Genomic DNA, 72,089 nt, shown 5'->3' with positions numbered 1-72,089 from the left:
CGGGGCAGGTGGTACCCGGGCAGCGGGGATGCAGGCAGCATGGACAGCCAGGTCCATGCAGTGCTGGGGAGGTAGCAGGGTCCCTTCGGCAAAGTTCCTGCGGCAGATGGGAACTTGTAGTGCTACTAGTTCCCATCTGCTGCGGAAACCCTGCCGCTTACTTCCCATCTGCCGCAGGGACCCTGCCGCTAACTTCCCATCTGCCACAAGGACCCCGCCACTGACTGCAATTTTCAGCTGCTGCAGGGACCCCCTGCCCACCCTGCACTGCCCGAACCTGCTGCCTGCCACCCGTCTGCCACCGCTACAGCAGTGCCAGTGTGGGGGCCACTTATATGTGGGGGCCCCGAGGCAACCACCCCTGTCACCCCATGCTTAATCCAGCCCTGCATCCTGTGGATGGGGGAGTTAGGTTTAGGCACCAGTGACTTAGGGGGTAGAATCTAGGGAGGGGAAGGTTAGGTTTGGGCTGCTAGAAGGGAATCTTAGGATTAGGCATTTAGAAGGAGGGATTAGGCTGCATGAAGGGGTGTTAGGTTTAGGGTGCAAGGGCTATGGTTTTGTTCAAGCAGTGAGGCTTAGGGTTGGGGAGGCGGGCTTAGGGTTGAGCTGTTAGAAAGAAGGGTTATGGTAAGGGGCAGAGGGAGAATAAGTATACTTACCTGAACCCTGTTGGAATTCCCTTCTTCAGGATGCCAGCATCGGTATTCTGACCATTGGCATCCTGACCAACGATCATCCGTATGCATCCCAAGTTCACAGTTTTTTATTTGAGCAGCATTTTAATATTTATTTTGAGCTGTGTCTTAATGTAATGATGAAAACATAACAGGCGCTCTGGTTCAATCACTTGTAGAAATAAGGGAAGCAAATGTTACTCTTTTCAGATAATTTTTTAACAGGAGCATACAAGAATCTTGCTGGATAGCCAATTCATTGGTAAGTCACAGCTAGATAAAAGGGAGGATATATACTAGGATTAGATATTTTATGTCCTGAAAGTAAACTCTGCTCTCGAACCTGTCAAGTTAAAAAAAAAAGAAGCACAGCAGTGTTCTTACCATGAAAGTGATGTCTATTAGATGAGAAAAAGAGGATCCGATTTATGATAAATCTCTCACCAGAGAGAACTGATGTGAGAGAATATTATTCAATATCAAACAGCAAGATCCATCCTTTGATATAGACCCTACAGCCCCGCAGTTTTTCAAGTAAATGTTGTGTACAAAGTAACTCTTATATCTGGAGAAATTAACAAGATGATGTGCATGTTAGAAATTAGATTTAGCCTATATTTAAATTAGTGTAAAAGAAAATGATGGCACAGAATTATGGAAAACAAAAATTAAAATGAAATAAAAAATTCGTTTTGGGTGAATCCTTTGATCATATGGCCATTCTTCAATTCAGCCGTTCTGCTGAGCATCTTTGGTGTAGGGATTCCATATTTTGGCGTCTCGGCCATGTTTTTGAGTTATATTCAAACAAGTATTGGATCATCTGAATCATACGGGTGACTCACCAAATTCTAGATTCACATGTTTGTACTGTGCGTGTGTGTTTTTGCCAAAGCATGCACTCCATGTCGAAATGATGGGTGCCAGAAATAATTCATAAAAAATGTAACTAAAATGGCTCCTATTGGTTTACTATGATTACAGAGATATAAGAAAAATGGACTGCATCAATATATATATATATATATATATATATATATATATAGTAGACCTTGAGGACAGCACTCCGTTAAGTGCAATAAGTGGGTGCCTTCATATTCAAACAAATATTACTTGCACTCACTGGGGCAGATGTATTAAGCTTTTACAAGAGATAAATCCAAGAGTGATAAGGAGAGATAAACGTCCAGCCAATCAGCTGCTAACTGACTTTTTTCAAACACAGGCTGTAACATGGCAGTTAACAGGTGATTGGCTGGATGTTTATCTCTCCTTATCACCCTTGCATTTATCTCTTGTTAAAGCTTAATACATCTGCCCCATTATCCCATATGGGGTATTGTTATCCTGCCTGAGTGCCTGCCCATGTGTGGTCATAAAATGATGAAGGGTGTCACTCCAGGACTTAATTAAACATGGTAGTGTTTATTGATGCCTACATCGTCTTCAGAAGACACTTTTTAATATATATATATATATATATATATATATATATATATATATATATATATATATTTAGGAACATGGGAAACTAGTATACTGTAGTATAGTATACTGAAATGGCATTCCCCTACAGGTAAAGGGCACAATCCAAGAACAGTGGTGGTGAGCCGTCAGAACCCAAATATTGGGGACAAAAATGTTTGGAATATAGCAGCAACTTACGGTGCCATGCTGTAGTAAAAAAAGAGTTATATAAAGTTATGTTTATTCATATACCTCTTTTTAACTACAGCATGGCATCATAGCTCGCTGCTATATTCCAAACATATCTGTCTCATTTCCTCACCATGCTTCGGCCAGTTCCCTTGCTCCACTACTTCTGCATCCGGCACACTTTCACATTTCCAGTCCACATGGATGTTAATGTATGATAAAGTTCAAGAAATGAAGCAATAAATTATGTCAAACTCATGTCAACCTTTTGGTATCAACCGACTGACTTTTTATCTAGAACCTGTTGACCTATCATCCAGATAGCCTTCCCCTTGGTAGAGGTGGTTTATTTCAATGGCCTCTGTCTTGTGTATTGGCTACCCTATATGGTGTACTCGTGGTTACGCCTGCCATTTTCAATGGGTAAGAATACCTAAAGGGATATTCCTACTTACAGAGGGATCCAAATCACTGGCAGGGCACGTATTGGTGAATATATGCATGTGCAGACCCGCTGTGTTAATAACTTAGGCGACTATCACAGTTGCAGAGGTGTTTGCACAGAGTGAGGCGGGCAGTGGGTGAACAGGCGGCTGGCGCATGGGGATGCCCACAAAAATGGTGGGTGCGCCCAGAAAAATGCTAGATGTCCCCATGCGGGACCTCAGCACCTGCCCCGTTTCTCTGACATTTCCAAACTCCCCCAAAAAGTCATTCTATGCTGATTTATTTGCGAACAGGGAAAAAATGTTGCGATGGTTGGTGACCATCAAATTATTTTTCCCCCGTATGCTCGCATGCGAATGGATGTGTCAGCGTACACACCAATTTGCATGCTTTCCAAGGGGATTCACAGGGCGGTGGGGTAGTCAGGCTTTAATGTGCCCGACGAGCAGCATTAATCCGCCCGCTAAGCAGCGAATGACCACTGATTAGTGAGCAGACCTGAATCATGCCTTCTGTACGACACATTGTTTTTGGGTTATTATGCTGTAAAAATAAGCTGGTGGTATTCGGACACCCCTCATGACTAAAAAAAGTCATACACGTCTAAGAATTATGGGGTGGTTCAACACCATTCGGAAAGTGGCGAATCCAACCCAGTTCTAATGGCCAATGCATGTGCAGACTCCGGCGACGAATGGCTTTAGCGAGTTACACACTCTCCAGGCCATTTGAAGGGACAAAGGGCCAGGGGCAGATGGTGGTGCAACGGGGCCTGCCAATGGGAACACCCAGCGTTCCCAAGCCTGGGCGTTCCCATGGATGTCAGTGCCCACCCCCTCTTCAGCAGACATTGGAGGAAATAAAAGTTATTTGAAACAGAGGGGAAAGAAATCATTCGATGGTCTGAAACCCTTGGGCCGCATGTTAGGGGATGTGTTCTGAAACTCATCCCACAGCGCGTTACCAAGGGGATAAGGGCGGTGCAGGCGGTGGGGTGTGGGGGCAGGCATCCAGCGGCGCTGCTTAACGAGTGGTATTGAATCACCCCCTTAGTTCTTGACTTCATTACCACTATTTTAAAATGTTATTAAAACCAATTTTATTATAGCAACACTGCAATAAAGAAGTATTTTCATAAAAAAGCAATAAATAATAAAAATAATAATAATAATGATACAAATTCTATAATGTGACCAGAGATAGGTCATTGCCTCTCTGTATGTGTTACCCAGAGGGTCTGGGCTTCCATCCCATATTACAGATTCTTCATTTACTGTAGTTATGAAGTTAAATGTGTGAGAAGCTCCAACGGCAGAAAAAGTAATGTTCTGTGTCGAGCAATTCTAAATGCATCTTTTAAGTACGATCACATTTGTTTTAATTTCTGTTATTGATTGCAAATATGCTTTAGGCATTCTTTATGTTTCTAAGACTCCCCTAATAAAGATACAAGTGCCTAAATTTGCCTATAATACAAAGAACGGTACTATGTATGCAATGACAAAGAACTTTGGAGCAATTTGGAGATGTTATACTTGAGTTCATTGCAGTTTTTTTTCAATAGCGTGTGGTATGAAACAGAATGAGGAATGTTGAATTTTTTCAGTTGCCTCAGAAAGAACTGCCGCTGTTGGGCCTTTTTGACAATGGAAGTTACAGATGTAGCCCCTGCCATCCTTGGCTGGGGCTCGCCAGACCCTCCCCGCTGGCAAGCACCGGCGAACAGGGGCTACACTGAATTGGGACGCGCATGTGCGTCGCACGCGCATCCCAGTCTCTCGGTGGGGTCGCTGCGTGTCCCTACCCGTCTCCACTTCAGGGAGATGGGCAGGGTTAGGGGGGGCGCTCGGGGCGGCGAGGGGTACCTGCGGCAACGGCGGGGGTGGCGGCGGATACCAGAGGCAGGCTCCATTGCCAGGGGGCGCGCGAGCGTCTCGTGCGCTTGCGCCCACTGGCGGGATGGCGGGGGCTGGCGATAGAATCGCCAGTCCCTGCAAAGATGGGCTAAGCTCCATCTGTATGTTGGGCTCCCATCTGAGGTTGCGAAAGATTTTTGTCCCAAGGAATTTGAAGGTCTGTACCCATGACACCACTTTGTTGGAAATTACCATTGGGACCTTGACATTTGGTTTTCTCCTGAAGTCTACTATCATCCCGACTGTTTTGATGGGGTTTAGGTCCAGGTTGTTTCTGCCGCACCACTGTGAAAGTCTGTCCACTTCCCTTCTGTATGCAGACTCATCTGCCTCCTTGATTAGGCCGATGATGGTGGTGTCATCAGCAAATTTTATGATTTTTACTGACTGGTCACTCGAGATGCAGTCGTTAGTGTAGAGGGAGAAGAGCAGGGGGGAAAGGACACATCCCTGGTGAGCAAAGGACCAAGTTACTCCTTTGTGTACTAAAAGATGTCATAATAGAATGTGAAAGCAATTTTTGCAGAGACAATAATCGGTTTCAAAATTGCTGGATATGGAGAGATTTGAGGTAGGAGCAGAAAAACTCTCACTGCTCAAAGTGAAAGGACATTGCAGAAGTCGTCATTTTGACAGGCTTTTAACTAGCCAGGTTATAAGAATACCAGTTGCTGCAATACAGTCTCCTTTTGGTGTCCTAGTTATAGATATCTCTTGCTGGCAATGAGATGGGGGGATAGAGTACTAATGACCCAAACACAGGTTTGTTGGAATGGACTGTGGGCCTGATGCACTAAGCTTCAAAAGTGATAAAATAGAGAGTGATAACCAACCAATCAGCTCCTGCCTGACATTTTTCAAACCGAGCCTATGGCATAGAAGTTAGGAGCTGATTGGCTGGCTGTTTATCACTCTCCAATTTATCACTTTTGAAGCTTAGAGCATATGGCCCCTGGTCAGCTGTGAATTGAACATTTGTGGGCCTGTGTGGCTGCCATTGTACAATAGTACAGAGTTTGGGAGGTGGGGAAGAAATCTCTACCTGTAGGTACTGGCTGCTGTTGGTGAAGCTATATGAACTGCAGTGAGGGCCGGGGGCATGCACACACAGGAATGAAACTCTTCCCATTGGTGCTGGCTGCTGTGGGCAGGGCTATGTGATCTGCAAGAGGTGCCACCCCCTACAATATATAAACTATTCTCCTTTTTTTTAATTGGGCCCATGGCCTTACCTCTGTCAGATTGGCCACTCCCCCGTCATACCGGGGGCTTTGGCTGCTATGTAAGGCCCTATGCCCTATGCACTGTGTATGCTTGTAGTAATAGACTGCTGATTTATCAGCATGGATGCATTTATTTAGTTTTACTGCTTATTTACATAGGACAGTATATTGGTACTCCCTCAGGATGCATATTTATCTCATGGGAGTAGAACTATGTGTGGTACTATCTTCTTCAAGATTTAATATGATATACAGTACATTCAGATAAGAAGCATGATCTCATAGACTTCCAACACATTGCCCCTGATTTAGTTTGGTTTGGTAAGCTGAGAACATCACAGCTTGCTTCCGAGCACCTGAGATGCCGCCCGGCTGAATCCCCCCACCACTCCCGCGCCGAATGAACAATTTTCATTGTTGTCAAAGTCTTTAGGCACATTTGCACCCAGTGGTATGAGAGTCCACATCCAGTATTACAGTAATTGCTACAAGTGAATATTTTCCATCAGATAACTGTATACTTAATTTTAATGTATGCATGTTTTATATAAAATATGTTATTTCTTACATTTTGAAATACACCCTGTTGTCTCGGGTTACATTTGATATGTTGGTGTATTGAAAATGATAGTATCCCAAAAAATCATACAAGACATGCAGACTACTAATGGTAGAGAGTGAACCCTACTTTCAGTACAATTTTAATAAATCTAAGAATTATATATCATTTAACTATAAATTAATACTGTAAGCCAGTGGTTCCCAAACTGTGTGCCGTGGCTCCCTGGGGTGCCTCGTGACACGCTTGAGTGCCACGGGTTGGTGGTCCTGGACCAATTCAAATTATTTATGATCAATTATTTATGGACAAAACCAGTGCTGGTGGCTTCCAATCATAAAATCTGTGTACAATCAGAAGCAAATCCTGCCCTTTACCACATAACTGATTCTAAAGCTGGCCATACATCTACAGATCGATTGTCAGATTGGGCTGGTTGGAACAAAAACCTGGTAATGGATGAGTGACAGTTTTTGGCAGTTTTTTCTAGCATTTCAAAGCAAATGGTCAACTGTCATTTACTCTCGTCCATTACCAGGTTTTTGTTCCAACCAGCCAGATCTGACAATCGATCTGTAGATGTATGGCCAGCTTAAGAAGCCCATATAAAAACAATCTACTTCCTTTTATATATATATATATATTTTTTGGCCTAGGGGTGCCGTGGAAAAATTCTGATACTCTATAGTACCGTAATTCGAAAAAGGTTGGGAACCCCTGTTGTAAGCCATAAGGCACCTCTTTCAAAACTTCTGTAAATTGTACACTATCGTGAAATGTACTCTTATATTGAACAGGACATTGGCAAAATGTTGGACAATAATGGTCGTAAGTGAATTTTTTTTTAAATGATAAGAAAATCAGGTGAGTGCCCTCTTTCTTGGGTGGAGATAGATAGATAACTGACTGATTGTTGGATAGATAACAAAATATATAGATCGATTGATAGATATATAATATAGATATATAATTGATTGAATAATTGATTGATTGGCATATAGATGACAAAAGATAGAGATACAGAGATAATTTATTAATTAAGAGATAAAAAAAGATAGTGATAGATGGATGGATGATAAATGGATGGATGATAAATAGGTAGACAGAAAAATAAATAGATAGGCAGATAGATATTGATGGATGATAAAATATAGATAGATAATTTATTGACAAATAAATATAGCGATAGATAGATAGACTTATTGACAGACAAACAGATAAGTAATTAATTAATTGATTGATAAATAGATGATGAAAGAGATAGATATTGGTGCAAATATATCTTCTATGTAAAATGATAACAGATAAAACAATGTAAATCCAGATGTGTCCCTGGAATACTGGATAAATTGCTTCCAATGGTCATAGGGGATACGGTCGAATTATCGACCACACTTAGGTCGACAGTCATTAGGTCGACATCATTGGGTCGACAGGGGGGAAGGTCGACATAGGTGAAGGTCGACAGGTGTCTAGGTCGACATAGGACAAGGTCGACATGAGTTTAGGTCGACATATTGTTAGGTCGACATGGTTTATGTCGAAAGGCCAACATGGTTTTTTTTACTGTTTTTTGAGCCGACATGTGCCGACAGGCGGTATTTAATGCCCTACCATCCACTAGGGCGTGGTGGGAGAGAAAAATAGTGTGCCAAGCGCAGCGAGGCACCATGCCCGAAGCATTGCGAGTGAAGCGAGCGATACGAGGGGCTGCGGTTGCCTTCCAACTGTGTCCATGTCAACTGTGTCAACATTCGAGTAAAGAAAAACATGTCGACCTTCCGACCTGTCGACATAACCCATGTTGACCTAATGCTATGTCGACCTAAACCCATGTCGACCTTGTACTATGTCGACCTAGACACCTGTCGACCTTCACCTATGTCGACCTAGACACCTGTCAACCTCCCCCCTGTAGACCCAACGGTGTCGACCTAATGACTGTTGACCTTACTGTGGACGATAAAACGATCCACACCCGGTCATAGGCATGACCTAGTACCAAACAAAAAACAGATATTTAATGAGATTAGAGGTAACATACAGTACGGGAATATTTGTCATGAAAAAAATATGAAAAATATATGATGAAAATACTCCCAAAAAATTACGTATCCCCTGCACGTATGTCATTCATCAGAGATATCAGCCTTCATAGGTTTATATGGGGGAGGGGGGCTACTAAAATGCTATGCTGGCCCGTTAGCCCCACTATTTAATGCTGTCTGTAGACGTACAGTATATGAGCACATATAGAACAGTAAATGGACTTTTTACAACGTGATTGTAAGTGTAGGAGCCAAGCGATATGGCAGGGTTCACCTTCCGGGAGCTTAATTGCTGTGTTAAATCAAGTTCATGGATTTGATTACAATCTTGCATATTAAATCACATATATTATTGGGGACTCATATAGCAAAATGACAAGACATACTATCTATGTACAGTATGCATGATTAATTTACTCCTGTTAATAGAAGCACTTTATTTGCTGCTCAACTCTGCTCTCTTCTTAATGGCCGTAACCTCAGAGTGTTATAAAGGAAAACCAGCCAGGTTACGGTATAGATGATAGACAACGTCCAGGAAAATAGTAATTAGTTCTACCACTAGTGGTCAACAGTAACTAGGTCGACAACTAAGAATGGTCGGCATACCCTAGGTAGACATTAACAGAAGGTTAAGGTCAATGTGGGCATGGTCAACATGAATAATGTGGACATGAGTTTTTTTTTAACTGTGTCGTCTTATGTTGACATGTACACTGCATAAGTGTACGACGTCCCCTCACATAGATCGATGTGCTCCCCATGCTTCGAGAACGCACTATATTATATTCTCACGCTATGCCTTCTTCAACCTATTGACTGGACTGTTGACCTAGACATTGTCGACCCAGGGACCGCATACCATCCAGCCATAGTGTCTACTTGATATTTTTACATTGTGTTTTAAAATTGCTACTATACTGTACATACAGATGGAGCAGCTGACATTGGAGATGCTCCTGGTGATTCTATCACCATTCGCCACCAGTAGGGGGCGCGCACACACAAGATGCTCACTTGCACCATTCTGATGGAGCCCGCCAGCTCCCCGCTGCTGTTCCGTCCTCCCTGTAGCTGTCTGCACCCTCCACTTGCCCTGCCCATCTCCCTGAAGTGGAACAGCTCCCCGCTGCCATGCTGATGAGGACACGCAAGTGTGTGAGGTGCTCATGAGTCCCCGTCAGATGGAGCTCAGCGGATCTGGCGATAGTTCCGGCTGGCTGACAGGCACTCCATCTGTATATTGTATACATGTCTCAGTATCCGATCTGAGTGGTCATATCCCGATGAAGGCTACATAGCATAGCAGCCCAAAAACTTTTTAATGATGTGAACGAAAGAGAAAGTGGCAGCGAGAGGAGTATGTGAAGAAAATGATCAGGAAATAAAGAGGTGGCTGCAGACAAAGAGAAAGTTTTAAATACTGGCCAGGTAAAGTTGGGCATTACCGCTAGGGTGTTATTCTGATTTCTTTGCTCCCCCGTGCAAACCCGTGGGAATGTTTAGTGTCATTTTTGTGCATGTGCAGATGCTTGGTGCAAGTGGGCATGGCGAACTGCTTGTTTGCCATCCCATTCGCACTAAGCAGGGTGGGGGGCGAGGGGTCATGCCCATGGGAACGCTCATGAGAACGCTGGGCTTTCCCATGTAAATTCTCCTGTGACGCCGGGGGTGGGCAGCTGACATCACTGGATGTCAGCTGCCCGTCCACTTCCTGTACAGGGTGCCTGCAGACCTTTGATACCCCAAAGGTGTCTGAGGTCTGTGAGCATGTGCAAAATCATTCGATGGTCAGTGACCATAGAATGATCTTGTCCCCGCATGCAAGCCTGCAAATGCATCTACTGTATAAGCAAAACATCCATTCACATGAGTGCAAGGATATTCAACGTGCAAGGGGGGCAGCCGGTAGTGCGGGCGGCAGGAGGCATTTAGTCCACATGCAAATTTGGTCCTTAGTCACACATAAAAATGGTACATACAAGTCTATGCTTTCAATGTGTGGGCAGGAACGTCAAAAGCTCGGCTCGGCCCTGTGTTAAATTAAGGAGGGGGCATGGCTACCGGGAGGGAGAGAGATGGCACTGAGCTGGGGAGAGAGGCTGTGCTGCAGCCTGTTATCTCTCTTCTAACTGTCCGGCTCCCTGCAAAGGGGAGGGCGGAGTCGGCCCCGGACCCCTCCAGAAGACCCAGGCACAGGTAAAAATTACCTCCCCCCCCTCAACAGCACTGTGTGTGGGTGCCATCCGTCTGAAAATTTCAAGGAGACGATGGTGCTGGTCTTAAGTATAGGGGGACAGCTGTCACAAGCCCCCCACCAGTCCTCTCTAGCTATCATTTGATGCTGCTAAATTTAAGTGCTACGGCAGAGATTCCCAAACTTTTTTGAATCACTGCACCCTAGAGTATCAGAATATTTTTCAGGGCACCCCTAGGCCAAAGTTTGTTACCAAGAATAAAAAAAATTACATTAATAAGTTGTGCTAAAATGTCATCCTTAGGTCCAGTTATGTGGTGAGGATCACGATTAACTTCTGTTTCCCCACATATTTTATAATTGGAAGCCCCAAGCACTGATTTTGCCTGTTTCATAGGCCATAAATAATTTGAATTGGTTCTAGACCACCAACCTAAGGCACCCCTGCAAGTGTCCCGAGGGAACCACTGTGCTACGGTGTATTTACTGTACATGATTTTGCTTTCAGTGCACGAGTTGCAGGATAGGCTGTCTGGGATTGTTAAATACATTTCTCTTTGTTTTAACTGGAGTTTTTCTAAATTTGCTATATGTAATTGTTACAGCATTTTCTTTAAATGATAGAACACACTGCTACTGTACAGTTCTTTTTCACTTCTTTGTTAGTATTTCGTTTTGCATGCATAGAAAAGAAGTGATTGTGTGTTTTTGGCAGCGTGGAAGTATTGATTCGCCTTCAGATGCAGCAAATAATGTGCTAGTTTTTTGCTTGTAGCGTTTTAATAAAAACACAGATTGATATCACAGTGAATGGACTGGTTATTTGTACACCTAAATCGCTAATGTAATGACATATACCAAAACAAAGTGTGATTTGTTCCAGTTGGATGATATTTAAGACAAAATGCATTTCTACTTATAGATAACTAGTGGGGCAAATAACCAGCTCAAAGAACTATCATATTTAGCGACTGTCAGTTTAAATAATTTACGAAGTGCAAATTGAGGCGCTATGCAGCCAGATGTTTGGAAAGGGTGTTCAAGAATCACCACCCAAATACAAATTTCTCACCTGCTTCTGGATCATTATTCCTTCGGACTTCATCTGCATCTCTGCTCTTCGCCCATGGTTGTTTTTACTGAATGCTGGCCAGTGACATTGTGGTGCTATAACTTGAGAACCAGCTACATCCTTGTTTAAACGCCCTGTCCACAGTTGTAGTTGAATTGCAATGCCATTAAGTTCCACTTTTGTTTCATCCTTCCGTGGAATGTCAGTTGTCATTGTTCTATGGGGTGGATTGCCCATAGATCTCATTAGGAGTATTCCTAGTAGGCCGTAGACCCCTATGTTTCAATGGGTCATAATACAGATGTGTCCTTTCTTGATGCTTCTTTAGTCATGCTGAATAATCTCTTTCGGCACACCAGGTATTTTTGGTTTTAAGGCCAGATGCACTAATATTCAAAAAGTTATAAAATGGAGAGTGATACCCAATGAGCCAAATCAGCTACTAACTGTCATTTTTCAAACCCAGCTTGTACGGTAGGTAGTAGTTTAGCTGATAGGCTGGTTGTTTATAACTCATCACTTTATCACTTTTTGATTGGCGCATCTCCACACCCACTTTCAAATTACATAACTCTACGAATATTTATTTTATTCCTGTAGTTTATATATTACAAAGAGATAAAGCAATTTTGCTGTGAATATATAGATGATTATTTCTTGAGCTGAATTAGTAGTTTTGATGATAATAATAATAATAATAATAATAATAATAATAATAATAATAATAATAATAATAATAATAATTATTTTTATTATTATTATTATGATGATGAATAAAAATAATAATTAATATTATTATTATAATTCGTATTATCATCATCATCATTTTTATTATTTATTAGCTTCTTCTTCTTCTTCTTCTTCTTCTTATAATAATGATGGTGATGAAGATGATGTTCCAGAGCAATGTACAAATGTTATATCTATTTTCTTATAAAGCTAAATATATTTACATACATACAGTACAGTATCAATGATTTTTTTTTAAAAGATGTATGGTTTCCCGCAGTTGGGGTCATTGGGTGTTGGACAACTACATAGTTGCAATGCACTAACACATGCCAATTATTTTCCTCTAACAATTACCTCCACAGAATCAATCCATTTTTTTCTGTTGTTCATGGAATTCAGCAGGAATTACTGCCATAGGAAAATGAAGTTGGCAACAGAGCAGAGCATTTTGTGAAATGCTTAATGATGGAAAGCAGCTAAGGTTGTGCAATGGTTGACCTTGTCTTCTAAACATAAAAAAATCAACTTTGAAACAATGTATAAATGGAAACTTATTTCAGTTATTTGGTAGTGTTTGTTTGGATAATTATTGCATCTCAGAAGGTAAGCAAATACATATTTAAAAAAATTCTGTTTTTCAGTATTTAACAAAATCCTTAAGCAAGGAAGTACTGTATAAGATTTTTTTTTTATTTGTAAGAAATTGTGGGTTTCCCTACCAAAACAATAAAGCAATATGTTATAGTATGTACATTTTTAAAGAATGTCTTATTAGTGATCCTACAAACATTTATTATAGTAACAATAAACCAGCACAGTATGTTCTGAGCCATACGATTTGCAATATTTTTGAATAATAAACTGCTGTTGTTTCCGGATTTATCCTGGGTAGACCAGTCTTGGTTTCTACTTAGATTATGTTTTGACAAACAAATCTAAAACAAATTACTGCTACATTACTTCAACCTACTTAGAGGGTCACAATTCTAAATATACATATATAAAGAGGGCTTATCAAACTGGACAAGTGTGTCTTAAAGCAATTATAGAAATGTATGTTTTGAAGAACATTAAGCTTTAGATGAGCGTAACAAAAATTCTCTGCTTTTAAAAATCCTCGATTTGTTCAAGGTCAAGTGATGAAAGAAATTATATTGCCAAGGGAAATAAATAATCTGAACAATTGTTGGGCAATATGGATGGTGTAATAGTTAGCATTACTGCATCACATTACATTCCCACCCTGGCCCTAACTGTGCGGAGTTTGTATATTCTCCTTATGCTTGCGTAGGTTTACTCCGGTTTCCTCCCACTATCCAAAAATATACTGGTAGGTTAATTGGGTTACAAAAATTTACCTCTCTGTGTGTACATGTGATAGTTTGTAAGCTCCAATGGGGCAGGGACTAATGTAAATGTTCGAATATTCTCTCTGAAAATGCTGTGGTATATGTGTGTGCTATATAAATAACTGGTAATAAATAAATAATATATAATCAATAATGCTGAATAAAAACAAACTGCATCATTTGGTTAAAGATAAAATGGGAAAATAGTCCAAACATAACTTCCAAGCAGGGCCACCATCAGTGGGGGGACTGATGGGACTGGAGTCCCAGGCCCAAACAGAGAGGAGGTCTGTGCCTGGCGGAACTTCTGAACCAAGACTTACATTTCTTGATACAAATAAATAACATCTGTTCATAGAATGTAGTGATCATGCCCAAACCAGCACTGATTGTTGCAAAACGTGTGTATTGTCAACCGCCAGTATTAAAACGGCCATTGGCATTTATGGTGATGTACTGTAGTATTGTTGGAATAGAGAGACCATCAAAGGTGGATAAATGTAAGATTAACTAATACTTGGCTACTTTCAAGTTCCCATGAAGGTGAAACATTTCAGAAATATATTGCATACGTGTACAAGTATTAGGTTGACAAGTTTTAGGGCGAAAGTCATTAGGTCAACCACTATTGGTCCATAGACAGTGGGTCGACACATGAAAAAGGTCAACATGCATTAGGTCGACATGGTCAAAACGTTGACACAAGCAAAAGGTAAACATCCAATTTATTTTTAATAATTTTGATAAATGTTGTTAGCAATTGTGCAAAATTGTATATTTTAAACCTAAAAGGGTGCATTTACTATACAGTATATCACTTTTACTGGGTGATTGAAAATGTGAATTTGACATCCAACCTGTTGAATTGGATGGTCACATGAACAGTGGTTTACAAAGGTTTTTAGTGATTTTTTTGCTCAAACGCTGCCTGGCATTAGACTGTCGATGTGCAGTCTAATCCCAAAATGGAGACTCCAATCCCGGGATTGAAACCCCAGCATTTTTGGGGCCAAATCCCGAGGTCCCGCCAATCCTGATCCCAGGATTGGCCACCCTACCCCCAACCTATGCTGTGTTCTTGGGCCTAAACTAGGCCCTTATACGGTACGGGAGCCTAATAAATGTCAAATTTGTGATACTCAGCTGTCATAATCAAAGTCTACACCATTAAAGGTTTCTCTGCTCTTCTCTTTTGAGGTTAACCATCTCCACCTGTGCACCAAAAAGGAGAAGTATGAGCTAGGACAGTTTCTACACTTGTGAACACATACCCCAATAAGAGGCGCGGGTTCCTACTGTTTTTTTTATTGTTCTATTTGTGTATTGTAGGAGGTGGTACTAATAGGCACCTTGCTGGACCCTAGTGGAGTGTGGAGATTTTGCTTTGTATTGTAAGTCTCTGATCCCTTGTGTTATCATGTGACTGGTGGCTGTAAATGTGTAAACTCCTCCCACCAGCGATTTCCACTAAAGTGCACAATGGGTCAGCTTTGTGCTGATGCTCTGTGACTCTTTCCCCAGCCAGCAACAATGGGCATGTGCGATACCTTGTTATTATCGCAAGACGTCCCATGAGGTCCAGAGCTAGCAGCTGTCACAACTAGGTATAATTATGTTCCTACTGTGGTGCATGGGCAATGGCAACTGTAGCTTTCAATATTGATACAGTATCTGCAGCAGTTGGAATGGTCATTGCCACTGACCATTCAGACATTGTCCATAGCATAATGCTCCGTCACTGAGCACAATTCTCCTCATTCATACATGAGGGAGAGTGATATGAGTGTACATACAGCTACAGGTATGATACTATATCTTCCGAATAGCAACCATTCATTCAGCTACCCCATTGTACATTTAAGTTCATTTCATGTTTCCATCAAATATTGGTCATGATAATGCTGTACTGAAATGAATTTATAAATTTGACAAATTGTGTGTTTGATAGAGGTTGTAGATGAACAATATTTTTCTTTGAAAGCAGTTACAATAATACTCTATCCAAAACATTGTCCTTTAACAATGCGCCTAGAAAAGTTTAATTTAGATGAAGGTCCAAAACTCATGGTCAGGTACAGGTAATTGTTCAAAAATAGCATTAACATTTTTCACTATTTCCTGGAAAACAGCTTACCACAAGCCGATACTTTCAAGCATATTTACGACAATACCATCACATTCTAAAGGTGGTATTTATATAAAAAATGTACTAGCCAATCAGCTTCTAATACCGTTTTACAGGCAGTGCTTGAAAAATTAAAAGTTAGTAGCAATGGCAGCTCAAGAGGTGAGGATACAGTGCAGTTCAAATGTCAAGTAAGGGAGACACTGGATTTGTTGGTACTTGATCTCTCATAATTGTATTTATTTCCAAGCTTTGATAAATAACCCCCTAAATAGTAAAACTGCTAAATAGAAAATGACTGAATATGGTTTTGTGAATATTTTTTGTAAATTGTTTTTTTCTTTCAACTAAAATAATTAAAGACAGAAGTTTGTAAAGTACCTTAAATTAAATGAATGCTAGAATAAATTTTGGAAACGATGAATGTTTACAATTGTTTTTATTGAATTGAGGTTTTGTAATAGTCTGACTCCTGTAGCTTACGATAAAATATTATTACATTGTAAGTTAAATACCATTATTTCACTAGTATCAAAATATAAAATGAAATTTTTATTATCTGGTGTGAAATGTGTTTAACAGTGGGAGTTAAACTGTTATTATACGAACATTTGTTTGTATGGGTTCAATCAAAATAAAAAATAAGTTGAATATTACTAAAAAGTTATGAAATGTTAATATTTTTCATATAAACAGTTTAAAGGGTAAAACCTGTAAAATACTAAACAAAAGCTTTACAAGTTTATACATTAGCTATGTAATACCGCTTTCACACTGCAAAAACGGTTTAAAAACCGGTATTTTTAAACAGTATTTAAAACGGGTCTGAGCCTTCACATTGCAGTAGATTACCGTTTTAAATACCGTTTAAGTACCATTCACATCAGTCAACCTGTTTAATCCCCTGAATACGTTTTAAGGCAGAATGCAGGGGACAGCCTATCCCAGGTCTGTATTCTGTTGTTTTCACTAAATACAGTTTCAGAGCCATTCTCACGGCTCTGAAACGTGTAGGACTCTGCTTTTTAAACGTTTTGAAATACCGGTTATCTTTAAACCAGTAAATCAACTCTGGCACTTTCCCACTGCAGCCTTAACTGTTTTGAAGTGGGGAAAAAAGGCAATATACCGTTTAACAAGTGCAGTGTGAAAGGGGTATAAAATATTAACATAAATATACAGACATAAAAACACAAAACTAAAGTTTTATGTTTTTGTTTTGTGATATAGTGCTGGTCAAGCTGAAAACTTTGCATCTTTGCCATTAAGTACGCATTTTTGGGAGGATGCTACAAAATATATATAATAATGAAACCTATGGGAATATGTTAAAAAATAAAACACTGTTCACCTGCTTCCTCCTGAATTTATAATATTAATATTGCAGTGATTAACAGCCATAGTGAAGGTACTAAGGGAATATCCTTACCTCTTGTACCTTTCTGCTTCTAACAATGACTGCCGAAATCCCAAATATCTAGGGGTATATTTTCTAAGAAGGGAGCTTTTAAGATGAGATGTTGCTATGGGCAACTAATCAGATGCTATCTATTATCTTCTAGAAGGTGCTAAAAAAGCAGTTTTCTTTTTTTTTCCAGGGGAAAGCGCAAACGCAGTCCCCCACTACCACAAATTATGCAGCCGAGTTTCCCGCATTTGGGGAAATCGCAGGAGTCAACACACCCGGAGTGCAATGGATGAGCCTTGCCCTGGGAGAACCACCTTCATGATCATGGTATCTTCCCTGCCAAGTAAAAAGCAGTTTTCTAATTGGTTGCCTATATCAACTTCGCATGTTAAATATAAACCCCTTCTTAGTAAGTTTTCCACTGTCTATTATCTTCTAGAAGGTTCTAAATAAATAAGAATGAAGAATAAAGAAGTAGAATGGGCAACATATAACTGGGCAAATGGCCAATAGAACTCTCATCTTAGTAAATGTACCCCCTATTGTCATGCTGAGATTCCTTCTACAATTAGAAATGCAATAATGATACGGACACAGGAAAAATTATAAAATAAAATTAATCAATTTGATTAACACATTTGATAAGTTTGCCCATCCAGATATGTCTGTCTGTTTTTTTAATGAATGAAGCATACTGTAATTTACCCAGTTTTGCAAAGATGTTCACAGCTTGAAAGTCATTTTTGAAGATAAAATTGAAAAACACATATGTCAAAGAAAGTTTGCACTTCACATAAAATATCAAAATGTTATTCATTTTCATAAAAATAATGGCAAAATTGGTAAATGTATATAAATTGAATTTTGGAAGTATTTTATTTTTTGTAAATTGTACAATTTCTAAAGAAACAATGCACATTTGGTAAACTGTATGGCTGAAAAGTAAATTTTAGTGCAATTTTACACAATTCTCAGGTGAAATTTATAAAGGAAAAAGGAAAAATGCACAAAAGCATTAAATTTATTATAGAAAATATAACAGTATTTGCTGTTTAAAATTAATAAAATCATTATTGTAAAAAAAAATTGTAATAAACTTTTTAAAAACTTTTTTAAAATGCCAACAAAATTGTTACTAATTGTTTGAAAATGCTTAAGACAAATATGGCTGTACCAAATGTATTGTGGAGAGATATGGGAAAATATGATTTCTTCCTTTTTTCATTCTTTATATTAAACATGAGCATTAAATAATGATACAGTATGATGTATTATTTGGTGCATTTATATTTTAGTTTGTAAATAAGTCTCATTTCATGTTATATCAAAATGTCATACAATGTAATGTTATACAAATGTAAATAAGGACATTTATTATTTAATGTGTCATATATTTAATGTTAAATATATTATTATAAAATTAAAAGACGCCTACCTTTCTCTCCCCAAAAGATCAATCATTACGATTTAACTCCATTGTATCTTTTGAAAGATAAACAACCCAGTACACTAAATTGAATCCTGCAAATGCCACTGGAAATAGTATTCTGGCATATTGATCTATTTTACTAGTTCCACTATGCGGACTTGATGATATTCCTAGTTGTGTAAGGTCTGGAGTGGGTAATTCTGTTTGTTGAAAAAATGGATCTCTGTAGGGTGGTATGTTTTCTTCAAATGTTAAATTGCCTTGAGAAATCATTGAGTTAATTCTTTTCTTTAAGTTGCAGTTGGAATCAGAGTGCTGTAGATACAAAAAGTAATTTTAGAACGCAAATAAGGTACCAAATGCATATAATTAATGGACTATAATTATAACTGTTATTAGTTTATATGTACTAGACAATAGCACATATTATGTATCAAGTACAGTAGTACAAGTAGATTGATATACTAAGATACTAACTGTTTCAAGTACTGTTTTCTAAACAGACCGAAGTAGCAGAATATAGGTAGAATTGTATAAAATTACATTTTAAAGGTTGGGGAAAATAGGCCATTACCGCAATGTTCATGGACAACAGTATGTGGTTTTGTGACCATGATCCTAAAAACAGGGAATTGGCCTGGGATTTTTTTTCTAAGGACCTGGGTGGGTCTTAAAAAAATGATTAGCCTCAAGGGATCAATTAGCCTGCAATAAATTATACTTTCTAAAATATACCTTAAAGTTTTTTTTGTTTGTTTTTTATAATAAGTCACTAACATCTTTTTTTCATCAGATATTCTACTTGATGTCATTCATCAGCTCAAATAATAAAAAAAAATGTTGCTATTTTATGATTCAGTCAGTAAATATGATAGTATACTGTATAACCTTTCATGAGTAATATTCATTTAGCTTGGAGTTTTCTTTGAGTACATTCAACTATGCAGACCATTTTTTATTTATTATTTGTACTCCTGTTACAGAAAAAAAATTTTTTCAAGAGTTTAAAAATTTGAATGAAACATTTTTTAATAATGACTCAATACATTATTTTAAAGCATTTATTGTTGCTTACCCAACTTCACTACAATATATACACCAGACGCTGTTATAATTGTGTTATTTGGAGTGCCAGACCTACAAACAGTATATATATATATATATATATATATATATATATATATATATATATATATACTGTTTGTAGGTCCGGCACTCCAAATAACACAATTCCAACAGCGTCTGGTGCCCTCACAAAATGGATAGGATAGGGATATAGTAGGTGCGGCACTTAGACATCGAAGCTTCAATCAGGAAATTGCATAGTTATTAGCAACGTTTCAGTTTATTATAACTGTTTTCAAACAGTTATACTTAACTGAAACGTTGCTAATAACTATGCAATTTCCTGATTGAAACTTCGATGTCTGAGTGCGGCACCTTCATATCCCTATATATCCCTATATACATAGATCAGGTACCCCATTCTTTGAGAGGAGGGAATAGAAACAAGAAACTGTTACAAAAAGAAAGCAAATGGATTTTTTCCATTGAAGGCCTAAATTCTCATTAAGCCCTTTTGGTGCTAGAGTCTCTAGCACCAAAAGGGCTTAATGAGAATTTAGGCCTTCAATGCTTTCTGTAACAGTTCCTCGCTGTTAGATACAGATAGTTCTTATCCCTGCTAGCCCTCATAGGCCTGTCCCTAATTGACTGTCCCTCTTCTTCTGTAATTTTGTCCCCAAATTCGTTATAAATTGTACATCTTTAATTTTATTATTATTAATATCACTTGCAACTTCCTTTGACTCATCAGAGCTTCAATAGTGGCAACCAGTGAAGGTTGCTCAGCTAGTAGACAATTTAAACAATATAATATACAGTAAATACATTAATATTGATCCTGATGTAAAGCATTGCAGCTCATACATTATATACTATATATATTTTAATAGTTTGTATATATTTTAATCACTGGTGTGCTTTTTCTTTCTTCAATGTATATGCATTTCTCGCATTTTCTTAATCTTGTATACTTTGCACTTTTATTTTTCAGGTTTTATTTTATCATGTCGCTAGGCAACGCTCCGGGCTCTCTGGTATTGTGGAGGCAGGATGTTAGCCTGATCAGCTGACCGGGGAAGTGTATTGCCGGGACCTGTTACTTCCGAGTAGCGGTGCTTTAGTGTTTAGCTCCATTGCTGGGGGGAATACAGAGCAGGAGGAACAGCTCCCGGAGGCTGAATATGGCCGTGACCAGGTGAGTGCAGCTGGTTGCTGATTAATGTGGGGGCAGGTTTGTTTCGTTTCGCTAGATAAACATGTTGGTTTGTACATTGCCCTTTGTATGTCCTTGATAACAGGTATCTACCCGAAACGCCGTCGGGCAATAAAGGCTTTTTATTATCACTAAAGCAAGACTGGTGAGTGCCGCCTCCTTCACAGCACTACATAACGGAGTGAATACTCCTAGGAAGGCACCGCAGCATTTGACAGCCCCAAAAAAGTGAGTGCCGGACTTTGCATCCCATATATATATATATATATATATATATATATATATATATGTACAGTATATGCCGTGGAAAGGACATTTCACTCAGGACTTGAGTGGATGTCGGTACTTGCTCTGGTGCCTCCTTGTGAGAGCAAAGCATGTATCCTGAGAAAGGAGTAGCTGAACCCCGAAACATTGAACATTTGTTGGATTAAAACCAATCCACTGTTTCACTGTTACCTGAAGTCTCAGAGTGCCAATTCTTCCACTTATCTAGCAGTGATGTTACATCTGTACTTGTCCTGCAGTGCCGCCGTGTGACTGTCTATGGCAAGCTTTTCTACGTTAACCCCTATGTAATATAAGTAAATATTTTTTATGCACTTTATTTATCTTTTTTTCCCGATATATATATATATATACACATACACATACATATATAAGGATAGCAGGGTGAGAACTAATAACTCATAATGTATTCGCAATCATTTCAAATAAGTCTAAAAGTTTTAAAACCACTACTTACAAAATTTGGTTTATTTCTATGGGGGTGCGATGTACTGTAATAATGGGAAAATGTGTTCAAAACGTAAAAAATTACGTTTTACCACATTTCCCATACATAAAATTAATAGATAGAATTGTCTTATAAACACTTATGCGTTAGTCTCTCATTGTTCCCATTGATTGTCCTATTGGTTGGTCTATGCAACTCATGTGCAAAAGGACTCCTGGTCCTAAACCTAGCATGAAAGGCCCCAGGGGAATGCAGTTGTAGGGGCCCATGCTGAGAGGTGTGGTCATCCTCCAGAGGGGGTGACCACCAAAGATAGAGGCAAAGATAGATGTTTCGCTATTGAATTGCCAGAGTCTGGAATCCTCCACCTAGAGGAGCAGGTGGACCCTCAGTTGGTGGGGTCTACCGGGGTGGGGTTTTCCCCCCACTCCTCTGCAGTTCAGTCCAACTCTTCAGCCAAAATTCTTCATGCTGCAATGTACAGCCATTATGGGAAGAGCTATACTTTGTGATTATAATCAGAAATCTACAGTAAATGTATACTGGTGTTATTTACATGGCTATGCATGTTGTTTGTTTGATGCATCCTGTCCTGTGCAACCAACTCCACCAACTTAAGAGTTGGGAAAGGAACTGTTGTTTGACAAAGCTCTTTGCATATATTGCACTGTGTAAAAGTGCAGACATTATAACAAAGAATAAACAGAAGTTCAAGAAGTACAATTTCTTAGTACATAAAAAAAATGGTTTTCTAATGCTGTAATAGGCTACAATGGAATCATGTTTAAAAAATATCTTTGAAGCAATTTCTAGTTAATGACAAACTGTTCAATGAGTAAATGTTTCTGTAGAAATTCGGTCACAGGTGTTCCGGATCTAACAGCAGTGTTCTAATGTATCTGATGATGATTAATCGAGCGTTTTGGCAGGCAAAGATAGTTTTTCCTGGACCTATTTTATTTATTAGTATTTTTCATGTTTGGTCCTGCAAACATCTGTGTTCCGGAGCTTTATCACTTTTTTTAATGGCCCATTATGTGGAAGTAGCGATTGGCATGATTAGTAAAATCATTTGGACTGGAACGGTATACAAATAATTTCATTTTTGTCAAAATTATCTAATCAGAATTCCTACCATTGTTTTCCGGGCAAACAGATTGAGGCGAATTAGAGTTGGTTGCAAACTGGTCATAGTTTATTATTGTAAAATCCACGGTTAAACATAAAACTTTTAATGTTGTATGCTGCAAAATGTGTTCAGGTTGGCAATAGTAGCAGTCACCCGGTTTACGCCAGGTTTTTGTCACATACATTTATGTCCAGGTTTGTACCATTTCATTTGCTTGAAAAACAATTTTAACACTATTAAGCATCAATAAAACTCTAAAGAACTCTCCAATACTGCAGGAACAAATCACCATCTTATGCACAAAGAAAATAATCGGTACTTGTGTAGTTTCACGGCGCCAGCGTGCTACTTCCGGGTTCTACGCTCGCCACAAACTATGTTAAAAAAAGTAACTTAACTCCATGCCAACATGGATAGTTCATACCCCCACTATCCATGTTGGCATGAAGTTGATTTTAAATAGCGTGGCGAGCCACCGAGCCCGCAGCGTGGGCGAGCGAAGCGAGTCCCCGCAAGGGGACTCAAGACGCACGGCGCCATACTGGCGCCGTGAAACTACACAAGTACCAAATAATCTATGCCCATGAATATATAATGAGACAATACTCTAGCGGCACATCCTTCATCTTTGGAAGAGAGCTAAAGTTGTGCCAAATGGTCATGGCCAGTTGCTGCTCCAGAGGAGGGGATGCAGCACAGTTCAAAATTCAAATATGAAAGTGAAACCAACTGCCAGTGAGACAGTTTAAACTGTGCTCCAACACCCCCTCTAGAGCCATCTCTAGTCATGGTGCTCTTTCTTAGAAATATACTTGTACCTGACCACTCACAAGTGAAAACTAATTTTCGCACCCCAATCTCAAAAACTGTCTATAATTTCAATATTAGAATACCATTAGATACCATCTTTCCCTATCCAGTTGCAGTCATGCATACAATAATTTCCAGAATCACGCAAGGCTTCATACAGTAGACACACATGGCTCATCTCTGCCCATGCACAGATTAAAATCTAGTAATATTAGTAGAAACATACGTCACTCAAACGACATCATCAGCCCGATTGTTTTCCCAATGGACAAAATGGATATGTGTGGGTTTTCTTGAAACATGGTTTAATTTACCTAAACCCTTTAAGGCAGGGATTTTCATGCTTTTTACCTTGTGTCACACTAAATAAGATTTTAAAATTGCTAAGGCACACCATGAGATCCCCACAGGGCAAAACACATTGGCTCCCACAGGAAAAAAAACAAACCTATTGGCCCCTATAAAAAAACAATCACACTGGTCCCCACAGGTAAAAAAATTAAAATACATTGGCCCTTTACATGAAAAGAAGAGACCAGTAAGTAACAGTTGAACTGGTGGTGGCTGTAAACTGGTTTGGGCATCTCTAGATCTGGTGGCACACTTGAGAACAGCTCAAGGCGTACTATTGAGCAAAGTGGTTGAAAAACACTGCTCTAAGGGATAAACCAATAGTTACACCTTTTAGGCCAAACTTTTGGTTTTCCTTACTTATTGTTTTATTGTTATACATTGTATGAACTATTATAGCGTTGCCCCAAAGCAAAAAAAAATAGGGGCCCTGGATGCAACTGAGCAGAACAGGGGACCTCCTCTGAGCATGATTTGTCATGTCTAGGTGGTCTTAGGGGGAGCACAGAGAAATTTGACAACAATGTGATGTTATCCATATATTTAGATTATAAAATAAATCCATTATAAAAAAATGTTCTTTTAATACAGCTGTGTGAAAACCTTACCGTAATAATCTCTTCATCGGAGGTTACAGTCACAGCCACCGCTGCTGCTAATGCAGATTCTTTAGCAACTTTCATCATAGCCTGTTGAGTCTGCATATTGGTGAAATAATTAACTGCAGCAAACTCAATAAGAGCCGAGAAGACGAAGGCGAAGCAGACAGCAATGAACCAATCCATGGCGGTAGCGTAAGATACTTTCGGAAAAGAATGTCTTGCACTGATGCTTAATGTGGTCATGGTTAGAACAGTTGTAATTCCTTGGAAATAGTTGAAAAAGAGAGTCATTTTAGTATTTTACATCCAGATCGTCCATAAGTTAAGTATCATCCATAAGTTAAGTATAGTGGCATAAATCTTTGGCTAAATCAACTTGGTAACTGTATGGGAAATTAATGGATTTCGTACTATGTGAAGCAAATGGATTTCGTACTCAATGGCTATATTGTAGCAGCCTAAATGGAGTATAAGAGCACTCCATTCTAAATTATTTAGTAAGAGTTTCCTTAATATGAAAGGTATTCACATGCCTACTGTACTTAGACTTAGAGAATGAGTGGCTGCTCCTTACATTAGTAAAACATATTTTCTATAGTGCTCATCTTGGCAATAGATGGCCTGAAACTAGGATTTTCATCCCCCGGGGCAAGGCAGTCATTTGGTTCTGTTCAGTCTCTCACCTTTGATAAAGCTGCCTTATACAGTGAAACGGGTCAGTACTACTAACCTCTGCACCCTAGTTTGACACCCATACCACTACAACTCTATAAACCAGCCCTGCCAACACCTGCTGTGGACACTCTGATCGAGACCCCCTGCTGGATAGCGGAACAGCCCCGCCATTAACAGCTGCTGGAGACACAGAACCCAAGTTCATATAGTCCTCCATTGGAAGTTGTTAAAATAATTCAGCAAGCCGACACTATTCACACTACATGAGGAACAGGTACTTCTCCACCTGTAGGTGGATGGCAACTACAGTACTGTATTTGCATCTTTCTGTGACTCTCAGAGACGGCTTAATCTTCAGAGGTGTAGTAGGAAAGAGCAGTTTCCTTTGTGAAATATTGGGTGGCAATTAATGAAATGCAGCTGGTTATGTTATTATGTTTTAATGACTAAATTGTTGTGTTATATTTATGATTAATAAGTTGTATTAAGTACAGCACTGCTATTGTCTTTTTCTGTTCTTCTTGCACAGGTGAAACAGACTGTATCTAAGCGCCTCCATGGCCCTCCCCTAACGGGGGTCCTTTTTTCCTTCCTTTATCCTGGGGCATACAACCTTCAAGCCCTCTCCCCCCCCCCCCCCCCCACCCACCCACAAATTGCACCCCTGCAATAGAAAATATTTTTGGGAGGCAATTTATCATCAAAATAATCTCACAGAGGCAGTTGAGTGATACATAGCACCCTGGCAATACTGCTTTCAGAACAAGCAACTGTATGTGCTTTCACCTATCGCTATCTCAAATCAATCTTTGCCAGATCTTGGGCATTTATTATTTGGAACTTGGTCACAAGAAAAGCAATTGCATGCAACTGTTCTGTTTTATATAAATGTTGTTGGAGTGTCATCAGCAAGGAACTCGGGTTCTGTGCTAGTCTGAGTTATAATTATAGAGATAGGAAGCCTGTTTCATGTGGATCTATTGTACCCAACAGCTATGGCGGGGGGGATTGTGGGCGGATCCTCATTCACCTGAAGACATATGGATCCCTACATTAGCCCAACAGAAATTCCCAATAGGCCTCACGGCATCACACAATCACAGCCCTTTTGAGTCAGACTCCAAATTAGTCCCAAAAAACTATACATTTAAAGAATCATACAAAATAGAATTTTTATTTTTTTTAGCATTTTGTACAAATGCTTAATAATTCTTATGAGTTGTACATGAAATGTTTTGAATGGTCTAGTCTTAATAATGTTCTGAGTTCTGATGTGACTGTGCTAATATGACAAGTTTAATTAAAACTTAAACCTCTTTATGGCAAACGGTTAAAAAAACTAATTTTGTATGGCAGAGAAATTTTCCTTCATTTATTGTAAATTATTGTGATTGTGACATCTATGACAACTCAACTGAAGCCATATCTGTGACATTGTGCCCCATACATGGAAATATCTGATCACTCAGCACTGATCAATTTGGGCATACACATGGCTGCTTAAATTTGGACAGAGCTAGTCCTTTGGCCAAAGGCGCAGTTAGCAGTCAGCTGGTGGACTGCTGTCAGTTCGAATTGATATTCAAATTCAGTTTGCATCTGCTATAGTTTGCCGGTGATTTAACATATAAGCAATAGGGCATTGCCAAATCTATTTAAAATAGCCAAAATGTCTGCTTACTCTATATGGATAAATGTAATAGGCAAGTTGAGCTCTTAACGCTTTGAGTGCCAACATCTCTGCGAGAGATGCACAAAATATCCACTAAAAATGCCAGTGTCTCTGTGAGAGATGCGCCAAATATTGGCTAAAAATGCCAACGTCGCTTAAATTTGTTATATGAATTTAAATAAAAAATATTGTGTTAAAAAAGATTATATTTCCCATATAAGGTAACGTTACAGGTCATGATGATGAATAAAAATGTTTGCTTGGCCAATTTTGACAAATTCACTTGGCACTCAAAGGGTTAAGTTTTATGTTTTCAAATACCTTAACAATATTGAAAATACTCTCTCTTTTTTTAAGACATTGTTTTGGCACTACAGCTTTATTCACCCAGATACAGTCATTACAAAATGTTTTTTTTTTTTTTTTTTTTTTTTACAGTACATGTTCATCACTAGAGCTGATAAAAATGGTTAGGCAAAGGTTATATATTTGAAGGTTGTTATTATTATTATTATTATTATTATTATTATTATTATTATTATTATTATTATTATTTGGCAGTCAAGTAGGTGAAACCAGTTTCAGAATTTAGAAGTAAAAAATAATTGATAACATCTGTAAAAAAAAAAAAAATCTGTCTTGGAAAATGAAATATATATTTTAAAAAAAAATCTAAAAATAACAATAGCACAATTTTTTTAAATACATTTATTTATTTATTTATTTATTTATTTATTTGATCCAATAGTAAAAGTTTAACTGTAATACATGTATTAAATTTCTGTTGAATAAAATCCTGGATACCTCCTAAAATAGTACTGAAAATATGTACATAATAAGGTATGTGTGTTTATGTATGCAGTACACAGTAGTTAATAATGGACAGGAGTGTGTCCATTCACACGGGGTGGCCACGGGAAAAGATGGCTGCCAGGCTGTGGCCATCCCAACCATTAAAAACTCTTGTGCACGGCTCGGCTTCTTGGCCTTGCGGAGTTTCGCCGTCCGGTATCAGCCGGAGCTTGTGAAACCACCAATAGCACCTCTTCCTGTAAAGAATGTCTCCCACCTGTACCTTGTTAAAACCTTGATATATGTGAATGTTTCTATCGTGTCCCCCTTTCCCTTCTCTGCTATAAAGTATACATATTAAGATATTTTAGTCTTTTTACAACTTAAAAGTTGTGTATTGTAGGCCCTGCAGCATTTTAGTTGCCCTTCTTTGTACAGTCTGTACAGATGCACATTACTCACTGACACATTTTAAAAGATCCACAGGTGGAGCTAATTACGTCACTTGTGATTCTATAAGGAGACCTGCAAAACATGCTCCGTGTGGGGTCCTGAGGACCGACTATGAGAACCTGTGATCTGTCCTGATAAAAACTTCAAGCTGAGTTGGAACATTCTACAGAACATTGGTTTTAATTTTTATCATGTTTTTGTTTGGATTGGTTTTTGGGTTGTTTAAAATAAATCAATAACAATTGGCAAACATTTTTTTTAAAACAATATAAATCAATAACCAAAAACACGAAACCATGTCCTTTTTTGCAATCCAAAACCTAAAGTGTTAAAATTCAAATTCCAAACCAGAATACGTTCCAAACTGGGACTCGGTTTGGACCGGAACTCCTCAGAAGATCCGGACTGGGTTTTGATTTCGGCTCAGAGATACAAAATGTGGAGAACCGAACCACACAACTCTAGTCTAAATAATATAATTAAACAGAATACAACACCAAATAACAAAGCAATTACATACAGTATCATTTTCTATTACAGCTGCTAAAAAACGAAACCAAAGGCCTGTATCTAAAAAGGGCAAATTCCATTTTAAGCTGAGATCAATAAAATGTCAGATAGAAAAGGGAATAAGAAAACTGCCCAGCTTGATCTCTTATTCCCAGGATAAAGGAATCATAAACAATCAGAATACAATAAGATAAAACAAGCATATAATACTTTTTTTACCAATATATAACTAGTATAGTGAACTTATATTCTTTGATATTAAGAACTCAAGCTGTTACTTTTGGTCTAATGAATGGATGACCATATTTGTACATACAGGCGGCGATTCAGGTTGGCTCAGAAAGTAGCTTAAATTTGCTGCTTACCGAGCGTTTTATTGCCGCGATCCCTGCTGCTGAGGAATACATGCTCTGCTGTGTGGATGGATGTACTCGCTGACATCCATTTGCATGCAAGCATACGGGGGAATTATCATTCAATGGCCACCGACCATCAAAAGATTGTTTTCCCCCGTTCGCAAATAAAAGTCAGCCTAGACTGATCTTTATTTGCCTCGAAGATGTCCGAGAACAGGGTGGGGCTGACGTCATGTGACAACAGCCACCCGCCCCATGCAGGCTTTGGCATTATTCTGGGCACACCCACCATTTTTGTGGGCATGCCCAGGAAACTCTGGGTGTCCCCATGCACCAGCCCTATGTATGCCTCCTTCCTGCCCACCTCTTTGTGAATGCCTCAGAGACTGTAAAAGCAGCCCCGTACATGCGTCTATCCACATATACTCATGTGCAGAGCCATACCATCGGTCCTCAGATCAAATTTGGCTTTTATCGAGCCAACCTGAATACCCCCACAGTACTAGAACCAACGAATTGACAACAAGTAATGAAAGAGTAATATATAGATTGAAGACTTGGCATCTAACGTCATAAGCTAGATACATAAACATGTTAATCCATACCAGCAACAGTTCTGGCTGGAACCGATTCTTTGTTGATCCAGAACACAACTTGGGACAACACAACAGTCATGCTGCATGGGATGTATGTATGGATGATGTAATAGCCTATTTTCCTTCGCAGGAAGAACAGGACGACTTGCTGTGAATATTCACCTACAACAAATAAATAATGGGATGGTGAATGAATGAGGAAATGGAAGTTATGTGGCAAATACGGGGTGCAGGCCATACCAAAAACTGTCCTGGCTGGAACGGATTCCTTGTTGATCCAAAAAGAAACCTGAGAAAGAATGACCGTCATTATGCATGGGATATATGTCTGTATCACAAAATAGCCCATTTTCCTTTGCAGGTGGAAATGCACCGTCATTACAACATATTCACCTGTGGATAGGAAGCAAAGAGACATAAATCATTGTCAAGTTCTCACGTAGGACGATTAGGATACAGATTCGTGATTTCATACAAACAAAAAATCTGACGGGACTGAAATTTATTTATACTAGTATGTACAGTAAAGGTGCGCATACATGTTACAATTATTGTATACAATATTGTATACAATATCGCATCTTGGTTTTGCGATGAGATCAGATGAGATGAGATCTAGTACAAAAAGTATGTGCTGCATATACTTTTTGTACTAGATCTCATCTCATCTTATCACAAAACCGAGATGCGATGAGATGCGATATTGTATGCAATATTGTATACAATTATTGTAACGTGTATGGGCACCTTCAGAACTAGAATTATCTACTTTAAGTTGGGAAATCAAATAATAAAAATGCATACAATAAGGACAGATTAACCCTATGAGTGCCATCATCTCTGTACGAGATATGCTAAATTTCCGCAAAAAAATGCCAGAGTCGCTCACATTTGTTATATAAATTCAAATGAAAAATGTTGTGGAAAAAAAAGCTGTAGATGTGTGCTAGGTGTGAGTTGAGCTATAAAATGTGTGCTATGCAATTTGAACTTCAGTGCTATGCAAATTGAACTTTATACACTGTGCTATTTGAACTACATAAGATTTGAACTACATAAGATTTGGGCTAGACTACACTATGGGGGTTATTCTAGTTCACTCTTTCTGACAAAATCCTTCTTAGATGGACAAAACATGTGCACTGCAGGTGGGGCAGATGTAACTTGTGCAGAGAGAATTAGATTTGGGTGGGGTTTTACTTCAAAGTGAGATCTATATTGCAGTGTAAAATTAAAGCAGCCAGTATTTACCCTGCACAGAAACAAAATTACTCACCCAAATCTAATTCTCTCTGCACATGTTACATCTGCCCCCCTGCAGTGCATATGGTTTTGTCCATCTAAGAAGGATTTTGTCAGAAAGAGTGAACTAGAATAACGCCCTATGTTATTTGAATATGTAAAGTACATAACTCATGAGACTCCCGACACAGGGTGCGATTTGATCTAGACACAATGCGATGTACTGATGGAGCACCACTTGTTCAGCGCCAGCTCTTGCCAAATCGCCTCCAATGGTGAGAGCTAGAGGAGAAGCGCATCACCATCTCTCGGCGATGCGGAGCGGAACCCTTGCCTGTCTCTGATCCAGGGAACTGGGCAGGGTTAGATGGGGGGTGGGGGGCTGCGGGCACCGACAGGGGAGTGACAGAGAGGTGGTGGTGGACTCTAATAGAACGGGGTGCGCAAGCATTTCATGCGCGCATGCCCCCTTTCATCTGATGGTGGGTCTGGGGGGTACCACTGAGTTTGCCTTTTGCAAACTCAGTGGTGCCCCCAGTTTAGGCAGCTGCCTAGGGCACCAGGATCTGGGGGGCACCACTGAGTTTGCCTTTTGCAAAATTGAGGAAGATCTCCTTATTGTACTTAATACATAAAATACATATCATGTGTTGGCTGTGGAACTTTCAATGTGCCACCTCCACACTTTCACATGAGGGGCTGGAAAGTGGTTATTGGTGGTAGTGGAGGAATTTGGGGGGGGGGGGGGTGCAATAGGTTGAAGTTTTTGAAAAAGCTGTCAGTTGGATGGCGAAACATGTCAGGGAGCACCTGCTGATTTTATTGGGCGCTTTTGGTCTGATCTCAACCCCCTTCCCACCCTCACTTTGGAGACATATTCCACCTTTGCTTTACTTGGGCTAACAGCTGCAACATCTATTCGGGGTACCACCACCTGCATACTGAGGATTACAACTCTGCATTATAGTTGAGGATTCCCCATATTCCAACAGGGGCTTACTCCCATCCTCCAGCGTGATTTTAATCCAGCAAGGTTTATGGACCCACTTATGTTCCAGCTTCATATGGACTGACCCAAGGATAATCCAATACCCAAAAAACGTCTCCCTACCCCAAGGGCTACAAAACGGACTTCAGACCAATAAGTATCAGACCCCTCTATTGTATTACCTATTAGTACTATACATTTTTTGACATAGAATGTACTAAATTTGTGCAATAATTGTTACCTATTTGTGTATCAATCTGTTTTATATTCTATATCATACCCAGTGCGATTGCACGCTATTCATTTAAAATAAAAAGTTTTTTTATGCGTATGTATATCAATTGTAACCAATTTATCATGTTCTAGCGCTCCACCCACTCTTTTTCCATAGGTTGAAGTTTTGTCTAGGGTGCCAAGAAGCCTTACATCGGCCTTGTGTAGAAACATACAAAAAGATATGGCTAGGCTTCTCCGGCGATGTTGTTCGTGACATTCAAAAAGTTATGTTTTCCTTTGGCAAATTGGTATTTTGATTTTCAATTATCTGTCAATGCCTTGGTGCCCATTGGGTAAACACACACCGTATATGATTACGTTCACATTACAACAATTGATTTTTTTTAAAAAGAGGTAAATTCCTGCTGCATTTTTTTCAGAAGACTGCATAAGCCTGAATGTCTATAAATATCAAGGTTTGTAGGTAATTTGTGGCATGCTAACCTTGGTACTAAAGGAAGCAAAATATTTACTGAATAAGTGTGTTTATGGGAATCTGATCCTATAGGATGTGACTGGGAGGGGTTTTCATGGGATATTTTATATTAGACTTGCTCTGCATGTTTCAGTTTGGACTTTTGTCACCTGATTACCATTTTTATCACTTTTTTCTTTGAAAGAGTAAGCATTGATCAGAAAGTTTTGGTCTTTAGCAGAAATGGGTGAGGCAAGAAGTCATTGTGCAGCAATTTCCCCCTTGAGTTTTGTCTGTGCTGGGGACACTGTATTTGCGTTTGGGCCCAGAATTTTTGCCAAGGTAAGTGGATCTGCACAGTTCAGGCTTCAATGGGGAAATTCAGTCACCCTCATTGGTTCAAGTTCTGTTTGGGTTTGAGCTAATTGGCTGTAATCAAAGGAGGCTCCAGAGGTGGGGCTACAGTCCAGTTCAAAATTCAAATAGGGGAGCCACATCAACTGCCAGTGAGTCAGTTCATAATGGCAGTTGTTGGCTGTTGGTGTGAATCCCCTATATGAATTTTGAATTGTGCTGCAGCCCCTCCTCTGGAGCCACTATTGGTTGTAATGGTTTCTCAACCAATGTTTTATAAGGATTATGTTTTAGAAATAGCTGTGCCCGTCACTCCAATCATGTGATTGTGCATTTATTTTAGTCAACATTTAAGACAAATTTTAGTTAAGGTTTATTATACCTATGGGAGGCCATCAACCTCTACAGTAAGTGACTTATTTTGTAGCCACTTCATCCTATTCTATGCTTCTATATAGACATATGATCAATTCTATTGTGATTAACTGTCTTTGATTCCTTAAGCTTTTCCAACAGCAAACAAAATAATGAAAATAAATTGAGGCTTCAGTGATAAACCTATCAGATAGGCTGAAAGTCACCGGTAAATTGCATAGCAAGGCGTTTGCTCACTCACTCTTGCTTACAAAAGACTATTGATCCGGTTGGCTCGAAGACTGCAAAACCGCTTATAGCAGAATAGGATGTTACTCTTACTTATGTAACGAACAAACTATAATTAAGGGGATCTGCTTTGCTTTTAAAAATATGTAGATATGATCAGACACAAGCAAAGAAGCCTTTATATAGCTAATAGCAAACATACAGATGGAGATGCCATCATTCAGCAGGGGCAGGGCCGGTGCCACCACTAGGCAGGACTAGGCATTTGCCTAGGGCGCCGGCCACTGGAGGGCGGTACTGAGCCACCGAGGAGGAGAGCCCGAGAGGTACCATAGAGGTACCATAGAAACCAGGATGCGCCGCGGGGACTGGAAGCAGGTGAGAAAGGAAGCTCAGCTTCCCCCCCCCCCCCCCCCCGGAGGACACGATGGTTGCGGGCGCATGCTGCAGTGTCGCCCGCACCCCCACCCTGTGGTGCAATATCGTCCGAACCCCCCCGCCGCCTGCCCGCCCGCCTGCCGTCCGCTGCCTGCCTGCCTTCCACTCAAATCTCCCCTGCAGCGGGGACTGGGAGCAGGGGAGAAAGGTAGCATAGCTTCCCTCTCCCCCTCCCCCCCCTGGACATGGGGGTTACGGGCACACGCCGCGGTGTTGCCCGCACCCCCACCCTGCATGCTGAAATCTCCCCAGCAGTGGGCGGGCGGGTGGGGGATTTGCCTGGGGTGGCGGGGAGGCTTGCATCGGCCCTGAGCAGGGGTCTAGCAGTCGGATCGCCAACCGCCAGCCCCTCACCAGCCTCCAGAAGGGGATGAGCGCGCACGAGACACTTGCGCATCCTCTTCCGACGGAGCTCCATGATGGCCCCCGCCGCCTCCCCATTGCTGTCCGCCAGTCCTCGCTGTCTTCACGCACCCCCCCCAACCGTGCCCATATCCCTGAAGCGGAGACGAGCAGGGTTCATGACCCCCACCACCTGAAAACTGGGGGATGCGCGAGGGTGTGAGTCGCTAGCACGTCCAAGTCAGATGGAGCGCCTCTCCGCCGGCGATCTCAGCCAGATGGGGCATTCTGATGAGCCCAGGCGCTGGCTGAGAGGCGCTCCATCTGTACTGTATGTCCATTTACAATTACTCTCGAATTGCCCAATTCAGACTTTGTGATTTAGCCGTTCTTTTTCTTAGAATATGCTTCTTCATCTGCTACTCTGTAACAATTCCTATGCAACAAAAAATACCAACCCTAAGTTTAGTTCAGTATGAGCAATTGTATACTGTAAGCAAGTTATAACACAAGTCAGGTAAGACTACACAATCTGGGTAAAAAGGCCCAACACAGAGGACCTATACAGGTGACTTATGCCATGCAGCATTATGCTAAATCTGCTTTATACTGTACCAGTGGTTCTCAACCTCGGTCCTCAAGGACCCCAACAGTTCGTGTTTTGGCAGGTGCACAGGTGCTCTCATTATTCACTGACACATTTGAAAAGATCCACAGGTGGAGCTATTTATTTCACATGTGATTCTGTGAGGTAAAACATGCACTGGTGGGGGGTACTTGAGGGCCAGGTTGAGAACCACTGCTTTATACCTATTCCTTTGTGACAAAGATGGACAAAACCATGTGCACTGCAGGTGGGGCAGATGTTACTTGTGCAGAGAGAATTAGATTTGGGTGGGGTTTTACTTCAAAGTGAGATCTATATTGCAGTGTAAAAGTAAAGCAGTCAGTATTTTCCCTGCACAGAAACAAAATAACTCACCCAAATCTAATTCTATCTGCACATGATACATCTGTCTCACCTGCAGTTCAGCACGGTTTTTCCACCCTGAGCATTCCAATGGGCTGTGCCCCCCACTGCCACCCCACGTCCCCCGCCCACACTGCTAGGTGCGAGCGGGATGGGGAACGTGTAGTTCACCGCGCCCGCTCACTCCCTGCATCTGCACATGTGCAGAATTGTGCCTGTGCATGCGCATATGCAAAATTCGGTCTCCGGTGCGAACAGACGGGGGACCAATTACATCACAATAACCCCCCAAAGCTCTATCAGGCCCTTAGTACACTATAAGCTTCTTATTACACAACTAGCGGATTAAAAATCAAAATTAAGAAGCAGAAAAAGTACATAATCATCGAAGTGGATTGTTAAAGTCTCACCAGGCATCTCACATCACATTGCGTAAAAAGTTTAGTACAATCTATAATGGCTGAGGAATAAGATGTAGGAATATTATCTTAAATCAGTGAGCATTACAGCCAAGCAGTGGGAAATATGTACAATAGGAATAAGGACAGTGTCGACAATAACAAAAAGTTTTGTTTGGCACCAAAATGAAGAGAAGACATTTAAAAAAAAACACCAATTAGATGGATGCAAAATTATCACATTTTGACAGATGCAATAAAGCTTTTTTAACACTTCTACTTCAAATGTTTATGTCGCTCATGCATGCATGTTGCTAGTTTGTGTACTGGATTTCAGTTGAGTTCAGAGGCGGATTGGTCAACCGCGAAACCGGGCCATTTCTCGGTGGGCCGGACCAGATGTCCCTCCGGCTGGGCCGCCTACCTTGGTTCCAGGGCTGCCGTAATCAAGCAGCCACCGCCTGGTCACAAATGGCACCATTACCCAAAACAAATATGGCCACCACATATATGAATATATTACATTTACATATGCGGTGGCCATATTTGTTTTAGGCGATGCTGTACTCAGTGACCAGCTGCGGCCGATGGTCGCTGTCCGATGACAGCAGTGCATGGTGAGTAGTGTCCTGCCCCTCCCCCCCCCCGGGCAGCAGCGTCAGCACCCCCCATAATCCCACCACCCCCCGGGCTATATCGTCAGCGAACCCCCCCCCCCCCCCCGGGCTGCAGCGTCAGCACCCCCCCCCCCTCCCGGGGCCGAATTTCCATCCCAATCCGCCCCTGGTTGAGTTCATCATCATTGTGAATTATACTGTATTTGTACTTATTTGCACTGCACCACAGATTTCACAGTGCTGTACAGAAGATCACAGCTATGACCTAAAGGGAAAGAGTTGACACACAGTATAAATGCAATTATTGACCAAATTGCAAAGACATAAAGACAAGGGGCCAAATGTTATTGGGTGTTAGAATCAGAAAGTGAAAGATTTTGAGAGATTTTTCCCATTTTTTTTAAAGTGACAATTATTTACACCGCAAAACCAAGTTGATATTTGCCATGTCATTGATTGCCGCTTTACAAAAAAAATGGGATAACTCTCCCAAAATCTCTCACTTTCTGATTCTCACACCTTATTACATTTTGTTGAAGATCTGTAGTGGCACACGTGAAAATAACAGTTCAAAGGATAATTTTGAATAGATGCAATGTCTACCAGGTTCCATGTCGAGCAGAAGATAAATACAAGATCGGCATGTCAATCAGGAACAGGACATTTATACTAAATAAAATAAATGGATGAACTTTCAACCTAATTGCATGTCACACAGAAGAATTCAACGTATAATGATGTCACAGGATTGGCAACGAAGATGGTTAGTGGACAAATATGAGACAAGCATACCTTCCAACATGACCCATACCAGGAGGGACACAATGCTCTGCTCCTGGACTTTCTTCTTATTGAATGATTGCCATAACCTCTGTTTGAACAGGTTCATTGATAAGAAAGGTGTTTCACCACAGTTGATGGCAATCATAAATTAAGAGGAAAGTCCTGGAGCTGAGCATTGTGTCCCTCCAGGACATGGTCATGTTGGGACTGGGAGGTATGGCCAAGGGGTAGTGATGACCTCGTCCATGAGTACTTGAGAATGAGTAATTGCAGACTTTGCAGTGAGATAGGACAGTAGACCTAAGGACAGATTTATTAAGCTTTGTAGAGAGATAAAATGGAGAGAGACAAAGTACCTGCCAATCAGCCCATCAACTTCCATTTTTTCGTCTGTCTTTTAAACATGACAATTTTGGGGTACATTTACTAAAGCTTCTAAAAATGAGTGATGTTGTCCATAGCAACCAATCAGATTTTGTCTGTCATTTTCTAGGATGCAATAGAAAAAAATACAGATTGGTTGATTGGTTACTAAGGGCAACATCAACTCTTTTCATTTTTAGAAGCTTTACTAAATGTACCTCTTTAAATCCTCTTTATCTATTTCAAATGGTTAGTACATCTGCCCTTTAGTACGAGATGGAGGGGAGGTTAGGGGTATTGAGCGGTAGGGTAGGAAGTGTCAATGCTCGGAATCACCAGATTCCCTGCACTGTTGAGAGCCGGCGGAGACTCACTCCATCTGACGGGGATGCGCGATCGGGATCTCTGTCCATCTCTGCTTCAGGTCGATGGTCAGGGATAGGGGAGGTGCGGGTTGCTGTGGGCAGCGATGGGAGATTGGCAGGGAGGCAGTGGATGGCAGCGGTGGGCTCAGGCAGAACGGGGCACGCAAGAGTCTTGTGATTGTGCGCCCTCTTCTGTCTGATGGCGTGTCCTGGCAGTTTGTGATAGAATCGCCAGAACCCGCAACACAGAGAGGCGCTCCGTATAAGACAAGAAGCAGTATTGCAGTAGTAGACATCAGCTGGGGCAGTCTAGAGTTAGCAATAAGTTGTATATAATACTCTATGAATGTTTGTGAATGGAAGTGGAACAGAATTAAAATGCTAAAACAGTAAATGTCTTAATTTAATGAGAATGTAATTGAAAGGACATTAGATCAAAACCAGTTTTCAACAATAAGGGTCATAAAGGGTATTCAATATGGGATTCCGACTGTCCGAACCTCCTGACAGTCGTAATCCTGGTCCATTTTCGTTTGATAAAACAGTAACTCGACAGTCGGAATTTAATGCATCGACTGTCGAGTGACGGAAAGACCCTGGATCGGCAAAAATGGCTGCAGATTATCAAAAAATTGCCGTTATATTATCAACCAAGCACCGACATTGTCACACTAAACTATATTATATAAAATTGTATGTTTCTATTATTTTGCCCACCGATAACAGTATTATGTTCAATTCAAAATCAAATCCACCATATACTGTAAAACTAATTCATTCAAATCAACAAAGGACATTAAACCATCAAAATAAATACATTTCCCAAAATTTTTCATTTTGTGATCATTTTATTAAATCATTTTACAAAATAATAATTTCTACAACAGAACTGATGTCTCACAGTACTAATTACATATTTTTCATGAAGCAAAAACCGTGATAAAACAGTCAAATTAGTCTGCTCATTATTGAATTCACAGCGTGAACATCATGGAAAATATACCACTTACCGGCACACATTAGCAAAATGTTACCATCAATAAACTGGTAATATTAAAATGGTTTTAGAAGGGTATATTTCTTAAATAATAATAATAATAATAATAATAATAATAATAATAATATACAGTAGTTTTCTAGTTTCTCAGTCATACAAGTCTGTGGGTTAAACTTTCTAAGATGGGAGTTCTATGGAAGATGCGATGTTGCCCATAGCAACCAATAATATTGTATCTATTCTCTTCTAGAAGGTGCTAAAGAAATAACAAGTAGAATCTGATTGGTTGATATGGTCAAATGTTCCACCCAATACCCATCTTAGTAAATTGACCCCTGTATTGGAACCATACCAATAGTGCAAGTTATACTGTAAAATAAAATGTTTCATTGGTTGTTAGGGTGTTAATGTCAAATATTATTTGTCATAATACAACCCAAGGGTATATAGGTGGAATAGATTTGTGCATAGGCTGAAAAAAGAAGAATGGCTGCATGTGAGGGGGCGTGACTGAGTATCCTGCACTCTGTGGAATCAGGAAGATGTGGGATGTTCCTGGGAAGTGCTGTGGCTGCAGTGCTGGCTACTAAACAGTGACAGGAGCCAGATGCTGCATGTAATGCACATAGGGCCTTATTCTGATCGGTGCGGCTGGATCCGAATATGCGGCCAGGACCGTGCGTGCGAAACACCGCCTTCCATATGGATCGCCAACTCCGTCTGTACGCGGTAAGAAGCTGGCCGAACGGACCGAACGTGTATTTTTCACGGAATACGCCTCCTCCATCTCAGGGAACCTCCCCCATCATTCGATGGTCGCAGACCATCGAATGCAGGACCGAGTGGTCCACCAGCTCCCGCAACCTCAGACCACATGGACATTTTTCCGTGCAAAAGCAGGGATCTGGGCGGGCAGCTGACATCCGGCGATGTCATATGTCCGCCCCTACACGTGCGTCACGACCGCATTACCATACGTACGCCCAGCGTTTGCATGGGAACACCCATGAAACGCGGGGCGTATGCATATGGTAATGAGCCCAAATAGCCCTTCACGCCCCTCTCCACCCCCTGTTCGTAGTGTTCACATTTCATGCGGGATTTGGCCGTACGCCCCGCTCGCACATGCGCAGAGACGCCTCTGCACATGCGCAGACACAAAACATCGGCGGCACGAACGCACGCGGATATTACCGCACCAACCAGAATAAGGGCCATAATGATTTACATACCTGCCTACTTTTAATTTCACCTCTCCGGGAGAAGCCTGGAGAGGCAACACATCAGGGGGCGGGAGCAAGTCTGACATCACTTGGCCCCGCCTCCCCCATGCTGGAAAACTCTGTGATTAGCGGGCCGCAGAGAGGGGGCGGGGCTTAAATGATGTGAAATGCCCACCACCTCTCTGCGGACCCGCGATTTCTGGTAATTAAACCAGCGGGCAAGGGGGGATCGGGGGCAATTAGCAGAATGTTGGAGACTTGCCCACCTTCCCGGGGGGGAAGGAGAAGGACCCGATTTCCGGGAGGCTCCCAGCCATTCCGGGAGGGTAGGCAAACCTGATGATATAGTGTGGCACCTGTCACCTGGCACTAAGCAGGAACTGGCATTTTGGTGGCACCCCCTGCACCCTGACAATGATACCACTGCATAGGACATTAAGCAGGCAGATTGAGCATGGGGATAAAATTATTATTATTTACACTTATTGATTTACAGGGCAATCGTACTCTCTGCAGCTCTTTACAATTCGAAAATAACTCATTAAACAGGACTGGGTAATAGACGAAGAATAAAATGTTTTATGCAAAAAGTTTTATGCATTAGGTTAAGGGCCACAGATTGACTATTGGTAAGCCAGACTGTAATTTGGATCATTCGATAATGGGTTTTTAAGATAACATTGGAAGAAAAAGCAAGGATACGACTGTGCTAAAATATAAACTAATTTAATAGATGCTGTAGACCAAATGCTCCCAACCCAATAGTACATTAGTACAATACAATACAAAACCCATGCAATAAATAAATAATAATAAAAAAAAAGTTAATTCTTGCTCCCTGAGGAAGCCGCCGATCATTACAGGTGGAGAAACTCAATCTGGTACCAGCATCTACACACTGGGGTTTATTCTGGTTCACTTGCAAAGGCACAATCACTCTAATGTACAAAACCATATGCACTGCAGGTGGGGCTGATGTAACATTATTTTTATAAATTAGTTTATATTTAGTGCTGTCCTATCCTTGCTTTATTGTTCTGTCGTTTATGTGGTTTGAGTACATACATCCTACTGCTGCTGTAATAGAGATCATAGAATAAATCATTTCATTTTGGTTTATTACACCTGTATCTGCAGCGCACAGGTTTTTATTTTCTTTTTTTTCTTGATAAAATTGGAGTATAGCAACAACTACAGGCTCAGTGTTGTTTGAAACTATAATAGAGGAAGTACAGCAGATACAGTAGTGCTGTTTTATAAATAATGACTTTATCATGTCTTTCTGTTTACGACATCATATTCTTTTATACATTCTTCTTGTCACATACATATTATATTATGACGTTTGTATCTGTTTTGGCCACAGTAACGTCTGCTAGAGTACATACGGTATTAACACATTAATTAAAAAGTTTATATGCAAAAAGCATGGGCCCAGACATGGTATAAAAAAATCAATAAGAGATTATGCAATATAGTGATCACTGGTGGGAGGTTATTACTAATGAGAAATCATAGCTTAGTAACTAAGAATGGGATAAGAAAGTTACGGTACTCTTTACCTAGAAGGGCGCCCATCGCGGGCATCGCATGTACCAAAAAATCGCATGCGATGCGACCGACGCGATTACCGCGATTTCCCATAGGGAACAATGTTAAATGTCCCAATTGACCCGATTTTCCATAGGGAACAATGTTAAAAGGCCCACAGAGGCCAAATAGGCACCCTGAAGTGTGAAATGGCCCCCCCAATTGTTAACGCCACCCCACGATCAACGTGAACCCGAAGCGTGGCGAGCGCAGCGAGCCCGCGAGGGGCGGCGGTACGCGTCCTCCGACCTTTTCATACCCCCACTATCCACGTCGGCGTGGAGTTGAGAATAGAAAGTGTGGCGAGCGCAGCGAGCCACCGAGCCCGAAGCGTGGCGAGGGGACGCGGACACCTGTGATGCCCGCGAGGGGATGGGTATACCTGTGAAGGTGTCCGCGTCCCCTCGCGGGGCTCGCTGCGCTCGCCACGCTTCGGGCTCGGTGGCTCGCTGCGCACGCCACACTTTCTATTCTCAACTCCACGCTGATGTGGATAGTGGGGGTATGAAAAGGTCGTAGGACACGTACCGCCGCCCCTCGTGGGTTCGCTGCACTCGCCACGCTTCGGGTTCACGTTGATCGTGGGGTGGCGTTAACAATTGGGGGGCCCATTTCACACTTCAGGGTGCCTATTTGCCCTCTATGGGCCATTTAACATTGTTCCCTATGGAAAATCGGGTCAATTGGGACATTTAACATTGTTCCCTATGGGAAATCGCGGTAATCGCGTCGGTCGCATCGCATGTGATTTTTTGGTCGCATGCGATGCGACCGACGCGATTTTTTTTCCTTACGATGCCCACGATCAAAATCGTGGGCGCCCTTCTAGGTAAAGATTACCAAAGTTACAAATACCCATAAGCTTATTAGTTGAAGATGATCAGCGAATAAACAATATAAACTACCATAAAGTTTGTGTGCCAGATGCACAAAGCTTCAAAAGTCATAAAATAGAGAGTGATAAACAACCAGCCAATCAGCTCCTACCTGCCATGTTACAGACTGTGTTTGAAAAATGTTGTACAAAAAAAGTTAGAAACTGGTATACAATACGGCGCAACAGGAGAATGCTTGAATTTATGATGGAGTATGGTCCTCCTTATCCTGACATATGATTCCACTTTGGTTCAGTGTCCACTTCAAGTTGATCGATACTCGTGGTGAAGAAATAAAGCGAAAAAAAAAGGAAAAAATTACTCCTTTGTGTCCTTGATATTATAAATATTAATGTGTTGGAAAGGTGATTTTTTATGGTAAGCGTACCAAACTCACGTTAAGGTAAGTTGGTGTGAAGCACATCAAGGTTTCTTTAGTGTTATATCTTGTATTATCTTGAAGTGAATGTGACTCTTTCAATGGACTCCGAAGAGAAGAGGAAGAGAGAAAATACAATTTGTGTAGAAGTGACGAGGATAACGTGTAAAAAATAATTTGTGAGGAGCTAACTTAGCGTACCTCACTCACCGAGAGTGAAGAAGGTATACATATATAAAGGTTTCTTTTTAGATTTGAAATGTGGGCGTACCCCAACTCACAGGAATGTAGATGGCGTCTATTGACGCCATCTACATTCCTGTGAGTTGGGGTACGCCCACATTTCAAATCTAAAAAGAAACCTTTATATATGTATACCTTCTTCACTCTCGGTGAGTGAGGTACGCTAAGTTAGCTCCTCACAAATTATTTTTTACACGTTATCCTCGTCACTTCTACACAAATTGTATTTTCTCTCTTCCTCTTCTCTTCGGAGTCCATTGAAAGAGTCACATTCACTTCAAGATAATACAAGATATAACACTAAAGAAACCTTGATGTGCTTCACACCAACTTACCTTAACGTGAGTTTGGTACGCTTACCATAAAAAATCACCTTTCCAACACATTAATATTTATAATATCAAGGACACAAAGGAGTAATTTTTTCCTTTTTTTTCGCTTTATTTCTTCACCACGAGTATCGATCAACTTGAAGTGGACACTGAACCAAAGTGGAATCATATGTCAGGATAAGGAGGACCATACTCCATCATAAATTCAAGCATTCTCCTGTTGCGCCGTATTGTATACCAGTTTCTAACTTTTTTTGTACAACATGTTTCTGTAAGTGTGGGTGACACTTAAAGGGACTGGGAACATCAGGGCTGCATAGCGCCATATACTGTTCTGTCAATCCAAAACTTCTGTTGTGTTTGAAAAATGTCAGGCAGGAGCTGATTGGCTGGTTGTTTTTCACGCTCCATTTGATCGCTTTTGAAGCTTAGTGCATCTGGCAGGTGAGATACCTGCAGAAACTGTATGAAAGATCCAGAGACAGTAATGCAACTGCAGACAATAGGTATATGAAGCATAACTACATCATAGCTAGATTTTTGTGCAGTGTATCTACCACATATAGGGGGCGATTCAGACATATTCGCACAGGTTCGAATTTGGCCCGACCCTGATGGTGGGGGAGTGCGCATGCGCATTGTCTGTATTAACCTGTTCACTAGGCAGCAAATATAAGCTCCCTAGTCAAAAGGTCTGAATCAGGCCTATAGTTTACTAAAGCAGTGGGGGGGAAAAAACCTGAAGCAGAATTAACACCGGAATGGATGTTAATGTGGGGGGTTGTGGCGTCGGTGTAAGTAATGCACACGGGGGTGGCGCCGGTGTATGTGATGCATGGGGGGGGGGCTCATCTGCTGCTTTCTGCTGGCAGATGCCAGGCGGAGGGGGAACGGGAGCTGGGAGCCCACTTGACGGCACGTCGGAGGTGCTGTGCTGGGCGCTGTCGCGCATGTGCAGCAGCGCTCCTGCGGCCATCTTGGATTTGGGCAAAGTGCCGCATCCACTACCCATGGCCCAGCCAGCCCAGGGGGGAGCGCGGCCGGCCTCTTTTTAATGAGTTTTAGGGTGGCCCAATCCGCCCCTTGGTCAAACAGTAGGTTAAAGAGCTGTATTGCATGCGATATTATATGCACCACAAGCCACATACATCTATCATTTATGCGCTACATATATCCCTGTTAGGAAAAAAAGGGATACTATCTTTATCAGCATCCCTCAGTGAAATCCTTTAGTGCAATCTAAAAGGCAGCAAGATCTAATGGAGTGCAGGTGAGCACATAAAATATACACTCCTAAAAATAATAGATTTGTTCAGCGGACTACCATTTTCCTAGGCTGCTGGGGATGCCCAGCTTACTAGGATATTACATTTAAGGGTGACTATTCATTTACTATATCTTCCTTTATCATAAGGACCTTTTAAACAAAATCTAAACTGTCAGCCAAGTACCCGAAAACCTCAGAGGAATCTACATGAACATATCTCTGTCCACTTAGTTTTAAGGCCCCCTTACACTTGTCCAACAAGTTGGACCTGATTGACTCGAGATTTATCCTATGTGCAGGAGGATCAATCTCTTGCAATCTCTTGGTTAGACCCAATGGCATGGGATTGTGCATTGGGTCTTACACATCAGGCACATAAGATTTTGTCAGACAGGCACATCATATTTTGTCAGATAAATTGACCCAATCCACTTGAATTGGGTCCAATCTTATCTTTTATAAATAAATATTGGTGTATACAGTAATTACATTGTTTGGGTTTTACCGATTCACCACAAATCTGCTGCTCCCAATGCACAGCCTTTTTCTGTAAAATAGTTCTTCCTCCTATCCAGGAGAATCTATACAGAGATCCCCAAAGGCTGCATCAGGAAGCTGTGGATTTGTAGTTGTTCCAATTGCCAATTTGAAAAATAAGATACCCCACTCTTAGAAGCGCCGTAATTTGTTCTCTCCTGGGAAGTGGGACAGGGCTGACACTGGGAGGAATTGGGACAGTGCTGACACTCGGGAGAGAGGCATGCTTCTTATGTGGACAATGTGTGCATAAGTGGCATGAGTCCTGTGGGCATTATGTGCATAAATGACGCTGCTCCTGTGGGCATTGTGTCAACCTATACCTGGTACAGTGTGTCTTAGGGGCTCTACCTAGCACCTGTGTGGTGTAATGTGAATAAAGGACACTACTGTGTGGTGTACTGTGAATAAAGGACACTACTGTGTGGTGTAATGTGAATAAAGGACACTACTGTGTGGTGTAATGTGAATAAAGGACACTACTGTGTAGTATAATGTGAATAAAGGATACTACTGTGTGGTGTAATGTGAATAACGGACACTACTGTGTGGTGTAACGTAAATTAAGGACACTACTGTGTGGTGTAATGTGAATAAAGGACACTACTGTGTGGTGTTATGTGAATTGGAACTATTATATGACCACTTCCCTTTCTGGCACAGGGCACCAAAATGTCTAGTTGTGGCACTGTTTCAAAGTGACAATGGAGGTAAATTTACAGGACGTAAAATATAGAAATTCTTAAAACAACAATTCAAAATCATAGGACATTACATATACACTACAATTAAACAGTAGCTGAAGAATAGAACCCAGACTGAAATAATTAAACGCATGCTTAAACTTTCCGAATTATCTGTAAAATACTGAGCCGAGGTAGCAATGACACTTTTATATTCTTAACATCAATTATTTTCCATAATGATAGCAAAACAAAAACTCCTTATGGTCTTTTCCATGATGACACACCTAACTTAAACCCCTTTCCAATCTGATGCAAAGCAATGTTTATATTTTTTAACAAGTTGTAAAACAGCAATGGAGATGATTCTTGTAGGGGAGAGTAAGTTTGTACAGTAGAAGAGGTAATCAATAGTCTAAATTACAGATGAAAAATAGAACAATAGAACACACTCCAAAACATCTGAAAAAAATATATTTGAGATCAGTCTAGTCGTGGGCACCATTTAACCACCACACAGTCAAGAACAGAGAACAAAGTAGAGAAATAGAAGGATCATCAAATGTAAACCACTTGTAGAGCTTTCAAATAAAATAAAGTGCAGCTTGAATACCTGAACCCTCATCATGAATTGAAACGTCTTACAGAAACCAATATATGGACAAAGTTAAAGAGAAAAAAGTCATTGACTGACAACCAAAAATGGATGTCCACTGAACTGCCAGCAGAAAGGAATGACATAAGAAAAGACAATCAACAATCAACAAAGTTTATCAGCATATAGTTAAAACATTACTTGAAGAAAGACATCACAAGCTTAGAAAAGGGAATCGTACCAATGGCAGATCTTACCTACCCCCCCCTCCCTCAGACTGGCAGTGACTTTCTAATGAAATTCCTACCTGCCAGTCACCCGCATGACCGGCGGTCCCATTGGGAGGAGCTCCCTACCTCCAGGACTGCCAGTCCAGGCTGTGAAAGGCAGAGAACTGGCTTACAGTAGGAAACCACTCCTTTACCGCACAGCCTTAGGCGTCTTTTATGGGCGTCATCCAAGCCAGGCTTTTGCGCATGCCAAGTACCAATACTGGTACTGCACCGGCCACGGCACCTGTCATTTGCATTATACAGGTGGCGGGACCCAGCTGGTGGCTGGGACAAGACAGCGCAGACCAGGCGGCGCAGCCAGTGGCAGCCCACTCTTAAACACAGGATCCGGCGCTGGATCTAACTGATTTTGCCTCAGTCTACATGTTGCTTTTACTATATATTGAAGGGCAGTTGGTGGTACTGTGACTTAAATGATCACCATGTACTGTACACTGTTCTTGAGACTATACTGTTTTTTATTTTTTTATAGCTTCTGCCTATAACTCGACCCTATTATGTTTATGGTATGAAAATGTTTTTTTGCTCAATATTTTGGTAATACCAGGCACACACCAGTGCAGTCTCCATTGAGTATGGAAATAGAATAAATTCTGTATGGAAGTGAAGGGGGTACTTGGACATTATGATAGTTGAACATTTTGGTTGTTTATTTAGGATTTTTTTTTTACTCATTAATTATATTAAATAACTATAAATAATACGATTCAGAAGTCTGAAACAGCTTTGTTACAATGTGAATGCTGCTGCAACCTTCATTGTAATGAGATAATTATATATAAAAATAACTATGATCTAATTTATGCATCCGGTGCCAACAGAACAAAAGTCCTGGCATTGATCTCTGGGTCACAGCTCAAGAACTGTCCTTTTCTTTTCTAGTTGGCTGAGTACATATTTCTCTACAAGTGGAGCATTGATTGATCCTTGAATGTAATTCACAAACGTCAGAAGGACACATTGTTAACCTTTACTCAGTTGTATTGTTTGAAATATTTTCACTGCAAGTTAAAAGTTTGTTAACCGTCTAAATTTTCAAAATCAGTTTTGAAGCAAATGCTATTAAGATAGGTGGTCATCAATATGGGTGGTTTGTAGTACCATCTATGGTATGCTGCTTACTGCTTCTCAACAGAAGGTACAGTGTACTCACTGTCAGCCAGAGGCGTAGCTACCGTAAGGCAGCCACCGCGGCTGCTTGGGGGAGCAAGCGCCAGCGGGGCGCCCCCGGTGCCCGGGCACTCTGGTCAGACCCCCCCTTACCCCTCCGCATGCCGCCGCCACCGCATTCAGTCCGGCACCGCAGATAGCCTCCGGGCTCCGTCTCCTGCAGTAATGAAAAATGTCACAACAAAATGGCTGCCCCCTAATAGCAGACAGTTTTTACGGATGCTAGAGGAGGCCGCCGCCTCCTCTAACATACCTAAAAAAACTGTCTGCTGTACGGGGGCAGCCATTTTGTCGTGTCATTTTTCATTACTGCAGGAGACGGAGCCCGGAGGCTATCTGCGGTGCCGGACTGAATGCAGGGCCGGCGGCGGCATGCGGAGGGGTAAGGTAATTTTTTGGCGGGGGGGGGCGCCACAATATTAGTTACGCCTCTGCTGTCAGCAGTCCAGAAAATAGTGGTTAATTGACTTGTGGTATTAACGATAAATGTCAGACAGATTATGCAGGTACAAGCAAACTGTATTTTGGGCCACCTAGCATTTACAGTCAGTACTGTGATGAACGAAATTGTCATCTTCATGATAATAAATATATTGCTATTATTAGGACTACTAGCGACCAATTCTAGGGGCCTTCAAGCTGGGACATCTGCCTCCTGAACTTCTTGGGAGACAGTAGAGAATACTGTTTGGCCAGGCAGGACCTAACTGAATAAGTCCAAGTTGGTAAACTAATTGGATATGCCCTAAAAAATTACTCCCTCTAAAAAAGATCACACACGTAATGCTGTGATGCATGTGTCTGTTGCAGTAGCATATGCACCCGGTCACCAGTAGCTCATGCCCTCACCATAATCATGTACACAAGTCTTGACCACAAGATGCATAGGTTTGTATGGTTATCTGCATCTGCATTCTGGTCTGCATCTGTTTGCATCCTGCATAAATATGCCCTCAATGTACTGTACCTACAGAACGTTAGAATACCCCATCCCTCACTTGTCTCACCATTCCAGGTGTCAGTTCTAGAAGCAGTGGCATAAGTTCATCCCGGAGGCAAGATGAATATTGGTGCCCACCAAATAGCTCAATCAGTAAGGTGTCTGTCTCCATTAGGACAGGTCATGGGATCTAATACAGAGTGTGACACTTGCAAATATTATGTTAGAACCCAATCAACCACATTAGCGATATCAACTGCTTTCAATTAGCTGATTCATACTTGAAGGGGAGGAGAGGTGCCCCCTTGGGAGCAGGAGCCCGGCGGCAGATTACTTCATTGCCTCCCAGAGTTCTGCCTCTGTCTAGAAGCATGCAAAAGAGTATTGCTGTACTGTAGATGCGTGCAACTGTTCTCGATGTGCACAGAGCGATTTTATGCAAATTGCCGGTTGTGTGCCCCTTATCAGCCTCAGAACATATTTCAGTCTCTGAGTATATAAAGATCGCCATATTAGACCTGACAGCTTGGTAGTCTTAAACAAGGTACACACTGAGTGATATGCCATTCAGTTAGATGGATCAGATTGGTATATTGGGCATATCGCTTAGTGTGTATACACCATATGCACACTTCTGCGATGGGTTGCGATGATCCTATGTTTTATGTGCTGCAAATCCAAACTATCGATATCGTTAGTGACATCATGCATGTCAATGAAGGATGGTGGAGTGATCTTCCATCCTTCATTAATGTTGCCCTATTGTAAATAGGTGATTTGGGCTGAGGGGGTGCCGGAAAAACTCCCCGTCACTCCAGTGTGCACCCAGCTTTAAATAAATATATATGCTTTGCACCTGCACTTTTAGCAATTCCAAAGTGTATGGGTTATACTGTAGGGTAGACTCAATAAAAGTCGACATACTGTATATTAGGTCAACCACTAAAGATCGACAGTACTTAGGTCGAAGCCAGAAAAAGGTTGACATGGCTAAAGTCGGAAGAGTCGGAAGGTCAACACAAGCATTAGGTCGACAATAGGAAGGTCAAAAGTCAAAGGTCGACATGAGTTTTTCACCTTTTTTTGTATAAAACAACAAAAGGAATTATTTCTAATTGTTACGTGTCCAGAAGTATTGGCACAAACAAAGATGTAGAATCACAGTTGATTCAATGTCTCTTGCGGTGATTTTCATATAAAATGAAATCAGACAAGAATATACATAGTGTAGTATTTCAAATGAATGAAAGCAAAAAGTCAATTTTCCAAAGGGACAAAATCTCTTCTGATAAGGGATTGTGCAATGTATCCTCTATTAGGGTCACCTTCTGTGTAAGAACAATTCCGGAATGCTTACAGAAAGCTTTCATTCAATACACAAAGATCACATATACAGTATAATAGTATATTTATAAGCTCACATCAAGGCTTACATCTCCCAGGCACTGTATACTCCCATAACGGTTTCTTTGTTATATGGGCAAATATAACAAAAGGAATTCGCACACTCACTTCCGTGCACACCACCGGGGTAGAGCCACTCCGCCTCTGCCAACAGTGTAACATGAACAGCGGACTTAGAAATAAATAATTCCTTTTGTTGTTTTATATGTGTTTCATTGGGGGTGGAACTGTCCCTCGTTTGGTATTATTTCAGATTGCAGCTCAAGGCGCAGTGAGGACAGTGGAACAATTCTCTTTTTCCTTTTCACTTTTTTTGTCCTGATTGTAGACATAGTCGACATGGACTCAATCTAAGTGTACCGCGTCCCCTCGATTGGCTGCGCTCGTCATGCTGGGCTTGGTACAATATTATATTCTCCCACTACACCATAGTGGATGGTATGGTATGAAATACCGCCTGTCAGCACAAGTTGGCAAAGAAAGTCAAAAACTCATGTCGACGTATTGACTCATTAAAGCCATTTTCTCCCACTGTAGTCAAGGGCTAATGCATATTAACCCATAGGCTACAGGATAAATGCCCTGATCTGTAAGTTAGCATACTCATGGTAGCCCTACTTACTGCAGAATCATGTTTACACCTCAGGAGGGCATGAACAGAAAGCTTCAGTAAGTGCTGCCTATGAACTAACCCCAACAACTAACTAAATGAGCCCCTATGTACACTATGTACTGTACTGTATTAAAATTTCACTACCTGTGTTAGACTTCATTGTTTCACTGGAAACTGTTTGACCGACGAGATCATATTGTAGAAGACTTGAGGATTCCTCGGGTACTTCAACGGAATACAAAGGCCCTTTTTTCCATGTATAAACAATTTCACTTTTGGGGTATGCATCTGTACATTTAAAATTGTAGAAAAAAACAGACAGTGAAAGGAATCTAAATTAGGAATTTAACATAATCAACAATTCCATTTAAATCATTAAATTATCATTGACTTTTTGAATTTTTTTTAAATATTATGTTTTACATCCCACCCATGTCGGTTTTCCATTCTGATGGGAAAAATTAATCAAAGACTTCCCCAATTCTTCTCATGTACAATTTTAACACCTTGGTCTTGTTAAATCTCTCAGAGATCAGAAGAGACTCTATATAAGTGTCTCTCTCCTAAAAATCTTTAGTTAAAAGAAGTTACACTACCTCAATAGGAATCATTTTTAGATTCAAATTGGACTATAGTAGAACATGAAACATTGATTAATGTTCATTTTGGATTATTTAAGATGAAAAATAAAGACTTTGAATTAATGAACTACACAAAATAAGGATTGGAAAGGGTCAATCAAATATTTTATAGTAATTGTTGGATGGTGACTTTCATTAACATAATTTTAAATTTAAACAGAAATAACATGAATCTGGTGACGAATTGATCCCGTCCCCATAACTACATGTTCAAAGTAACGTTTAGCAAATACAGTATTTGGCCACAATTCGAGAATAACAAATCAAATTGAATTGCACAGATTTCGCAAATAATTTGGAATAAATTATGCCCATTTCAGAATCAGGGAAATCACAGTTCATGAAATGTAACAATCATCAACACTTGTTATTTGTCTAATAAATCAAGGTTGTCTCAAGAAGATATCTGTATCCACTGAGAAAGCCATTTGTGGACCTCAAAATTGAATGTGTTGACCAAAACTCAACTTTAATCTGTCATAGTGCTCATAGAATTGTGCCACGAGTCATAGGTTTGCTCATTTTGAAATGTTTCCAAAAATAAATGTTTTAAAAATAGATGTTTTCCAAAATTTTGTTTTTGGAAAAATGAAAAAATTAGATTTCAGGTATTTTAAAACAACATATACTGAATCTGTCAGTCTTCATTTCCTATACTTTAGAATTAAATGCAATTTATACCACTCTTCCTCAAATATGCACATTTGATTTGTAAAACAGGATACTGTACACTGTAGCTTCCCACTTGCATAAGTGACAATCAGAATGTCTCCTTATTTTATTGAATCACTTAAACCATCAATGAGGCTAAACCATGGAAGGTTTTATAAATGTAAAAATTGTATTTAATTGGCTGGATTCAACAGGAAGGAGGTTGACTTTTTTATGTGACATTTGCATATTTGTACACATCTCAGAAAACTATGTTAACCTATACAGTTTACTTGCATTCTGGATTTGCTGGTATTTTTGTTTTCTGAACTTGTAGGGGCAAAAAATTTTTTATGGGATCAAAACATAATAAATGGAAATGTCTACCACATTTATCACAAAGATAAATAAAACAGTTTTTTATGACATATACTGTTGTTCATAAAAACTTTTTTCTAAATAAATCTTGTTTTGGCTATTTTAATCATCAGATTAAAATTTAGGGGTTTGAAAGAGTGGTGGAGTGGACCAGTGAAGATGTTCCCATTGAAACCAGACTATTATTATTATTATATTATTATTATTATTGTTATCATTATTATTATTATTATTGTCATCATCATAATCATCGTCATCAAGCACACTATATAAAATGATAGGTAGAAATTGTATAGTTGCTATGGGTCACTTTCTCTACTCTACTTGCCGACTTTTCTTCTCTTTCCATTGCTTGATACATCAACCCCTTAGTTGGTAAATGATTAATTCACCATTGCAACAAGCATATACAGTAGGGAGTATTTAGTGATTTCACAGTGTAGCCAAAAAAAAAAAAAAAAGGTACTTGTGGAGTATCACGGCTCCCACGACCTGCATCGTATGCAGATCGTATGCTAAAAATCGCATCGCATCGCATTGCATTGCATGTGGCATACGATGGCATACGATGCGATACGATGTTTTACCGATTTTTTAGCATTTTTGCTCAAAAATCGTATGCCATCGCATGGCATCGTATGCCATATGTAGTGGCATACGATGGCATACCATGCGATACGATGTTTTACCGATTTTTGAGCATTTTAGCTCAAAAATCGTATGCGATTGCATCGGATGCCATACGATTTTGCATTGAAATGCATCAGAATGCATTGAAATGTGTATTAAACTTGTGAAATGCCCCCAAATGCCATTTTTCATAGTGCACCACCCCCACTATCAACGTCAACCCGAAGCGTGGCGAGCGCAGCGAGCCCGCGAGGGGCGGCGGTACGCGTCCTACGACCTTTTCATACCCCCACTATCCACGTCGGCGTGGAGTTGAGAATAGAATAGTGTGGCGAGGGGACGCGGATACCTTCACAGCTATACGCGTCCCCTCGCGGGCTTCACAGGTATCCGCGTCCCCTCGCGGGGCTTGCTGCGCTCGCCTCGCTGCGCTCGCCACACTATTCTATTCTTAACTCCACGCCGACGTGGATAGTGGGGGTATGAAAAGGTCGTAGGACGCGTACCGCATATGGCATACATATGGCATACGATGCCATGCGATGGCATACGATTTTTGCGCAAAAATGGTCAAAAATCTGTAAAACATCGTATCGCAACGTATGCCATCGTATGCCACTACATATGGCATACGATGCCATACGATGGGAGCCGTGATACTCCACAAGTACCAAAAAAAGATTTATTTGAATTATACATACAGCTGCCAAACTTCAGTGGGCATGCATGTCCATCCATCGGGAAATTCACCAACCTCATTGGGCATTCAGCTTTAATCGTCAATCTAGAGCAAAAATAAAACTATTATCATTGCTATGGTAAAAGTTTACTCTTGTTATTGTAATATATTGAATTACCAGACAAGGGCGGGATGTAGTGCCGGCCATGTATGGCAGCAGTGCCCGATGCCGCTGAACTCGGATGTTTTTAAAGGGGCAATCACTTACAATGCAAATCCTAGCCTTGTAAATGATTGCCCTTTTAAAAAATGTCTGAGTTTGGCTGGAATCCCGCACTGCCGCTGAACTCAATAGTACAGGATATAGCCATGTTATTTTGTATTCATTAAGAGATAGAGATAAATCAATTATTTGAATATATGAATATGTAATGAGCGGCTCGGCTCCGACCCCCTGCTGGCTGGTCTGTGTAAAAAAAAAAAATATATATATTTTTAAATTAAATATATATTCCTGTGCTTACAGCACATGAATAAAAATAGCATGCCCCTCCTCAGAATAAAATTCCAGATTTTTTGACACCAATTGTAAAAACAAAACACTTTATTTTAAAAGTTCACCTTCCACTTCACCATAAAAAGATAGCGATTGCTACTCGGTGAATCATGGCGAAAAAAAACGTGAAATGTATTCGCCATCTGGTCATTGAATAGGGTGATTCACCGTTTTAGTCAGAAATTCGCCTTACAGCACAAAATCGCCATAAGAACCTGGCGAATCAGCCTCATTGAATACCGCCCTATGTGCTTTTGTAAGATTAAGGATGTAAACATATTTTTTACTGTAAAAGACTACTTTAAGAACAGAAATAGCACAACCCCCCCCCCCCCCCCACAATAATAGAAAAGCACTTATAACAAAAGTAACTGCACTACTATCACTTCACTCCATAACTGCTGTGCTGACCCTCGTATTTTAGGTATTTTGACTTTCTGGTGAACTTTAAGAAAATAAGTGGTATGAAAATAAGGACAGTTTTTTTTTCTGAATAAAACCAGGAGAGATTGGACAGCATAAAATGTGTTTTGACCTCTTGCAAAAAACACTTACATACAGTATAGTGAGGGGAGCAGACCTTTGGACATGACATCTTATACTTGGTATCAGTGGCGTAACTATAAATTTTGATCCCCCCCAACCAAAATATTTTATGCCCCCTCCCCCACGTACTGCCCCTATGCAATACATCTTAATGCCACTTACACTATCCAATACACACTGTAATGCCACTCACACTACAAACCACACACCATAATGTACCTTACACTATGCGCTACACACCGTAATGACACTCACACTATACACCACACACCATAATGTACCTTACATTATGCACCACACACCGTAATGACACTCACACTATACACCACACACCATAATGTACCTTACATTATGCGCCACACACCGTAATGACACTCACACTATACACCACACACCATAATGTACCTTACATTATGCACCACACACTGTAATGACACTCACACTATACACCACACACCATAATGTACCTTACATTATGCACCACACACCGTAATGACACTCACACTATACACCACACACCATAATGTACCTTACATTAAGCACCACACACCGTAATGACACTCACACTATACACCACACACCATAATGTACCTTACATTATGCACCACACACCGTAATGTACCTTACATTATGCACCACACACCGTAATGACACTCACACTATACACCACACACCGTAATGTACCTTACATTATGCGCCACACACCATAATGTACTTTACATTATGCACCACATAGTATAATGCCACTTATAGAATACACACAACACCCTTACACATTATATAAAAAATGCGGAGTGTGTGTATGGTTAGGGTTATGGGCTGTGGGTATAATTAGGGTTATAGGCTGTGGGGTGTGTGTGTAAGGTTAGTGTTATAGGCTGTGGGGTGTGTGTAACGTTAGGGTTATAGGCTGTGGGGTGTGTGTATGGTTAGGGTTGTAGGCTGCAGGGTGTGTGTGTGTGTGCAACATCTCATGCATCTGGGGCAGGGAAGGATAGAGCAAGGTGCAACATCTCTGACATCTGGGACGGGGACGGGGGACAGAGCAGGGCGCACATTTTCCATTATCTGGGGCAGGAAGAGGGCACGCACATTTCTGGTGACAGAGGGGAGGGGGAAGAGGACAGCGCAGGGCGCACATTTACATTGTTTGGATGGGAAGAGAGCACCGCAGGGCACACATTTACAGTATCTTTGGGGGGAGGGTGGCACTGGGTGCACATCTCCACTCCAGCATCTGGAGAGGGGAGGAGGGACTTCTCACTAATAAAACATTCACCATGCTCCTGCGCCCATGTGGCGCCGGCTCCCCCCCCCCCCCCGCCCGCCAGCGCTAGGGCTGCCAAGCCTTAGTTACGCCACTGCTAGGTACAAAATGTATTGCTTTTACTCTTGCTATTTAACAATTTACTATACCGTCAATGCACTTGGTTAATTTTTTTCTCTTTAATAATACATGTATTAGAAATTATGTTAGCTGTGTAATACTGTGTAGCAGGTGACGAAATCCTTTCATGCCTGGATGCATTACAAAATTTTGGAGACTATTATTATTATTATTATTCACCATACTAGTACAGAACTATAGCCCATATTTTACTGCCTAGTTCTAGGCTCTATAATACTTTTGGCGAGATCAATCAAGCAATAGAGTGGAAAAAAAGTAGACAAAGATAAAGGGGGAAATTTACTAAGAATACGAATACGATGTTTCATATTCGTATTCTTAATATGAATGAATACGAATGCATAAGGCTATTTTAGCTGTATGCTAATTTGTATTCCGGTGGGAAATTTACAAAGCAGTCAAATACGACTGCTTTGTAATCCCCGATGGTGTATTCATTCATATGAATTTGTATTAGCAACCGTATATCAGTCAGATCTGTGCAGGCTGCAGTGTGTAAAAAAAAAAATAATAATAAAAAAACGGCATGGGTTCCCCCCACGGCCGTAACCAGCACCAGGCTCAAAGAGCCGGGCTGGTTTTTAAAAAAATCAGGGAAAAAGTGGCGTAGGGCTCCGTGTATTTTTAAAACCTGCCGTAGGCTCCAGGGCCGGGTCTGGTTCCCAAAATACGGGGGGGGGGAAAATGAATAGGGGTCTCCCGTATTTTAAGAACCAGCCCCAGGCCCAACCATAGTAAACTATGGGGGTATTCAATCCCAGATTCCGACAGGTGGGACATCCCAACAGTCAGAATCTTGTACGTTTATTGTCCATTTCGACAGTCAGTATTCAATGTACCGACTGTTGAGTGTCGGAATGTCCGCAAATTTTTGAAGAAACGGCCGTGAATTTGACAATCCGTGGCCGTTAACAACAAAACAAATTTGACTTAAAAAAGAAATTTTTGAAGAAACGGCCGTGAATTTGACAATCCGTGGCCGTTAACAACAAAACAAATTTGACTTAAAAAAGAATTTGGATCTTAACCCCTTCCTGACAGAGCTAGTTTTTGCGTTCCTGACAGAGCCATTTTTTTCAAATCTGACATGTCTCACTTAAGTGGGGATAACTTTTTTTTGCTTTTACTTATCCCAGTGATTTTGAGATTGTTTTTTCGTGACACATTGTACTTCAAGTTAGTGGTAAATTTTCGTCGATACGGTCTGTGTTTTTTTGTGAAAAATACCAAAATATCGTGAAAAAATGGAAAATTTAGCGATTTGCAAAATGTTAAATTTTCTGCTTGTGAGACAAATAATCTTACCACTCAAAATAGTGAATAACTAACATAGACCATATGTCTACTTTATGTTGACATCATTATTTCAACTTCCTTTTAATTTTTTTGGACACTAGGAGGCTTACAATATGAATAGCAAATTCTCAATTTTTCAAGAAAATTTCAAACACTGATTTTTTTAGGGACCAGTTCAGTTCTGATGTGACTTTGAGGGACTTGTATGTGAGACACCCCCATAAATGATGCCATTTCAAAAACTGCACCCCTCACAGTATTCAAAACAGCATTTTGGAAGTTTGTTAACCCTTTAGGTGTTTCACAGGAATTAAAACAAAGTGTAGGTGAAATTTCAAAATTTCTTTTTTTTTGCAGATTTGCAATTTTAATACATTTTTCTAAGGAACACAGTACATTTTACTAGAGAAATGTGACTAAAAATTGATTCCCCCAATTCTTTTGTTTTCATAAATATCCTATATGTGGCCCTAGTGTGCACGGTGACCAAACCACAGGCTTCATAATAGAAGGAGCACCTACTTGATTTTGGAGCCTCCTTTTTATGAGATTATTTTTTAGGCACCATGTAGGTTTCTAGGCACCATAACATGCTAAAAGTTAGGAACCCCCCCACAAGTGACCCCATTTTGCAAACTACACCCCTCAGGGAATTCATCTAGGGGTATAGTGTACATTTCAAACCCGCAGGGGTTTCACCAATTGTGGTACAACTGGGCAGTGAAAATGAAAAATTATTTTTTTTACACAAAAATGCAGTTCTGGCTCCAAATTTGTCATTTTCAGAAGGTATGAAGGAGACAAAGCACCCCAAAATCTGTGCCCCAATTTCTCCCGAGTACGGCAATGCCTCACATGTGACCAAAAAATACCAGTTGGGTGCATGGCAGGACTCAAAAGGGAAGGAGTGATTTTTGGATTTTGCAGCTCAGATTCTGGTGGAATTTTGGTGGGTGCTATGTCGCATTAGCAAGACCCCCCAAGCACCAATACAGTGGAACCCCCCCACAAGTCACCCCATTTTGAAAACTACACCCCTCAGGGAATTCATCTAGGGGTATAGTGTACATTTCAAACCCCCAGGGGTTTCACCAATTTTGATACAAGTGGGCAGTGAAAATGAAAAATTACATTTTTTACACAAAAATGCAGTTCTGGCTCAAAATTTTTCATTTTCAGAAGATATGAAGGAGAAAAAGCACCCCAAAATCTGTGCCCCAATTTCTCCCGAGTACGGCAATGCCTCACATGTGACCAAAAAATACCAGTTGGGTGCATGGCAGGACTCAGAAGGGAAGGAGTGATTTTTGGATTTTGCAGCACAGATTCTGGTGGAATGAATGGTGGGTGCTATGTTGCACCAATACAGTGGAACCCCCCCACAAGTCACCCCATTTTGCAAACTACACCCCTCAGGGAATTCATCTAGGGGTATAGTGTACATTTCAAACCCCCAGGGGTTTCACCAATTTTGATACAAGTGGGCAGTGAAAATGAAAAATTACATTTTTTTACACAAAAATGCAGTTCTGGCTCCAAATTTGTCATTTTCAGAAGGTATGAAGGAGACAAAGCACCCCAAAATCTGTGCCCCAATTTCTCCCGAGTACGGCAATGCCTCACATGTGACCAAAAAATACCAGTTGGGTGCATGGCAGGACTCAAAAGGGAAGGAGTGATTTTTGGATTTTGCAGCTCAGATTCTGGTGGAATTTTGGTGGGTGCTATGTCGCATTAGCAAGACCCCCCAAGCACCAATACAGTGGAACCCCCCCACAAGTCACCCCATTTTGCAAACTACACCCCTCAGGGAATTCATCTAGGGGTATAGTGTACATTTAAAACCCCCAGGGGTTTCACCAATTTTGATACAAGTGGGCAGTGAACATGAAAAATTACATTTTTTACACAAAAATGCAGTTCTGGCTCAAAATTTTTCATTTTCAGAAGATATGAAGGAGAAAAAGCACCCCAAAATCTGTGCCCCAATTTCTCCCGAGTACGGCAATGCCTCACATGTGACCAAAAAATACCAGTTGGGTGCATGGCAGGACTCAAAAGGGAAGGAGTGATTTTTGGATTTTGCAGCTCAGATTCTGGTGGAATTTTGGTGGGTGCTATGTCGCATTAGCAAGACCCCCCAAGCACCAATACAGTGGAACCCCCCCACAAGTCACCCCATTTTGCAAACTACACCCCTCAGGGAATTCATCTAGGGGTATAGTGTACATTTAAAACCCCCAGGGGTTTCACCAATTTTGATACAAGTGGGCAGTGAACATGAAAAATTACATTTTTTACACAAAAATGCAGTTCTGGCTCAAAATTTTTCATTTTCAGAAGATATGAAGGAGAAAAAGCACCCCAAAATCTGTGCCCCAATTTCTCCCGAGTACGGCAATGCCTCACATGTGACCAAAAAATACCAGTTGGGTGCATGGCAGGACTCAGAACGGAAGGAGTGATTTTTGGATTTTGCGGCTCAGATTCTGGTGGAATTTTGGTGGGTGCTATGTCGCATTAGCAAGACCCCCCAAGCACCAATACAGTGGAACCCCCCCACAAGTCACCCCATTTTGCAAACTACACCCCTCAGGGAATTCATCTAGGGGTATAGTGTACATTTAAAACCCCCAGGGGTTTCACCAATTTTGATACAAGTGGGCAGTGAACATGAAAAATTACATTTTTTACACAAAAATGCAGTTCTGGCTCAAAATTTTTCATTTTCAGAAGATATGAAGGAGAAAAAGCACCCCAAAATCTGTGCCCCAATTTCTCCCGAGTACGGCAATGCCTCACATGTGACCAAAAAATACCAGTTGGGTGCATGGCAGGACTCAAAAGGGAAGGAGTGATTTTTGGATTTTGCAGCTCAGATTCTGGTGGAATTTTGGTGGGTGCTATGTCGCATTAGCAAGACCCCCCAAGCACCAATACAGTGGAACCCCCCCACAAGTCACCCCATTTTGCAAACTACACCCCTCAGGGAATTCATCTAGGGGTATAGTGTACATTTAAAACCCCCAGGGGTTTCACCAATTTTGATACAAGTGGGCAGTGAAAAAGAAAAATTACATTTTTTACACAAAAATGCAGTTCTGGCTCAAAATTTTTCATTTTCAGAAGGTATGAAGGAGAAAAAGCACCCCAAAATCTGTGCCCCAATTTCTCCCGAGTACGGCAATGCCTCACATGTGACCAAAAAATACCAGTTGGGTGCATGGCAGGACTCAGAAGGGAAGGAGTGATTTTTGGATTTTGCAGCACAGATTCTGGTGGAATGAATGGTGGGTGCTATGTTGCACCAATACAGTGGAACCCCCCCACAAGTCACCCCATTTTGCAAACTACACCCCTCAGGGAATTCATCTAGGGGTATAGTGTACATTTCAAACCCCCAGGGGTTTCACCAATTTTGATACAAGTGGGCAGTGAAAATGAAAAATTACATTTTTTTACACAAAAATGCAGTTCTGGCTCGAAATATTTCATTTTCAGAAGGTATGAAGGAGAAAAAGCACCCCAAAATCTGTGCCCCAATTTCTCCCGAGTACGGCAATGCCTCATGTGTGACCAAAAAGTGGCAGGACTCAAAAGGGAAGGAGTGATATTTGGAGTTTGCAGCACAAATTCTGGTGGAATGATGGTGGGTGCTATGTCGCATTAGCAAGACCCCCCAAGCACCAATACAGTGGACCCCCCCCACAAGTGACCCCATTTTGCAAACTACACCCCTCAGGGAATTCATCTAGGGGTATAGTGTACATTTCAAACCCCCAGGGGTTTCACCAATTTTGATAAAACTGGGCAGTGAACATGAAAAATTACATTTTTTTACACAAAAATGCAGTTCTGGCTCAAAATTTTTCATTTTCACAAGGAATGAAGGAGAAAAAGCACCCCAAAATCTGTGCCCCAATATCTCCCGAGTACGGCAATGCCTCACATGTGACCAAAAAATACCAGTTGGGTGCATGGCAGGACTCAGAAGGGAAGGAGTGATTTTTGGATTTTGCGGCTCAGATTCTGGTGGAATGAATGGTGGGTGCTATGTGGCATTAGCAAGACCCCCGAAGCACGGTGAAATGATGAACCTAATATTCCATAGATGTGTGGTATATTTTAAAACACTCCTTTATACATAGGCCGGGTTTGTCGGGGCAAGTGTCACACTGGAAAATAGTTTGCTTTCTTATTCCCTTTTTATAGCAAACTTTGCACCTTTTTTGTGTCCTGCCCTTTTTTCCAGTGGAGGGGATTTCATCAGGAAAATGCTGCCCTGGTACAATACGGGGGCCAGTACTAGAAGTACTGGGGCCCTCTGCCTGCTGGTTCCCAAATATTAGGCCCTTTATGACTTCCTCTTGAAAGTGCATAAATGTCCCCCTCTGGCCGGTAGAACGGAATAGCACGTAAGCGTTATACAGTGCCATCTGGATGATATACACGGCCACCTTCTTGTACCAGATTTTTGTTTTCCGCAGGGCACTGTACGGCTTCAGTACCTGATCTGAAAGATCCACTCCGCCCATGTACCTATTGTAATCCAGGATACAATTAGGTTTGGAGGTGTGGGTACTGGTACCTCGTACAGGGACGGAGGTGGTACTGTCTCCGTGAATTGTTGTCAGTATAAGGACATCCCTCTTGTCCTTATATTTGACCAACAACATATTTTCGGTGCATATTCCCCTGCTTTCACCCCTTCTCATTACTTGGGCAATGTGCGTTTTTGGGAGGCCTCTTTGGTTCTTGCGCACAGTACCGCAAGCTGCTGTACCTCTTGAACCAAGGGCCTTAAACAGGGGGATGCTGGTGTAAAAGTTATCCACATAGAGGTGATAACCTTTATCCAGGAAGGGGTGCACTAAATCCCAGACAATTTTCCCACTAACACCTACGAGGGAGGGGGGGCATTCTGGCGGTTGAATTCTTGAATCCTTCCCTTCATAAACCCTAAACCTGTGGGTGTACCCTGAGGTGCTTTCACACAGCTTATACATTTTTATGCCATACCTTGCCCTCTTACTGGGAAGGTACTGGCGGAATTTAACCCTTCCTTTAAAATGTATAAGGGACTCGTCGATACAAATAAATTTTTCAGGGATGTACACCTCTTCAAATTTGGCACTGAAATGATCAATGACCGGCCTGACTTTGAATAGCCGGTCAAAGGTGGGATCATCTCTGGGTGGGCACTGTGCATTATCGGTGTAATGTATAAATTTAAGAATTGTCTCAAATCGAGTCCGGGGCATGGCCATACGGTAAAATGGAGTACTGTACAGAACATCTGTACTCCAATATTGCCTAATTTCTGGCTTTTTTACTATGCCCATATGAAACACCAGACCCCAAAACGTCATCATCTCTACTGCATCTACAGGGGTCCACCTAGCAAATGATGACGTGGGGTTTTGAGCAATAAACTGCTGGGCATATAAATTAGTTTGGTCCACCATTAAATTTATAAAATCATCAGAGAAAAATAATTTGAAAAAGTCAATTTCTCTGAGACCTGTGGAATCAAATTGGATTCCTGGCATGGCCAAAAACTCAGGAACCTGGGGCTCAAAATTGTCTGGTGGTGGGGTCCATACTAGATCAATTATTGGGGGGGGAATCTCAGCTGATCTACGGGGGCGTCTTTGAGGGGGTCCCTCATCAGCAGAGGAGGAAGAGGAGCTTAAGGCAAATCCTTCAAATTCCCCGCTTGCATCACTGCCTGTGTCAGAGTCAGAAGCAAGCATGGCATATGCCTCCTCCACTGAATACATTCTCCTGGATGATTGGGAGGACATTTGGGAGGACATTTGGGAGGACATTTGGGATGCCATTTTTATTTTTGTGTTACCGGTAGTGAAATGTTTCAACACGTGTATAGTGTAGGGGGGGGCACAAACTTTATTTCAATCCGGGGGGTATGTAGTGTGTAGTGTGTATGTGGTGCAGAAAAAAAAAAAAATGCTTTATACCAATAAAAAAAAAAAAAATGAAGGGGTTAAAAAAAAAAAAAATTGAAGGGGTTAAAAAAAAAAAAAAGGAAGGGGTTAAAAAAAAAAAAGGTCCTGCGCCAAAAATTGAGCACAGATGTTGGTCAGTAACGTCTGTCACTGAACAGCGCTCAAAGGCAACAGGAATTTGATCAAAAAAAAAATAAAAATAGATCAACCCTGTGCCGAAAAAGATGATCAGTGATGTACGTCACTGATCAGCGCACAGCGGCCACAGGACACCCACAAAATCACAGTGTGTGTAAAAAAAAAAATTAAAAAAATACCCCACAGCACACACACAAAAAAAAAGGTGATCAGTGATGCGACACTGATTACCAGTGAGGTGCAGCAGGTGCACAACCTTTGGTGCAACTGACAGGTATATATAAAAAAAAAAAAACCTCTGTACCCCCAAAAAAGTTGCTGATCACCTCAGATATAGTGATCAGCACAAAAGGCGGGGACAGCAGACACAAAATTTAGCACTCTCTATCACTATCTCTCTCTATCTCTCACTATCTAACACTATCTAACACTCTATGACACTGCAGCAGCAGCACTCACAGGTATATCTATATATAAAAAAAAACCTGCGCCCCCAAAAAGTTACTGATCAGTTAATTTATACTGATCAGCACAAAAGGAGGGGGCAGCAGTCAGTTATATAAAAAATATATAGCACAATCTGTCACTATCTCTCTCTATCTCTCTCTCTCTATCTCTCTCTATCTCTCTATAACTATCACACTGCAGCAGCACAAAATATAGCACTCTGTCAGTAGGCCTCTCTCTCTATCTCTCTCTCTCTATCTCTCTCTCTCTATCTATAACTATATCACACTGCAGCAGCACAAAATATAGCACTCTCTGACACTATCTCTCTCTCTATCTCTCTCTATCTCTCTCTATCTCTCTCTATCTCTCTCTTTCTATCTCTCTCTATCTCTCTCTCTCTATCTATCTCTATCTATCTCTCTATCTATCTAGCTAATACTAATACAGTGCAGCAGCACAATATCACAGTATGGCACAATTAAAGCACAGGATCCAGGATCCAGGAAGCAATCAGCAATCAGCAGCGATCAGGTAAGTATTGCAGCAAGTATTTCTGGTCAGTATGGCGGCAGGGGGGTACGGTGACCGCACTGCACGCTTTCCAGACCGGAATGGCGTCTGCAGTGCAGTCACCGTTAGTTTAAATCTCCCTCCTTGGCTGTGATTGGTCCGTCGGTCCGACGGACCAATCACGGCCTTTGGGGGCGGGCGGGGTGAGGTGGGGTGACACCAGTGTCACCCTTACACCCCGCGGTGATTGGTGCTGTACTTTACAGCACCAATCACCTCTGATCCCGTGTCACCGGCGAACGTTATTCGCCGGTGACACAGGAAAACGCTGTGAATGGCTGTTCACACTGAACAGCCAATCACAGCGATCGCCGACGGGGGGGCGGCATCGCAGCCCCCCCTGGGCATGCACGGACATGTCTGCTGTCAGGGACAGCAGACATGTTGAAACTGTCACCGCGTCTATAGACGCGGTGACAGTTTAAATCCATGACGTACATTTACGCCATGTGTCGGGAAGTGCTTCCCGACCATGACGTAAATGTACGTCAAATGTCGGGAAGGGGTTAATGCCTTCAATGCCTTTGGTGGCAGCAGCATTGAATAGGTGAGTGCCGCTAATTCCGTCTGCGGAAATAGCGGCATAGATTGAATACCCCTCTAAAGCTTCTAAAAATAAAAAAGGGTGATGCTACTTGTAACAACTAATCAAATTATGTCTATCATTATCTAGGATTCAATAGAAATGATACACAGAATCGAAAGAAATTGGTTACTATGGGAAACATCACCTCTTTTAATTTTTAGACACATCAGTAAATATACCCTAAGTACAGATTTTGAATGTAAGGTTATGTTGCAGCAACACCTAAATTATGGCGTTGACGAGAACCAGCTATCACTATTATTAAGGCCTATAAATACCCTTGTCTGCAATATTAATTCATCAGAAAGTCCACAATATCCAGAGAGATTCCAGATGACCTATTTTTGCTCTGTCTTATTACACTAATTATCAAGGTCAACTGAAGTTTATAATCATGTTAGGCTATGACATTTAAGGGTGATTTACCATGTACCACGTGAAAATGTCAAATAAAAACAGACAGAATTTGGAATTAATTATATAACACAGGTCTATTTAAAGCGGTATTGAATTTATAGCTTAGAGCAATTCCCTTTTCTCTCACCTCATAGTGTAGAGAATTGTTCCGTTCTGCATGATTCTGAAGAGTTTATTGGGGGTTGTCATATTATGTGAGATCGACCTTTTCCCGTTTCTGAAAAATGTGTCTGGAGTCCAGATCTTACTGACCATTAAGTTGTTTAACCTCAGTATTTCTGTGGGGCCTTCAAATTTCAGCCGCTCGTCAATCCACGTCTGCCGGAAAAATACGTCCATTGTGTATTCCTGTAGGAAAATTAAGACCATTAAAAGGTTTCAGGCCAAAACACCAGACCCAGTAATTTAATAGACATTTTAACTAGCATGTTAGCCACACTTCTGTCGCCGCTTAATGATTTTAATCCTATTACCATTAAGCAGTTACTTAAAAAAGCTACTAGAGGGGGAGGGTGAAATAGGCCTTTTTACTTAACATCTCATTAAACAAAAACTTAATCAAGCAGTACGAAATGGCATGAATGTTCTGCGGTAAATTAGCTGAAAACCTGTTGAAAAATGATATGCTAATTCTTGGAGAATTAAAAAAAGGCTAAGAAAATGGAATTAGGGAGCTAAATTGCATTAATATTAATTAATATCAACATTATGCATAAGAGAAGACTACTGATTTTGTGTCAGCTTAAAAGGTTAGGTGTGAAAAGGTTGCTCCTTTTTATGCCCTGTACAGTAACATATTATATTATTAAATTACTCAACTTTAGTAGGAATGTGCCAGAAAAGTAACACATATGTCAAAAAAAAATAACGTTGTTGATTATGACAACGATGATGATGATAATGATGATGATAATATTATTAATATGGTTAGGATTTGTATTATTATTTATAATAATAATAATAATAATAATAATAATAATAATTATTATTATTATTATTATTATTATTATTATTATATTCAGATAATTTTTAACATGTGCAATAACCAATTTCTGATTTCGCAATAATTGGTAAATTTACTAAGGCTTCTAAAAATGAAAATAGATGATGTTGCCCATAGCAACCAATAAAATTCTGTCTATCATTTCTCTTTTGCATCTTAGAAAATTATAGAATCTGATTGGATGCTTAGAGCAACATCACCTCTTTAAATTTTTTAGAAGGTTGAATTTGTATTAGCAACCGTATATCAGTCAGATCTGTGCAGGCTGCAGTGTGTAAAAAAATAATTAAATAAATAAAAAAACGGCCGTAACCAGCACCAGGCTCAAAGAGCCGGGGCTTGTTTTAAAAAAAAATCTGGGAAAAATTGGCGTAGGGCTCCGTTGATTTTTAAAGAAGTTGATTCAGAAGTATCCTATTGTTTTTCGTTTATCCACCCACCTCCTTTTAGTCTGTTAACTCTTGAGTAACAGGGGCCCTCCTTCCTCATGTACTCACCCTTCCTCTTTACCTCACCTGTGCTCCTGTCCTGTTCTTCCCTTCTTCTACTTCATCTTTAGTCTCCTCGACAATTTGGACACCTACTTCAAAACTGATGCTGATTTTAGTTCTACCAGCTATAACCCTATTTATGCTGTATTTTATCAACACACCCTGTACGTTACCTTGTAATTTGTTTTTTTGTTTGCTATGTACGGCGCTGCGGACACTTTGTGGCGCCTTATAAATAAACGGACTACTACTAACTTTACCCATTAGAGTAGTTATTTTTACATTGCTACTTATAGTGTGTATAAATGCTAATGGATCTATTTTAAGGGGGTATTCAATGTCAGGGTCACAGCAGTCGAGCTTGCTCGACCGCCGTGACCCAGTCCCGTTCTCGGTCAGCTCGACCGAGAACACGAAAGGCAGGATTCAATGTCCCGCTTGCCGGGGAGCGAAAAGGGGGCATGGCCGCGAGTTGCAGCTGGGAAGAGGCGAGCTGCAGCCGGAAGCTCATCACTTCCCGGCTGTTCTCGGCAGAACGAGCCCGACAGCTAGTGATGTCGGGTTCGTTCTGCCGAGATACCCTGCTCAATGCTGTCAGGGAAGACAGCATTGAATAGGGCCCGGCGGGCATCTCCCCGAAGGGAGGTGCTCGCTGGAGATTGAATATCCCCCTAAGAGTGCTCTGTTATGAAAACAGTGGTTTAGGACATGGAGCAGATTATTACGGGTAATTTTAAACTTTTATATGTATATATATATATAATGTTTTAATTTAAACACAGTTAGAATGTGCACTATTTCTGCACTGTTCTGCCCTGTTGACAGGGGTGCTTCAAGAAGGGATATTCAGACCTGTTCACTAGGCTGCGTGTAAGTAAACGCCGCTCACTGCCCAGTCGAACACCCAACTCCCCCCCCCCCGGTGCCCAAATCGCATTACTAGCATGCGAGGGGGTGTGTGTGCGAACACTTCCCCTCACATGTGGCTAAAAGTGGAGAAATCATTTGATGGTCTTTGACCATCGAATGATTTCTTCAGCCTTCACTTTGAAAAGTAAGTCCTTGCTTGCTTTACAAATGCCGGCAGATCTACAAATTGGGGGCAGGCGCTGATGTCATATGAGGTCAGCCGCCCGCTCTGAGCAGGCATTGCCATACCTGCATTCTCACGGGAACGCCCAGCATATTTTAAGGGATGCCCATAAAATGCTCAGCGTTCTCCTGCTCCAGCCCCCTTCCCGGACGCCACCCCTCCCCTAACAGTGGGAAAGGCTCTGTAATAATCAACCAAAAAGGCATTCGCACAGGGTATTTGCTCATGCGCATAGTCACACACGTGCAGGCCCCCACCATCGAAAATGGACCGAATTCAGACCCAAACGAACGGGTCTGAATTGGCTCCATACTGTGAATTATTGCACAACATGCATCATCAAAAATGCTGTTGTACCTATAGTGCCCAACCCTAACCAACCCTCCCGCAGTCTAACCCTAACCTCCCCTCCAATATACTAACCTTAACCCCCCCCACTGCATCATGACCCTAACCCTGCTGCCAGTACCAAACCCCAATCTTCTCTCCCACAGCCTAACCCTAACCCTTCAGCTGACTAACCCTATGCTCCCCTCCCGTAGTCTGTCCCTAACACTCCTGCTACTGCCTAATCCTACCCTTCCCTCCCACAACCAAACCCTAACCTCTACTCCCACAGTCTTAGTCTAACCTCACCCTATCTTAGCCATGGGTGTTGTATAAATCCCAGACGGTCGGGATTCCGACAGTCATTACTCAGACGTTGGAATCCCGACTGCACAGTGGGGGGAGTGCAATGAAGCCCCTTGTGGGCTTGCTGCGCTAGCCACGCTGCGGGCACGGTGGCGAGCTGTGCTCGCCACCTATTTTATTCTCCCTCTATGGGGGTCGTGGACCCCCACCAGGGAGCAGTCAGGATTCCGACGTCGGAGTAATGACTGTCATAATCCCGACTGTCGGGGAGCCATCCAGCACCCCTTAGCCATTCCTAACCCTCTGGCTAGTACCAAACCTATCCCTAACCCTCACACTAGTGTGCAACCCTAAACTCCCCTCATGTAGTTATCCCTAACCCTCCTGCTAGTGCCTTACCGAGTGGTTTCAAAACTTTTTTGAATCACGGGGCCATAAAGTGTCAGAATTCTTTTTACAGCACCCCTAGGCCAAAAGCTTCTTATTCAGAAATTCGGAATCCCCGATAGTATACCCCCCTAAGTCTATAAATGTGCAGAAGAAGTAAAGCATCTGTTTTATTAACTTGGTCCTCATGATTTTTGTACTTTGCCCAAACTAAACAGGAACTGATTATATGCAAGGGAACAGTTTTGTTTTAAGTTGAATAAATATTAAAAGGGATATACTACAAATTAAGATATTTACATAAATGATGTACTGTAATTCATACAGTATGTTACATTTACACTATAATGGTTTCCAAATAATGTAGGTTAATTCACTTTAAAACTTAAAGGTCTTTTTATTCATCCTTGCATGTAGATAATGCACCGGCCAATCAGCTCCTAACTGCCATGTTACATGTTGGGTTTAAAAATGGCAATTATGAGCTGATTGGTTGGTACTTAAGCTGTGTTCCATCTAAGGCTTAGTAAATAGACCCCTTTATATGATAAATAATAAATTTAAAAGGGTAAATGTTTACTAAAAATGGGAGTTTGATTGAAGATGGGATGTCGCCGACAGCAACCAATAAGATTCTATTGCTTATTTATTTAGCACCTTCTAGAAGATACTATAATCTCATTGGTTGCTTTGGGCAACACGCCATCTACAATAGAACTCCCATCTTAAAATGAGTGTTTGATTTTGTCGCTTATATAAGCAAATTGAATCAAAATTGAAAACGGAAATCCAACACATTCAATTTCATTTTGATTCTGATGTGCGGCCCCACAGCATCAAAATCAATTAGAAATATACACTGTGCAGACAAGACTATATAGTCCAGATCTGTACCATATAGTCTAATGTGGACAGGGCGCCGTGTGACTCGATCTCGATTAAATCAAAATCGAATCAGGATTCAATAGAAAGTACATTGCACCATGTTTAAACCCCAATGTGTCAAAAACATGACACTGATTATATGGAAGTGAACAGTTTTGTATTAAGGGAAAGAGATATCCCAAGTGATATACCATAAATTAAGTCACCTACATACTGTAAATGGGATATTTTGGATGCACAGTAAAATTGATGCTATAAATATTAAATAATTAACTTTGAAACTGTTGCCAACTTTTTAGATTTTTTTTTTTAGTCTTTTAAAATCCCTTTGTTTTTATTTAACAGGTCGCCAGAGAATATAAAGCACATTGGTAGAAGCAGAGCACAAATACCTTATGTAGCATATAATGACAAGAAGATTACACTAAGTAATCTGCTGTAAGCAGTTTGCTTAGACACTACCAATGTACAGTAATGCCACGTAAAAAAAAACAACACCGACAGGCTCTATAAACACTATAAATTCAAATGTTACAATTAATTTCTCAAAGGCAATTTAAAACGAAACTTACCATTTCTACATCTGAAACTGGACCAAAGCTTGTTACGTAGATGTCAGTTTTAACTTCGGTCACGGGACCTGACAAACATGTTTAAAATGATTGTTAATGATTACAAAAGCAAAATACCCTATAGAGTCATGCATTAAAGGGAAAGTGTTAACAATAACACAATATGCATGCAATGTGTAAATAAAACTTTATACCCTTTAAATATATTGTAGATTGTTTTATAATGCGTACTGTACTAGCAACTTTTAACTCTCGCATCAGTTACCTCCAAATCCGGGACGGAGTCTGTTGTCATAACCGTCCAGTAGTCTATCCAAGATACGGGTTATGTTCTCCGAGTAAATATTGTCGTAAACATGATTATTGCTGAAACCTTTGCTTGTCCTGTAAACAAATAAAAGATTAGACTCCATCAAGCCTTTTAGGCAATAATCTTTTTTAGTATTTTTTATGTTGCTTAGGAAAGACCAGTTGTGGAACGAACATAAATAACGTATGATATATTATATTTAAGCGAACAAATTGTGTACTCACCATAAAGCGATGTAATATAACCAGAGGATCATCCAAGCCATGCTTGAGTGCTGCTAGATTGTCCAGTAAAATCTGTTTACCCAGTCATCCGTGGTAAGAGTCACATGCCATAGGCTTTTAAATATATATATATATATTTTTAAATAATCCAATCTAAGAGTCAATGCTGAACTGCATCTTGCAGATGGAGGTTATCACCACATTCTTTTGCTCTTTGATTTTCCTATCACGGCTAAGACTCAACTGCCCTGCTCTGCTCAGGGAATTAGATGTTTGAAGGGACAGTACACGGTTGGAGAGCATTGACAATAATCGAATAAGGCATTATGGGAGATTAAAAGGAAGACATCCACAGCTAGTTTTGGCATAGAATTAGCAGGCACCCGTTAGGAAATCTGGACAAGCCACGGTATCTCGCTGATAAAGAAATGGGCATTGCTCTTGTCATGTTTATTGAAGGGGATTTAAATAATAATTTAAATAATA

At 40.8% G+C, this 72,089-nt stretch overlaps 1 protein-coding gene and 1 non-coding gene across 2 annotated transcripts; both read right to left on the bottom strand.

Annotated features, from left to right (window-relative positions):
• Window positions 1–17,596: 17,596 nt before the first annotated feature.
• Window positions 17,597–17,760, bottom strand: LOC146076250 (U1 spliceosomal RNA). The gene has a single exon (XR_014473728.1). It is a non-coding gene; the product is annotated as a U1 spliceosomal RNA (small nuclear RNA).
• Window positions 17,761–18,807: 1,047 nt separating this feature from the next.
• GABRA6 (gamma-aminobutyric acid type A receptor subunit alpha6) lies at window positions 18,808–71,087 on the bottom strand. The gene is made up of 7 exons (XM_083179580.1): window positions 71,070–71,087; window positions 66,133–66,353; window positions 54,095–54,177; window positions 51,238–51,381; window positions 30,039–30,191; window positions 24,751–25,007; window positions 18,808–19,153 (listed from the first exon to the last, which is right to left on the bottom strand). Exons 1-7 carry the CDS (start codon window positions 71,070–71,072, stop codon window positions 18,863–18,865), a joined length of 1,152 nt encoding a protein of 383 aa, XP_083035706.1. The 5' UTR covers window positions 71,073–71,087; the 3' UTR covers window positions 18,808–18,862.
• Window positions 71,088–72,089: the final 1,002 nt, after the last annotated feature.

This window comes from Crinia signifera, chromosome 4 (assembly GCF_055691185.1).
Source record: "Crinia signifera chromosome 4, ASM5569118v1, whole genome shotgun sequence".
In the NCBI taxonomy this organism is placed as follows: Eukaryota; Metazoa; Chordata; class Amphibia; order Anura; family Myobatrachidae; genus Crinia; species Crinia signifera.
This window is presented reverse-complemented; position numbering and strand designations above follow the sequence as displayed.

Excerpts from the sequence above, each read along its gene's own strand:
- GABRA6 (XM_083179580.1), bottom strand. Across the intron at positions 30,192-51,237 it reads AACAATGAAGTCTAACACAG|GTGAATATGTTGTAATGACG; the intron begins GTAGTGAAATTT and ends TCCTATCCACAG. Across the intron at positions 25,008-30,038 it reads TCCAGCCAGGACAGTTTTTG|GAATTACAACTGTTCTAACC; the intron begins GTATGGCCTGCA and ends ACTATTTCCAAG.